Raw genomic sequence first — 56,992 nt, 5'->3', positions numbered from 1 at the left:
GCCACAGATAAGAATGAAGAAACTTGCCTCTGCTTTGAAGATGACAAACTCCCGTGTGACTTTCCGAGGAAAACTTGGTCTCCTCTATAACCGTCACTTATCCAGTTTAGGCTCCACTTGAAGGTCACAGGGGTCAAATGCGAGCTGAGGCAAGTGAGGCGCTTAGTTAGTCACCGTAACCATCTTACACCTGCCTGCTTCAATGCGTTAGACTAGCCAAAGGTAATAGAATGATGCAATGTAGCTCACTGTGTGTGTACTGGCTTCTCTCTGTCTGGTCTCAGTGCAGGTTCTCTCTCTCTCTGTGTGTGTGTGTGTGTGTGTGTGTGTGTGTGTGTGTGTGTGTGTGTGTGTGTGTGTGTGTGTGTGTGTGTGAAGCTGGGAGTTAGGCTGCGGTGCTGTCTGCCGAGGAGGAGGAGGAGGATGAATAATAAATGCAGTCTGAAGTTTGGATCCAACGTGTTCAGACTACTGAGCAGAGCGGAGTCCTTTCCACGCCCGAGCCAATGCCCATGATACGATTTTTTGGGGGGAGGGAGACGCGGTCTGGGAGGGTTTGCGGGTGGTGGTGTAGGGGTAATGAATTGGAGAACCAATTCTCGCCTGCTCTCCCCTCCCTCTGCGATGATCTCTCTCTCTCTCTCTCTCTCTCTCTCTCTCTCTCTCTCTCTCTCTCTCTCTCTCTCATGCCTCTCTCTTGCTTTCAACCAGCGCGCCTCACTCCAGCCAGCCTGCAGCAATGTGAGCGTTGCCATGGCAACGTGGAAAGGACCACGGCGATGGAGAGAGAGAGAGAGAGAGAGAGAGGAGGGGTGCAGCTCATCAATGTCTTAAAGCCCCCCTCCCCTCCCCCACCTAAATGCACACACACACACGTACATTTCTTCAGGCTGTTGAAAGAACAAACATCACAAAGGGCTCAAGCCTAAAATGTGCTGCAGAGAAACAGAAATTCTGCTGTAGCTCAGCTCCTTATCTCTCTCTCTCTCTCTCTCTCTCTCTCTCTCTCTCTCTCTCTCTCTCTCTTTCTCTCTCTCTCTCTCTCTCTTTCTCTCTCTCTCTTCTTCAGTCCTTTACATGACCCTCTTTTTCTATTTCTCTCCCCCTTTTCCAATTAAATGTTTCTAGATCCACTGCTCTTTACTGTGTGTGTGTGTCTGTGTGTGTGTGTGTGTGTGTGTATGATCCCCGGCTCATTTTCCAGCTCCAGCCCTCTAATAAGCCCCTGTAGCGAAGCTGAAAGTGTGACATGGATCAATAACCGGGTGTATGATTCTCGTCTGCACAAACTGACATGACTATGGTTATTCACGTCTTCTCCTTTATTTTCTCTCAGACAATATGGAGGGAGTAGAAAGTGCCTGAGTGTGTGTGTGTGTGTGTGTGTGTGTGTGTGTGTGTGACATTGCAGTGTGGATCTGAGAGGCTGCGGCAGCTGTCGACAGACAACGACAATCCTTACCGCACCAGCAACTTGATTGCATACTAATGTTTTGGTGTGACGCATCCCCCCCCCCCCCACCAATCAGCCTCCCTCCCTGCTTTCCAATTTCTCCTCCCTCCCCCTCCAATCTATTTTCATATGTCTCTCTCCTTCGTTCTTCTTGCCCTCCCTCCCACCTTGCTCTTCACATTGTGTGGCAGTGATATGGCACTGAGCTGCTGCTGCTGGTACAACCCACCCACCACCTCTGCAACGGCAAACAGAGATTCATCCACTTGGGACATAAAGGGAGAGACAAGGCCGTTATACATGTGGCAAACAGAGCAGTGTTACTAAGGCTGCAAATATAATATCTTTCAATATTCATTATTTTCCTGATTTTCATAAGATAGTGAAAGTTACCAAACATTAACCTGTAACAAAACTGGGAATTTGATTGTCTTTCATAATGAAAATGCCAGCAACAAAAAGTCATTAGATGATTAATTGAGGTCTTTTTTTTAAACATCTTTCAGCTCATTGTTTTGGCCGGCTGTTCTTTAAACCGGCCGCTACCTGACCTGCATCAAACAGTCAACCATTAGCTGGTGAATGTGGTGGTGCATTCGGCTGCTACAAGGGCCACATTTTTTGAGCACAACTCCAAATCAATTACAATGTTTTCTAATTAGACAATTGTCTGCTAACACATTAGCCGTATCAACGTAATACGTGCAGTGTTGTGTTTACAGCTTGTTTCTGCTGCCTCCAAGTGGCTCAAAATCACTTTAAAGAGCTTTTTAGAGGTTTAAAGAAACCAACGTTATTAACTGTGTCAGGGAATTAAAAACATGGGTTATTTGCAGTGATTGAAGAAAAAACAATGCTCCTATTTCTCCATACAAATCCCAAAATAGTGACAACAATATAGAACAGGTGATCATCACATCGGAGAGGCTGGAACAGGTGACTGTCTGGAAGCTTTGCTTGTCGATCTGCTGACCGATTAATCTTTTCTGCTCCATGTATTGCATAAGGGCTTCAGCTCTCTGACTCACGCCCATTAAATCCTCTGTACGACAGAAAGAGGGGAGCAGACAGGTGAGCGATGGATTGTTAAGCTCAGAGGGAGGTGAGGTGTTTGTTACTCAATATGAGGAAGTTGGAGATGATATTTTGGTCTTTCAGTCAATCTGCTTTCTCTGAGGCAGAGATTAGCCGTTATGGATTTGAGGATTTGAGGCTCCATTGCCCTTTATTTTTTCTGTCTTTTTGCTGCGTAAAAATCTTTAAAAGAACAAGTTGATAAAAAAAAAAGTTTTCTTTGCCCGGATCGTTGCAGGCCGCTGAGAGACAGCGAGTACAATGTTAGAACAGTGAACGCTGTGCGAGACTGAGTGTGATAGGAGGCTGCACAGAGAATCTGTTGCAAGGCTCACTGTGAACAGACCAGTCAAGTCTGACATATGTTTTCAAAGCAGCCCTCTTAGCAGCTTGCAGCAGTTGCCATGGAAACCCCAATGCCATTTCCCCCTCATTGTTTGGACCGCTTGATATCCCGAAAGCTTTTTTTCAGAATCCTGGTTTATCAGAAGCCTGAGAGACTGACAACGAGAGACGGGTTTGTTTGTGCATGCGTCCGTCATTTATGTGTGTGCATTTTTGCAAGAATACATATGTATTTCTGTGTGTGTGTGTGTGTGTGTGTGTGTGTGTGTGTCAGAGGTGGCGACAAAGGAACACGTCCTTCACTTGACCTTCACAGTAGATAAAGACATGGACTGAGTCTGTGCTGCTCTCTGTTGCCGCAGCTGAGATGATAAATATATACATATATATATATAAAGATCTTCTTGGTTTTATTAGGTTAGGTGAATCCATCCTTTTTTAAGTAGACAAAGTACTTTTAATCCTTAAATCGTCTTCAGGATGAGCACCTGGTACCTTAAGCCCACTGTCCCCTTGTGATTTGCCAAATTTTTTATTTTCAACACAAACAATTTTGCTACGTCTGGACCGCTAATGTTTTACTCTTATAAGCTGCTCTGCGTTTACATGTGAGTGTGGTTAATATCTGAAGTCCCTTGGTCAATGATTCTGAGCTTAATTCATTCCATTACAGTTTTGATAAAAGGGGTTCAATGAGCAGCAGTTGTACACACACAACGACGCGATGTCATGGTGAGGTGTAAGCCTCGCTGTTAATGCTAATGCTTCATGTTACAGGCTCCTCGCTCTGCGGTGCTCTAACACAATGTCTGTGTTACATTAGTAATATATATACCAAAAAGAAAAATTGTACAATTTAAAATGAGATTAAAATACAAATCTGCAGATTATATCTCCCATGGTCAATGCTTTCAGAGATGTTTAAGAGTGTGATGCACTGATATAGTAAATAGGCATATCTCATCTTAATCAACAGACTGTTGTAAAAGCACTGCTTCTAAATATAGAATGTTTAAAGGAGTGTGTGAGGCCCCTCCCACTGTCTCGGAGGATGTCCTGGCCAATTGGCTGACATGGGAGGTTCGTTAGCTTGATCTGGTTCACCTGGGCCTTCCAGGCCAACGAAAGCTGGTCCATGTGTCTTTTACTACCCTTGTTTAACCCACTCTATTTTTTGTTTTTAGTAAATATCGTATGTGGACTCCCTCCTTGTCACAAGCAGAGCATCTTGAACTATGTTTTTGTCTTGCTGTATGCTACTGTATGAGGCTGAACCTCAGATTTAGCTCACTCTTATGATGCCATGTTTTCTTAACCATTATGGTGTTATGGGGCATTTGTATAGTTATGTTTGAATTGAGACTGTCTTATTTTATATGGCTTTATTGCATTGTATTGCTGTCAGATGTTGACCTCAGCAATAAACTGGAGAACACGGGAGGATTTTTTTTACCTGCTGATTGTTATAAAACACACTTCATTCAAACTCGACTGAAACAATAGAACTTAAAAACCATCTTTGTTAGTCTTTCCCCTGTTCCAACAATCACCAACTCTGGTTTGAGAGTTTGAAAGCGATTGAATAAGTAACAGATAGGGGGAAAAGTAACCACCCAATCAATTTCACTGTTTACTTACCAAGGTTGACATCAAACGTGACATATAGGATAAAAAACAAATGCCAGAACAACGACATGCCTCACTGGGCAAAAGGAGTCTGTCGCCCATTTTAGCGTGTTTTCTCATGTTTAGACAACCTGCCAATACGTGCTAATTTTAGTGGGAAAAGGGTATAACTTTAGTTTTTTTACCTTAACATGCACGACAGTGACACTGCTTACATTGCTGATCGGCCCACTTAATTGTTTACCGTTAACCTTGTGTAGCAGATTGAATTTCTCCTTTTCCCCCGTAAATTGTCACCAGGTGGATTCAATGTTGCCCTATTCACTGGACAGTATATGTTAGCAGGAAGCTTTAAGGTATGCATTCTTGTTACGCGTTCACAACGCGTCATTGGCGTTATATCAGCCTCCACTCCTCGGTGTGGCGGTGTGGTTGGCTCGTTTCCTTGTTGTGGACCCATAGCAATAGTGTAAAGCTTCAAATCTTTGCATCTCGAGCTATGTTCTTGTGGAGGTAGGATAGACCATTTTCTAATTTGCTATCTTCAGGTGTCTTTTATTTTGCTAAATGTAACAAGCCCAACCCCAAACCCCGGCCTCCCCAGATCAACTGCTGTCTTGTCTCTTATGGTTTTTGTCACTATTTTGGGGGGTTTGCCGCGACTGTTTCGGCTCCGTCGGGGCTCGTTCCAGCCGAGAGTGAACTGAAGCGGTCCCTTCAGGACATTATGCAACTGTCTTTCCTTTTTAAATATAAGCAGCGTGTTTTTTGTCTTGAAGTTACTTGGCTTTGCAGATTAATTCATATGGTCCCATTACTGTTTTAGTTGCATTGATTTTCCTTTCAGGTTGTTTTATTTGGAAGATTTATTTCCTTTTTGTCTACAATTATTAATAGTTCTATTAATGTATTTTTGCATTTTCCTCATATGTGTTCATGTGTGTGCCTTAATGTACAGTGTAGCCTTTTTTTGCTAGTCAGTTCACCTTCTGTGGTGAGATCTGTGTGTGTGTGTGTGTGTGTGTGTGTGTGTGTGTGTGTGTGTGTGTGCGCGTGTGTGTGTGTGTCCCACACTGCATGATCCTAACTGTTTGCCCTTTTCTCTCACTGGAGCTGTTGGGCCTATGCGGGTGGCAAGGCTGATCCTCCTGGTGGTGGCATCCCTCGCTGTAGAGTACTAAAGAAGTCATTTGGACGGTGGTGGGGTGCAGCAGCAGGACCCTCCTCCCCTCAGATAGTCCTTTCTCCCGTGATCAGCCAAAGCCCTGCTCCTTGCGTCATCCGCTTCAGTAATAACCTCATGTGCTGCTGATGGGGTATTGTACAATATTTGACACAAAGCCTACTTGTTGGAGCACTAAGGTGTTTTTTTTTGCGTTACATGTTTGGCATTTAAAAATATATAAATAGAATGTATGAAACGGACACATTTTTGGTCAAGTGTTCTCGTACCTGTGTGACCTCCCTGAATCTCAAAACGGTTTAACGGCCCAATTTCCTCAGGTGAAAATTCCCTAGATGACGTTGTAGGCATTACTACACACAACGAACTAAGCCCCCGCTCACCACAACCAGACCAGAATGATTCTCATGGTTAGGCATGTGTAGTAATCCATCCACCTTTGGCTGCTTATCCAGGACTGCGTCACAATGGCAGCAGACTCTAATCTCTTTCCCCAGTCACATCCTCCAACTCCTGGAGTATACTGAGGCGTATCCCAGTCCAGATCCCGTCAAGGTGTTCTGAGTCTACTTTGGGATTTCCTTCCAGTTAGAAGTGTCCAGAAAACTCCTAAAGCAGCGCGTCCAGGATCAATCAAGAGGATCAGGCTACCACAATTCAAGCAGCAGTTTTAGTTTTTGCTCCTCCGTCCTATTTCTAAAAAACGAGCCCCTTTTCAGCAGCTGGTATCCATGATCTCATTCCTTTTGGTCACAACCCAATGCTCACGACCACAGATGCGGATTAGAACTTTGATCGAAGTTCACCTTCAGGCGCTTCCTCTTACCCTGTCCCATTAACAAGACCTCAAAGATACTTGAATTCCTACACTTGGAACAGCAACCCACTCCCAGCTCAGAGTGAGCCATCCACCGTATCTCCACTTGAGTACCATGACCTCAGACTTGGAAGTGCTGACTTTCGTGCCCCCCCGGTTCTCACTCGGCTACAATCCATCCAAATTCAAGTAGAACAACATCGTCTGTAAAAAAAAAAAATCAAGCAAAGATCTCGAGGCCACCAAACCGGACACTTTCATCCTCTGTCTGCGCTGAGAGATTCTGTCCATAAAAATCACACAGGGTCAGCAGCCCAGTGTCGACCCAGAGGCTGGAGAACGTTTCAACACTTTTGCACAGCAAATATCTTAGTGACAAAAATGATTTATATATAACCTTGTTACCTAATAGTGCCCACTCTTTACACGTAGAAATGGTTCCCACACCCAGACCAGACTAATTTCTCATCGTGATAGTCTCCTTTCCTAACAGCTGACTTGACCGTAAATACGATGTTTCCATTCCCGGACTTTCCTCTCATCTCCTGATGACTTGCAGGGCCGCCTTCCCAGAGTGCCTAGTGTATCGTGTGAGCCCTCATTCAGTCTTTGGTCAAAGTTGAGACTGCTGGATCAGAGATGAATTGGCCGTCGGAGGAATGCTGTCGCTCGCCCTGAAGTCCTGCTGGGCAGCCATCTGCGGGTTGACGAGCCCTTCTGCCCAGAGTCCTCGAGCACGGGGGGGTTTGGCCGAGAAGGATTGTTCATAGGAAACAGTTTTGGCAGGCAGAGTGGATTAATAACACTTTCCCCATCCCTGAGAAGTGCTTTAGCAATTAGCTTCTGTTGAGCGAAATCTGAAGTCACACAGCCATTTTAGCTGCTGCGTCGAGCACAGGCCGGTCAGAATCCAAGAGAAACATTTCTAGAGAGACGTATTGATGATGCACTGAAAACTTAACTCCGGTCTGTAAATGGCTCTTCTGTTGTGGGAAACAGATGCGAGCCCACTGCGTTAGTCAGCCTCCTCTGTCATGCTATGATTAAAAAATTCAGGAAATGGGCTACTTTTAAAGTAAATACGTTTTTGGCTGCTCGGACAGAATCGTGTGGCGGTTTGTGTTTTTTTTGTGTTTAAAGTAATTGGAACGGACGGATTATGGCCATTGCTAGGGGAAAATAAACGCTATGATTGTTGACGTATTGGTGACTTTGTATATCGTTTTTCTGAGCACAAGTCTAACATTCAAATTAGCATCCAGTAGCGGCTTAAACAATAAGTACACAGCCGCGCTTGTTCACTTTTATATAAAATAATGAAGAGACGAGAAACCGGAGATGCTGCCGTTACCAAAAATGGTTATGATCCCTGGTTGCAGTTGGGTGCCGAGCCTAAGAACCTAAAACGGATCGCTCCGCACAGAAGGCTCCACTATATTGTAAATGAGCTGGGAGGACTCCCTCTCAATCCAACTCTTGGACCATCCCTGGGACCTTCAAACGTTGGCCGTCAAGCCAAATTCATCTGTTCTCCAGGATCACGTTGTGGCAGCTGCTCTGAAACAGCGGTATCACATGGAGAGCCAATCGCCCAGTTGCCGGCCCACCTGGATCCGCCAATCACCTGCTTTTTTCCTCTCGCAGCCTCGGTTCTCATTGTGGGCCTCTTCCGTGGTTCGTACATCTCTCTGTCAAACTCAGAAACCATCTGCAGTCCTGGTGCACAAGCACTGGACATAAATTCCTACCTCCCAGCGTACTTCTGTCGCCACAGCTCTGCCTCTAATGTCGTTTTACATGTTAGTTCAAATGCCATTGTTGCTCAGCAATGAGAAAATATAAAAATTTACGACATTGATTGAAACCACTAGAGTCTCTGGCAGGCACTGCATCATTTCTGGTCCGCTGCCTGCCCTACGTTATGGTGACAGGGAACTCCATCGGATCAGACAACTGCACACTTGGCTGAAAGGATGCCGCTCTATGTAGATGACTCCTCCGCGTTTCTTGGATGTATGGATCTGTTCAGCAGGGATGGGTCAGGATGCCTCCTGTTATCTCTTAATATGAGTACATTTAATACCAACATCATCATCGGGTGAGACCACCTGAATATTATTACAAAATTTAATGCAATTTTCAAAGGTTTTGTTTACCAGAATCTATTGAGATAAAATGCTAATTATTTGTATAATTTGTTAAGATAAATTCTCATCTTTGCATCAAATTACTAAAAATAAGGACGAACAAATTGGATGAAAAAATATGTAAGATATCTAGTATATCTGTTTTTTTTTTCTACATTCCCTGACCTCCATCTATCTTTGCACATTTATAAAAAAAAAAATCCTGTGCTGTTCGCAGTAATCCAAAAAGGGACTGTGCTCTATATGTTATGCAACTCTCAGAAATGGGTCAGCAGCAGTAATAGTGTTGCTCCCTTTCATACAGTAAGTGTTATCTTCCCTTTTTTATTCCAGCAGACTTTAAACGCGATTACATAATAGTTTGTGTAACAGATAATATGCAACAATTTTATAAATGTAATGTGGTGGTGGAATGAAATGGATTTAATGTTATTTACCTGCAGAGTCTGTTGCTGGAGGAGAGGCGGTGCACTCTGTTCCTCTCTCCCTCTCTATGGTGGCATTGTATTGCAGGTTCATTTGTCGGCTGAACCCCTTCTGCTTTTGGAAGGTCTGTCGCTCCATAAGCTGACTTATGTAAAGAGGGATAAGCCGATGCTGAATGTGTTGCATAAACGGTCCCTTTGTATTCCGACTGTCCATCCAGAAAACTCCACCGCTCCTCCACGCTTCCATTTTCATGGGGCAGAGTACATTCACTCGACCCCTGACCTCGACAACAAGTGTCTCCAACTGAACTGACATGATTTCATTTTTTCTAGAGCGTTGCCCAGCCAGTTGTCCATGTTCCAGGACTCTGCACGGGCCTTTTACACAGGCAAGGGCCCAAAACGGAAGAAAAAGAGGGAGTGGAAACCTTGAGATTAAAGAAGTGGGCTCTAACCAGACGCTGCTGAGTTCAAACCAAGGATTTACAACCAAAAAACACATGTGTTGGATTCAGTAGTTACAGATGATCATTGGTTTTTAATTAAAGTACTACATGTTTACAGTGGTCTCGGTGAAGGAATTTTCCCTATTAAAGATTGGCTCAATAGCGCAATACGCAATGTTATTGTCTTCTTTTTTTTTGTGCAATTGTTATTTATCCTGCTTTTACTGATATCTTAATAAGTGCTATTGTTTGGCTGTGATTGGGTGGGCTATATAACATAAGGGCTAAGATAGAACTTTATTGATCCCAAAGGAAATTCTTGTGCCAGAGATTTATCAAAGATTACAACAGAAGAATAAGGAAAAAACAATAGTCTAGTGTCTATTAGTGTATCGCTTTTTAAAATGACAATTTCATAAAGAATGAAATACTTGGTTATTGTTAAATGCTGAATATATATATATATATATATATATATATATATATATATATATATATATATATACATACATACAGTCTCATTGCACTCCACCAGTCAGCCTGCATTGTCTTCATTTGGGTGCATCTCTGTTACCCTGCACACACCAGACGTGGCAGTCAGTCAGAGGTTGGATGGATTGTGTTGGACAGACTCATGCTGAGCTAAGCTAACTGACTGCTGGCTTTAGCATCATATTTAGTGCAGCATGACCGACATGGGTGGTTTCCTAAACCGTCTGATGCAGAGGATCCCACTCATCTGATAATCTTAAGATTTTTCTGTCTTTCATCATTTTTAATTCAGGATGTGTTTTCCAATTAAAGGAGCAGTTGATCATACTGTCGGTAAGAAGACACACTCTCAAACTCTTTGAAGGCTCTCTTTTTGGGATACAGTCTATAGACTATTTAAATTGTCAGCTATGAGACCTCGCCTTCTGTTCCTGGCATTTCTGCGGATAGATTTTTATCTTTCAATCTAATGAGCGATGAATTTTTACCTGATGGAATTTGTTTCATTGTATTTTGGATTGAAACCCTTAAATCGTCTCTCTGGCCCGGAGGAATAAAGAAAGCTGCATTTCATCCTCTTTATTTCCAAGCACTTAGCCTGATCAGATTACATTCAGTTATTAAATGACCCGGGACCTTAATAACTTAAAAGCAGAGCGAAAGAATGCAGAGATTCAAGGTTACTTTAAGGTCACCCAAATCACAAAATCTGTCTTGAATCCCACTTAGTCCTGACGTTTATTCTCTTTCTTCTGTCGTCTTACATTGTCCATCGTTACAATGAAGATGTGCATGTAGGTGTTAAAAGGGTATTTTTACAGAGGTTTTGCTGGCAAATCTTACAATATAACCATTTAATAAAAATAGTTAATTTTTTTGTCGCAAGTGACTCTGACTGTCATCACTTTCCAGTTTCTTTCTCAAAGGACATGTCTCTTACATTTTAGGGGAAAAACTGCAAGATGAGTTTTGACAGATTTCTGGGTGAAACTGTATAAAATGTGAGAGACTTTTTCTTTTTTTAAGCTTTACACTTTATCTTCATTGCTCCTCATTAGCATTGTCCACAGGTGTCACAATGAACCACCTAACAGCTTCTAATCACCAACCTGTCTGAAGATTAAACATGTCGCCCTCGAGGATCGACATAGTCTCCCTCTGAGCCGACAAACTTGTCACCTTGTTTTGACCCCCTTTTTTTTTTTTTTTTTTGGCTTCAGATTTGCATGTGACACACAACCAATAGCAGAAAATGCTAAAATGAAAGAGTGTGATGGGGTCTTCCTCAAAGTTTGGACAAAATTTGATCAGCAATGTCTGACAAACTATGTAGACGAAAGGAAACAAGAGCTTGGGTCCATCCATAGAAAGACAATAGTAGGACATTCTCATTTAAATCAACAAGGCAAGATGGTCAGTATGGCAGCCATTGTTGTGTGGAACGTTGCCATTGCGACTGTTGTAGCGAAATAACTTCTGAACCGACACGCGGCAAGTTGCGCACTCACCGATTTAAGGCTTTGTATTAACGTCTAAAACGAGCAGTGGAGTAGTAATGTTATGAGGTGTCGAGTAAATGTCGAGTAAAAGTACAATTTAACAACTTAATGCTTCATCCACACACTTTTGTCGTAGGAAAGCACATTGCTGTTGCCAGATAAGTGGTAACTTTATTCGGCACACTTTCTGTAACCAGTGCAGCATTAAAGCATTAACGCATGGTGGAATTAGCAAGCTAGCCAGTGAACTAGTGCTAGCTGACTCGTTAGCTAGCTTGCTAATTCCACCATGCGTTAAGGTTTAGGACAGAAAAGATCATGATTCTGGTTAAAGAGAGAGAGATGCAAGAACATGTAATAGAATTAACATGTCATTGACATTTAACTGACTAACAATGCGTATTGTGGGGGTAAACAGGCAGTCAGCACACAAATCGTAAAACAATGAGTTAAACAATCATGTATACTGAAGACAGTAGGCTTTGTGGAAAATGAAGGTCCTAGACATGCGGTGCCAGGACTGCAGTCTAGAAACTGCAGCTTCCTTTAGAACATGCCACTCAGCCAACTAGCCAGTCGTCCGTCTTCCCTGAGCTGCGTCCACTCGTGCTTTACGGCCCCACTTGACGTGTGTTGTCACCATAACAACTAACAACAATTGCCTTTTTCTTTTGTACTAGTCAAATGACTAAACAGTTTGAACTCCATTTTACTCCCATTCTATAGGTCCTCCAGTGGCAGATGGACAAACAAAGGATCACACACACACAAAACTAAAAGTAACTGTGAGAGGCAGAATTGACGTGTGTGTGTGTGTGTGTGTGTGTGTGTGTGTGTGTGTGTGTGTGTGTGTGTTTTGCTGCTCCTCTGTGACTGTGATGTACAGCAGCCCAAGGCCGATCAGGACGATCTGCTGTGTTCTCTCTGTTCTCTGGCTGACTTGCATACATCACAGAAAGTCTAATGTCTCCCGACAGGGTTGGCGTGATGTTTTGGGGGTCTCAGAGACAGGTGGATAGTCCGCCCCGCTGGGCAGAGCCCAACATGTGGGGAGACTGCTACACTGTGATTAAAAATGACTCCGTAATACCTGCAAAGGCAGAGGAAGCCTTTGGTCATGAAAATATCCCAAGTAGGGAAATAAATTCCTTAGTCCCTATCAGGGGAATGAGGCTTAGTGGTTAGGGTTGGTGTTGTATTTCAAATTCTCAATAACTGGGCTTTAATACACATCCATGCAACATATCCTCAAATGTACTCCAAATGTAGTCTTTACTTAAACATGGTTGAACTGGGTAACTCGGCGAGCCCAGCATCGCTGCATAATATGAATTACTTTGTATAAGATTTTTATGTGGTAACACCTTTCAAATTATTGTCATTACTACATTGAGACAATCCCGGTGTAAATCTCGTCCCATCTCTTTTTTTGGTACCACCACCAAAGTTGGGCATGTTCGAATATTACACATTTAATTTAAAGCTACTACAAGGAACCTTCATTTTGTGTTGATTTCGGCGATCCCTGTGGACAAAGCTGGTAGTGTTTCCGAGCACCAGAATCCCTTTACTTTCGTAAACTGTCCCTCACAGTAACTTTAATTATCACATGCAGCAAAAATACAAATGGTGAAATGTATCGTTCAGTTTAGTAATTTCTAAGAAAATAACAAACAATTTTAATAAATGTTAAAAAATGTATGAATCTGCAACAAAAGGTAATCACTTGTAACCTCTCAGCTGTGGCCACATTTCTAACCCAAAATAATTTCTACCTGTCATGTTTTTAATCTTTCATCTAACTAACAAACAAGCAACTAAACTGGATGGAAAAGATAACCTGGTGAATATAATCTTCTCTCCAACATTTTGTTGCATGCCGTTCTGCTGTGGCAGTTGAGAGCAATTGGATCACCATAGTACACTAAACAATTTATGGTTTTTGAAAAATGTGTAACACCCAAAGCACCATTTTGGACCTCTGAAGAACGTGTTGTTTTCAGAGTGCAGTGAGTGAGTGAGGGCCGCCGGTTCCTCATAAACTGTGGAAAGGCTAGTGTGTCCCGTTGGGTTTGTGTGATCTGCAGGGCCAGGAGGGAAAGCAAGGTTGTTATTGTAAAAATAGAACCAACTACAATCATAAACGGTGTTTCTCTACGAGCTAAGACTGCGCTTCATGTCAGATACAGGATATGAAGTAAAGTATGGGCTTTATTAAGGAGCTCAGCTGTATGTAGCAGAACACATCAATCTATAAAGCAGTCTGGAAGAGAGAACAGCACGATCTTGACCGCTCCACTTTTTTAAATGTGTTTATACAATCATGCATCTCAGCTGTTGTACATTTACAAAAAGTAGTTGGCTATGGCAAATGTAGGAGTATGTTCAACTTGCTTCTTCTTGGTTTATTTCCATTCTTCCCGATGTATTGAAGAATTGTAAATACTGTATATGCACTTTAACTATAGGTGCAAGGCTGATGTCAGTGAAAGAAATGACACCTGCCTGCACACTGAAGTCACAAAATGTATTCAAATATGTAAAGTTTTGATCCAACAATGAACAACTTTTGACCGTGCTTTGGATGTAACCAGATGACAGACATACTGTACACCCTATACTTTTGAATGTGTTTAATGCAATGAGCCACGCTGGTAACAACGGCTACCATGAACACACACAGTGTAGTTCATTTTGACTCAATCCCACATAAATAGCCTACTCACTACATTACTCATTGATCCACGGCTGAAAGTCGTCCCAGACAAATCCACTATTTACTGTTGTTTACCTCCTAGGAAAATAGTAAAGATGGGACATTCAACAGTGTGGATTATGTAGATTTTGTAAGGAGGAAGAGGAGTCAGATTTAAATTAATTTTGGTATTGTAAGGAAGTCAAATTATTCCTGGATTATCATTGAAAAGTGGATCTGTTAATAACATTTTTTCTTTATTTTTAAAATAAATGCATAAATGGTTTTAACCATAATGTGAATGATTAGAGAACGGGCCTTGACATCATTTTGGAAGCCCATAGGGGACTTTATTAAAATAATAATGTAAACTTGAAAATTAAGATTAAATTCCAAAATAGCATTAGCATAGCAAATTCATTTTCACATACTAAAGCATTCTATGACTATATCAAAATTAAAATGGAAAAGAGGTTTGCAAATTTAATTTTTAAAGTCCTACCCCGCTAGTGGAAAGTATTTGAATGTTCATTTAAATTTGAAGATTAATATGCCATATAAACAATGTTACTGGATAGCAAAATTAAACTTGAATTGAAGATGCATTTTTCTTGCAATTTAAAACTAAAAATGAAAAAATGCAATGGACATTTCATTTGAGACTTCACCTGTTGTTCAATGCTTTTTTACATTTGATTTAATATTTGAATGTTGTTCATTGTACAGTGGGGTAATTTAGACAATCAAATGTACGTACGTAAACGTATGTGAACATGAAAATGCAAATTGGAGTATTGTGTTTTCATATTTTCTCAAAAAACACATCCATCCATTACCTGAACAGTTTATCCCTTTTAGGGTCGCGGCCAGCTGACATTGGGCAAAGGCAGGGTTCACCCTGGACACGTCGCCAGACTATCCAGACTATATAAGGGCTGACACATAGAGACAGACAACCATTCACGCTCACATTCACACCTACGGGATATTTACAGTCAACCTAAGGTGCATGTCTTTGGGCTGTGGGAAGAAGCCAGAGAATCTGGAGAGAACCCACGCTGCGACATGCAAACTCCACACACACTGGCTGCCAGATCGGGACCCTGGGTTCAAACCTGGGTCCCTCTTGCTGTGAGGGAACAGTGCTAACTACTACACCACTGTGCAGCCCAAAAGTAATATGTATATGTGTTACATACAATATCATTTTAATACAATCTCCCATGGGCTTCCATCTAGCATCAATATGATGGGGAAAGCATACATATTTAAAGATGTTTGTATATGTATATAGTGGACTAGACTCATAGCATTCAAGCTAATAGAACATGCCATTGATTGCTGTATAAACTGGAAACCACATTAATCGATGAATGAGCTTGAGGAGGAGTTTATTTCTCCAATAAACACATAATCTAAAATTACCTGCATGGTGTTGATGTTAGAGCTTCAGAATAAAGTTACTGGAACTCTGCAGCTGCACTCAGGTTGGATGGTAAAAAAGAAAAATGTGTCACGTTTACTGTTAACACAGAAGGACTACAATTATTGTGATTAAAAAATATTGACTAGTCTTTGTGAATAAGCATACAAATTTAAGATACATTACTAATTTGTCTTTAACATCTTCCTCGCCCACTCTCATTCACACACAGCCTCATACACTGCTCACAGTTCATATTTGTATGTTGACGAGAGCATCTACAGAAGCTGCCTATATATACTTATTATGCTAATCTATCCTCGTCAGCCCACACAGCAGCTCTGGATGCTGCTCTCAGGCACAACAAGAAATCTTATTCTTATTTAAATCAGAGTTCATCCTGTTAAAGTCAGTTAAACAAAAAGCTGCATGTTTGAACGGGGCGGTTTTAGAAACATCATCTGAGCCGGAGAAGTAGTATTTGTCGTCCCTGTCTTTATTCATTGAAAAGTATATGATCCGATATGGTACTGATTCTAGAGCTGGGATGTGGGAGGATCCACATAGTCAATTTAACGATGCTACATATTTATGTAATTGTGATGGAGTCTAATTATTCCAACTTTATTTCTGATGTTTTCTTTATTTTTACTTTCAGGTTGGCATAGTGCAAATTTAAGTTAACTTCTCTCTTTAAACCTGTATTAATTTGATTCTTTTTTTGGCCTCTAGGGGGCAGCATGTAAACATACAATTAACATATTATTGACTTATGGTGAATGGAGCAGCATTAGCTTGTGTTTGTGTCCACCTCATGAATGCAAGTCCCATATTCACTCTTATTTGCTCTGTTTCGGTCTCCACCAACTCCTGAGAAAAATATCTGTCTCTTTAACAGCTAGATGCTTCACTTTCTGCACCAGCTTGATGCTAATTGTGTTTGTTTTCTGCTATAGGAAGGTAGTGTTCAGTGGGTTTTTGGAGCTTTTTCTTTTACTACTGTACGTAAAGCAAAACGGTAAAGGTACAGACTGTAAATCCAAAACTATACGAGCTAAAAGATGCTGAAATGCTGTGCAGAGCTGGGGGACATTATTGGTGGTAGTCTCTTTTTATATTTCATTCGGTCATCTAATCCATTTAAAATGTTGATTAGAGCAGCTTTAAGCGTTCATCCCGATGTGTCTTACCTTCAGTGCAACAAGCTCCATTTTCTTTCCTGAAAACATCACAAGACACAAGGTAGAAATCTGAGAGTACAAATAGAAATAGAGCAGAAAGAGCTTTATAATCTGAAATAAGGGACAGTTAGAATAAGTACAAAGTATTTTTATATTCTTTTTGAATAAAAACAAAGACACCAGAAGAAGGGAGCAGAACTTGTTTGCGTTCTGGTTTTGCCGCCTCCCACAGCAACACCAGTTAGACAAATCAAGCACTGCGTAGGCTTCCCTTTGTACCGTAGAAAAATGTATTTATTAAAGCATATAGGCTCCAGAACAAAAAACAGCAGCTGCAAGATTGCAGAACATATTATGTACCATAAAATTGATAAAGAAATCACTGTACACGCTACAGTGCTTTTTAAAATCACAGCCTTTGCAATGCAGTTAATAGAACGCACGGTCTATGTATTATTGTTTTTTTTGTTTTTTTTACAGACAATAAACATTCAATAACTCTCAAATATGTCTTCTTTTGGGAACATCTAGATTAATTTCAAATATCTGTATATACTGTATATAAGTTTGAGTTAGAAATGTTATCACAGCGGAACAGGCAGCATAGAAAAAGTACAATCATTGTTCGTTATTTAGCTCAGCTGACTGGCGTTCTGTAAATCAGAGAAGAGTTATGGATGACAGACGAGGATGACTAGAGATCTGTGATGGCACTAATGTGATACAGTTGCTCTAATGGTACCAGTGCAACCAGTTATTTCTCCAGTGTATCAACAAGGTGTCACTTTGGAGGACAATATATTTGGAGGTTTCATTGCTGGAACATGTGTCACTGTTGGGAGACTGAAACCGCTGTAACACACAATTTGGATTAAAGACAGGAGGGATTTTGAATCTAACAAACCATTTTAAGATCACTTTTGGCTCAATAACACATTTTTATTCTTTGTTAAAATGTGCAGATTGTATCGACACACAATACAACCCCCCCCCCCTTTTTTTTTTGAGAAACACTTCTTTTGAAATTCACGCTCTTTTGTTCAAAATTATTTTTTGTTGCCAAAAAATATTCATTTTAATTTGAATTATCATACAAATGATATACATTTTTCAAAGCCAATATCTTATCAAACTTTGAGGGAATCGTTAGAATTTTGTATAAAATATATTACATTACAAAAACTGCTTTCTTTCGAGCGAGTTTGGCATTCAGCTGCTCTGCGTTTCTAGAAGATCAAACATCTTTATAGAACTTGAAGCACTTTTATTATTGCAACTGAAAAGTGTCATCCGTTAATCTTTGCTGGTACTAAATATCAAAAACAATGTGTTCTCATGACTAAGTTAAAATAAAGCTCTACTGAGGACAGACACTTCTTAAAACAAACAAACAAACATTTAGTGTGTCTGCTGAGAAGAGGTGTTTTTGAGAGCACCCGAGAAATTATGAATGATTATTCTCGTATTTCTCTCTGCAGGGCATTAGGACAATATTATAGCGGAGCAGATATAGTCTTGAGCATTTTCTACTCACCGAGGTTACACGTTTCAGATTTAGGCGTTTAAATCCTTCTGAAAAGAACCGCTTCAAGCGAAACCTCCCTTCCTACTGTGGATTCAATTAGACGCCTTTGCTCAGCATGCAAATTGTGGAGAATTAAGTGATTGTGTATCTTTTTGGATTCAAAACATCTGCTGTTTGTGCTGGCACGAGCTCCACCACTCTCACACCGGGATGCAAGGCCGGCTGTCGGAGACGAGGAGGGAGGATATATACAGACAGAGATGCAGAGAGAGTGGTGAGTGGTCGCCATTATTTGGCCGATTGCTGTCGACATTGATGATGGAGATTCGTCTTGGTGAGGTGGTTTATATTTTGAGATGTGCGTTTCCTTTAAGGTGACACACTACAGGCAAAAAACATTGTTTTTCATGCACTGGTCAATTTTGAGATTTTGAACTATTTCGCTTCCATAACATAACATGTCTTCTTTCAAACATCCAAATTTGGGAGCTTTAGGTGTTTATTTTAATACTTTATCTCATGGCATCTGTAGATTTCTCCCAAACTAACCAAAGGTTATCATTAGATAATGCCTCATTTGCATATTTAAACATGACAAGAAAACTAATGTAACTAATTGATTAGGGAAGTTTCACGGTGATATATTTCACTACATTTGTTTACCCTATTCACCTGTAGTGTCTTTAAAATGTATGTCATTTTACAATACATATCTTTAAAGGCTGTTTTCTCTATCGGTCACAAATGACATGCACCAAAGTTTATGCTTTCATTATCTATATTCTGAATACAATGAATTATGGAGTTATAAAAGAGATATCCAAAACGACTTTCATAAAAACCTTTGACTCTAATGTGTCAAAGAAATTGTTTTATCCAATGTTTCGATTTCTGTTCTAGAAATGTATGCAAATTAGCACATATTTAATAAAATAACGCTCATTTGCATATTCAAACAAAACTTCTCAGAATAAATACTTTCTTAATGTAAGTAATCAACTGCAGAAGTTTTATGGTGATATCTATTCGTTACATTTGTTACGCTATTCACCTGTAGTGTCTCCCCTTAATCACACTTCACAGAAAAATCCAAATGTAAGGAAAAAATTCTCGCAACAATTCATGTCAATGACAGTGCTGCTATAGGACGGAGAAAGAGAGGCAAGTGATATGGATTTCATCCCAAAATGAGATAAATCACACATCAGCTGTTTGAAAATGCGATACAGATTTGTTATAGGGACAAAATGGACTTGCAAAATGAAAAATAATTACACTTGTGAGCATTCTAGATACATAATTTAGCAAACCAGCATCACTTCTCCCTAATATAGAGCACACTGGAGCTTTACTTGTGTCACTGTGACGCGACGTATGTCATTGACTACCCCATAATGAATTAGCTTTACAATATCTTAATGTTGCTGCTGGTGACATCGACCCTTCCAGTGCAGTTTATTCTATTGATTGCTTATCGCATGGCCTCAGCTCATTTGTTGCAGTGCTGCAGTGGTGGGAAGAGTCCTCCCCTCGTGATAAAACCACACTCATCCAACCAGCAAGAACTCGATTTTGAAAGACTAACTGAAGAAGTGGTTGCACTAGAAGATTGGTATCCCTCCCTACAGTGTTAATTAAGGAAGTATACATCATGACCCGTCTTTACCCTCAACTATGCTATTAAAAAAACAAATGTTGCGTCCTCACTCTTCCAACGGGAACCATGAATACTCAGAGGGATTGATTACATTACTAATTTATGACGATTACTAATAAACATTAACGGTTTAGAGGGGATGGTGACATTTCACTTGTTAATGTCGTAGAGCCCTCTGAAACCGTGCATGGCGGTTGTAAGCCGGGTCTCCTCCAGGGACGGTTAGGCAGCAGGGCAGAGAGACATCCAGTATTCATGGTCCCACAACATAAATAATTCGCTCTAATGCTCTCTAGGTTCAGCATGCATACCCCCCTTCGTGCCTCCTGGATTCACGATGCATCGGTGTGTCTTTAATGCTGTGTTAATACTGCATTTTGTAGTACCTGCGCTGTTAGTTAAAGTAGGTTGGTCTTGTTCAGATACCCTCTGAGGGCCTCATCAGACAGAGCTAAACGCGGAATTGTGTTGCCTCGATCAGAGTATTTTTCGCAGTTTGCTGCGTCCTTTTCATAGCTATGCAACCACTGGATGCTAACGAGAGCTAGCGTTAATGCCAAGTTCAAGCTACACGACTTTCAAAGATCGCCGCACTGTTCCCAATGCACAACTTGCTTACTGGGAGACTTGAAGTGATTGTGGTTTACAGTCACACTACAAGATCTTTCATACGGAATCCCAAATAAGGTCAACAAACTAAGTTTTGTCACAAAAATCACAGGCGAGTAGTGACACGGTAGTAGCGTAGTCATGCTTGTTGATCTTCGTCACTGGCTTTTGTGTTCACATAATGGCCACCAACAACTTGTCTGTGTCAAATGCAAGAGACTGATAGACTGTACATAAGCAGTGGACGTAGTCACCCATTGGTTTGTGAACTGTTTTGAAGCTACGAGTTCGGCGATTTCGACATCTTGGATTATGGCTCTCGCCATGTTGGTTTTTTTCGCAACCAATGAACAGAAGTTACCATATTTGGAATGTGAAGAAGTGACGTAGTGACGACGTGTACGGCTCTGGTAGCGGCAGCGGCGTGTCAATCACAGTAAGCTGGCCTTAAAACAGTAGTGTGAACTAGGCAGAACACAAACCAGGAATTCTATGCTTTTAATAGTACAATTTTAACTAATAAAAACAACTCACACGAAATCTCAAGTATCACACTAATTTGCCACTAATTTGCTCTGAGTTGAATTCTTTTCATGTCAAGGTGTTCAGGGCGCGAGGCACATAGAGCTGAAAAAAACGAGGCCCATTAGCAACGAGAAAGTACGCCTCGCTCTCATTGAAAGCGGTTATAAAAAGCCGGCCCGGTCCGCTAAAACGTGCTCCGTCCGATCAGGGCCTGAAGCTGCAGGTGGACCACTCAAACATTTGGTACTGGCCTACTTACAAAAAAAGGCTCCACCATGAATGTTCACATTAATCCTCAGAAACAAGGCCACAGCTTTGTATTCTTATGGGAAAACTAGGAACTACAGCACAACGCCCATAAAGGCCCGAGACGGTTACAGATATATAGGCTGTGCGTGTGCGTGGGAAGCTCTGTTTCTCTGCAAGAAGCAAGCCATGCCAATTTATCTTCATTCCTACTTCCGCCATGACTTCATAGGAGCAACCTGGGAATTCTTGTGAATGTCTCCTTTGGGGTTTACTGAGATCTATTCTTAGAGTTCACATGAACGAGGGAGCATGTGAAAAAAAGTGAGCAGAACCGATGGGGGGGGGGGGGATCAATATGCAACCTCTAAGAGGATAAGTGCTGCGCTAACACTTGCCAAGACGGATAGCACCAGCTAGCATGAGTTAAAGGATGACTTTGAAGTAGAAACATTTCCTGGGCAAAATGTTTGATTTCTCATTACTAATTGAATCACTTTGACTGCCTGTGGTGGCAGAAAAGCTCAAGGTTTTGTGTTCCCGGAACATTTTAATAATTGCAGCAGCTGAGCGATGACAGTCGCAGCTTGAGCGACAGCGGAGCGCCCTAGATTTCGAGTTTGTGATCTGTATGTTGGGTGCAAGGCCTACAGGAGCACAGCCAGTTTATCATGGTAGCTGTCACAGAGGCTCCTCTGTGACTCACACAGATGCTGAATCTGTACAGGCTTTAAGTAGGTCAACAGTGACTGAAATACACTGAAACACCTTAAAAACTGATTTATAGATACCTCCAATTACGCTGTGGATAATGTTGAAACATGTCTATTTTACAAGATGGATGATGTGGCCTGTGGTTAAATGCTATTCAAATTACTGAATGAATGTGATAAACATGTTCTAATTTGTGTTAATCTGCTGAAAACGTGTTTCTCATGTAGCTTGTGTATTCAGCACTGAACTGTAGCCCATATTTTAAAGCAGGAACATTATTGAATACATAAAAACAGTATGTTTTCCTAATGGTCAATGTTGAGGGTCTTTCTTGCTTTCCTTGACTTTATTCTGCTACAGCGTTTTTTAGTTTGGATTATCTGAGTTTTACTGTCCTTGTGGAGGCACAGCTTTAGCTATAATCTCTCCCTGCATAACACCCGGGACAGCGGTTTCTAGCTGTACATGGATCCAGGTCTTGCAGTCATGTTCCGACAGAAAAAGAAATACCATTTCACCTCTGTCACTGTAGGTTCTGAAACCACTCCGAGCAACTTACCTCCTGTATCCTCAGAGGCCTTAGTGGTTCTGACCCAAACCCACGGCACCTTTGAGAGCTGATCTAAGGCACGTTAACATTCATCACAACACTGGGGTGCATCTCTCTGGACAAAAGTGTTTTTTTTCCTCCAAGATGTTGACAGATCTATGTTTCTTGGAGGCAGACAAGAAAATGTAAAAATGTAATTTTATTATGTTTAAGCTACTTTTAGCTGCCTGGAGGACCCGTGTGTTTGCTTGTTAGCAGTGACCGAACTTATCAGGAGTGTGTATCATTGTGCACTTTATCGTACACCCTAGAAAAACACCACAGAACGCCGTGACCTTCTTGCTGGAAGCCGGAGGAACTTCTTTAGTGGCATATGGAGAGGTGTGGGAGGAGTGACAAGAGAGTTGGTCGGACCATGCTGTGAATTGTGACTCCGTTTCCCAGGGGGCTTTGCAACAACAGCTTCAAAAAAGCCACTAGCCGCTTAGCCGATGGCATGGAGAGGGCTGAGACGATTTGGCCTGAAGTCACAGGAGCTGGTTTGTGGAATCATGGTGGATGCGGGGGTGCAGGTGTTGGTTGATCGGATGACTCTGGTGCACAGGAGGATTGTGGGTAGATGGATATGTCAGAGAGTGGAACCCCACCCCTTCTTAAATTGAGATGCTGCTGTCGCAGGGAGGACGGCGATGTTTGAAAGCGGATCAAACCCTGATTGTCTTTCATTCTTGACCTTCCCTAACACGTTGACCCGACTACGTCAAGCCCTAGAAAAGCTCAGAATATCTGAATGGAAGCACATTACCAGGTGCCATGTTGGATCAACTTTTACTGCGGAAACTTACCTCATAACAGTGTATCTACTGCATTATCCAAAGAACCGTTCTGGGTACTGACTTTACAAACAAATGCGTGAGGGCTTACTCCTTAAGACTAAAGATGTTAATTTGCTTCAATGGTTTATTTTACCCATAACCATGTACAAATAAACAAAACCTTTACAGCTTTGTATGGTCACACATTTAGCATTCATTGGTCCATGAGCACTCCTCACGGCGAACATGAAAACACCGTTGTGAGACACCGACATTGATTCCGACATTGATCGGCGTCTCAGCGTTGCACTGACGTCACAAATGTACCATTCATTCTAACAGTTTCATTGCAAGTCAAAATAGTCACATGCAATGATTGAAAAAAATTACATTACCTCATGTCACATAGAAAGTAAGCTAAAAGTTCCATCATTTAGAAATAAGTACTCTTCAGAGATTTGTCTCCATTTTTTTTTTTTTTTAAAGTCTAGACATTCTTTCAACAGCGTTGTTGGTCTCATTTGGGTTGTAAACATTAGTTACACTGCCTAGTTCATTCACCTGGCTGGCTATGTCTCTCAAGAGAATTGGTCAATCAATACTATCAATCAACTGATCGAGAGGAATTGGTCAGTAGTCAATCAGTTGTACAAGGGATTTATCATGGAAGGACATGATCGTCTTTGGGCTCAGTTAGGGGCAACAGGACACCAGTGAGAGACTGCAGAACAGACTGAACAGTAGATCAACATAAGACACCCTGAGAATCACAACTACGTCTCTTTCATCCGTCATCCCTGCTTCCTATCCTCTCTCTCTCACTATTTCTTCTTCTACGGAACGATCACAGCCAGGTGGGCGTGGCCTCGGTGGTTGAGGAACATGGTTGGTTGGTAGGTTGGTTTGTTGTGGCGGGAGCCGGTTGCCTTGCAACTGGCCCCTCGGTGGTTGGCATGGAGACAGGTTAGGGTGGATTCTGACCTGGTAAGGTAGTATGCGGCACATACAGTAGTATGAACAGTAGGATGTAATACGCAGCTCTGGAGAAAAATACGTGTATTTAAAATGGTTTCAAACAAAGAGCATAAACAGAACAAGGGCACCAAGGGGAAGTTCATTCAAATTTAAAAAAATACTCGACTTTAGTGGTATTTAATTCTGCAGATAGTATTTGTTTTGATGTATCTGTCTCTGACATTTCTCTCACCATCCACAAAAAAATTGCATTTAGTTTTTGGTGCAGTATTAAAAAGTTTTAATTAGAACTACTTTCTACAGAGAAAATAGTCCCAATAAAAACTGTGCTCAGTGAGGTCTGTGGTATATCCAGAGCAAGAGGGACACAAGGTTGCTGTAGATTCGTTACATTTTAAAGGCTGGAGCACCTCAAACTAAATTCCATTCACCTGCATTGTTTTGGAGTGGAGGCCGAAATGTTGGACACAGATACCTCAAAAACTTGACAAAACGTTGCATTTATTTTTGAGGGTGAAATAGCCCTTTATAAATCAAACGACTTGAGTTGTACATGTTTTTTTTAATTTACTTTTTTTGAGCAACTCAAGGACCGCTTCGTTTCATTTGCAAGCACCGAATAATCTCGGCGGTGAAAAAAACGCAAATTAGTGAAACAAATCCAAGCACGCCTCAAATTGAGAGCACTTGAACGTCCAGTCTAGACGAGTATTTATCCCCAGAGCTGTCGGCATGTAACAGTAGATTGTGACAGTAGAGTAGTATGTTATCGATGGAGAACATCACATGGGGCTGACGTGGTGTGCAGCAAAAAGGATGGCGCAGGGGGAAGGCGGTAGTGGTGGACAGTGATTGGTTGATTTGGTTTGGTCAGGTGACTGAAGGGGGGTTATGAACAGTCGAGTTGAGTCAGATCACATGATGAGGGTTTGCAGCTATAACGTCAGGAGGTTCCATCAGGAGGTATGGAAGCCTGACCGGTTTTAGCTTTTGTTGGTGGACACTGGACAGAACACCCACCCTGAACCCCGCTCGCACATATCCAGCACACACACACACACACCTACACGCACACAAACAGACATGCAGTCAAACCTAAGTAAGTGGACAGAAACAGAGACACACGCACACACGCACACCTACACACACACACACACAGTCACACACAGTCACACATTTACCAGTTTGCAGAGACACACATAAATAAACACACAGGTTTGTTAACTTACGCTCACACGTACATTCATGACACACACAGTCACTCTTGCCCACCCCCAGACTTGCGATGTGTTACTGTGATGATGCAGAGTGTGGTGGAAGGTGAAGAATAAGACAACGGAAGACAGGTGATGCTAAAATGAACATTTATAATGACTGCTGTTGCTGTCGCAAAATAAGAATCCTTAAAAAAAAGACCTCATATATATTAGCACTAGATTGCCCACTTCACTGGTAATCCACAAGTCAAGAAACACAACTCACTAGGGTTTTTTTCTCTTTACAAACACAATGCTACAATTACATTAAATATTCAATACTCTTTAAGTCAGTTAATGAATGTTGTTAAAAGCAACCACTAAAATACTAAAAAAATAAAAAAACAAAACAATACTAATATTAATTCACCTTTTTCCAGTCGTTCCCTTTTTTCTCGTTATTTATTAATAGTATAATAATAATAATAATAATAGTCTGAGAAATAAATAGCTCATGTGGTGTCCTCAGGTCAATGGGGCAGGCAGCATAAATCAAGAGTGGAGCTCAGAGCGATGCGATGAAATGGTGGCGTCTAATCTCAGGCAGGTCACTATAATACTTTCAAAAATGTCTCAGATGCACTGGCGAAATGTGGAGATATGCCACGAGTGTTAGCTCTGCAGGCAGATGGTTGAGTGGCACCTGCAGAGGTAAACCCTCTCTAAACTATCATTCTAAGTTATGTAAACTAGGACTGTATTGCACAAAGGTTAGCAGCTCAGCTTCCTCGTTTTGTAGCCCGGGAGGAGCTTAATTAATTCTTTATTTTGTTCTGTCCACCTCCCTGTTTTTTTTCTCCAACCTGGAGGAGCCGAGTCGAGCCATTTTTTTTCCACGATGATATGTCTAACACGACCAAGCATTTTCAACAACTACGGCTTGATGATGAAAAGATATGAGCGCCACTACAACTCACTGTTAGGAAAACACCAACAAATGCACAAAAAACAAGCCTACGTTGAGAATGGCTCGGGACTACTTCTCAAGGTTAGTCATTATTGTTCGGTGAGCACAGGAATCTAAAGAGTTTGCTAGCCAACATGGACGCTACACAGCGAATACAGTAGGTAAATCAACACTAATAACAACAGCACAGGTTAACACAGTAGAACTATAGCCGATTATACAGGCAGACCTAACTATCAGATACAGAGGATGAGGAGTGTGATGACCGTCTACCGCGTCCACTAGTACCTCTTTATGCTGCCGGCCCCTTTCTGCTCAACACTTCTCTCTTTACAGCTCGACAAAAAAAATCTGACAAAAATATTTACAGTGAGAGAGAAAGAAATTGTGGAGAAACAATTGTTTAGTGTTTTTTTTTCTTTTTGTTTGTCTGCAGTACTTCTTTTTTTCCCTTCCTTTTGTATGTTTTTTTTTGTTTGTTCTTTTTCGACCTATATCTCAGAGAATTGTCCCCAATGATGAGCAACAAACAAACAAACAAAAAAAAAAATCCAATCATATCAGCTAGCATTGCACAGTCTCAGAGAGAGGTTTTGGGGATGGAATGGAGAGTTATCGTCCAAACAGTTGGATGAACACAGAGGGGGGGGGGGTTGGGGTATAGGAGGCGGAAGAAGGAGGTCAATAAAGTTCATGAGGGGGTGAAAGTTCAAAAAAGTTCAAGAAGACAGAGGATGGCTGCGCAGCTGGCGGTGCGGAAACGCTCCCCGCACCGCCGCGCGGAGTAGGGGGGAGGTGGGCGGTGCGTGTGTCGGCGTGCGTGGTTTTGATGTTAAACAACAACAAAAAAAAAATCATCATTAGAAAATGGAGTTTTTTGAATCTTTCCCATCGAGAAAAATCAAATGGAGCGAGAGCGAGAGAAGGGGGGATAGAAAGAGAGAGAGAGAGAGAGGGTGAGGGTTTGGGAGGGGTAGAAAGAGGGAGAGGTGAGGAGAGTGAAAGGTGCCCCCAACACTATGGCACACAATCAATGGAGTCCCACAGGCTGAAGAGATGACAGAATTAGGAAAGCAGCTGGCATGAGCGGTAGGGCTTTTTTTTTTTTTTTTAAGGTAGGTTGAGAGGCGGGGCAGTAGGTAGGTAGCCAACCTGCAGAGGGGTTAATCCTTGTCGGGTTTAGCTCTGTGGGGGGTGGTGAGGAGGAGGAGGAGGAGGAGGAGGAGGAGGAGTGGTGGTGGTGGTGGTGGGGGTCAAAAGGTGCTGTTCAGTTGAGGCGTCATGAGCGACATCATGTTATGAGGGCGGAGCATGCTGGCTTCATGGGTGCTTCCAAGGATGGATGTCCGACACACAAGAACAACTCAAAGAAACGCTTGGAATGGTAGTTGTTGTTGTTGTTGTTGTTGGTTTGTTTTGTTTTTTTTCCTCTCTGTTCTATTTTGGCACTCGAGAGAAGAGACTCGTGGGAGGCAGGAGGAGGAAAGTGTGTGTATGTTTGGGCTGAAGGAGGAGGAGTGGGCAGTGAAAGTGCAAAAAAGAGGGCATGGAAGAGAGTGTGTGTGTTTGTGTGTGGGAGGGGGTAAACAGGCTACACACAGAAAATGGCATTTTTGTTAAAAAAAACTGGTCTAGGTTAGACAGAGCATACAGTACAAATCAAAAAACCAGAAAAAAAAAATCAACAGCGAACGAGTAGAAGTGAACAGAAAAACAGTGATATGACAAATGCAGTCTACAGTTGCTGGTGCTTCGATGGGGCCCGAGTCGGGGGGAGGTGGGGTGGAAAAGGGAAAAGAGCGGGGGGGGGGGGGGGGGGGGGTCCCATATGTCTTAGAAGGGTGTTTGAAGAGGTCAGTGGTGGGTGTGGGTGAGAGTGGGTTTGAGTTTGTGGAGGTGGCGGTGGAGGTGGAGGTGGAGGGGCAAAAAAAAAAGAATCAAAACAAATCTGAGGACTATGTCGGAGAGCCACACCCACTGAGAAGCGATGAGGTCACCTGGCGACCAGGTGGAAATTAAGTTTGCATTCCTCTACACATTACAATATAAAAAATGACTAGCCGGCTATACGTTGCACACACAGACAACCACGAGCACGGAGCCTACGGAGCAGACAGCGAGAGAGAGAGAGAGAGAGAGAGAGAGAGAGAGAGAGAGAGAGAGAGAGGGAGGAGCATGCACGTCTAAATACACCACTGGATAAAAAAACAGCTAACAGTAAGGACACACATCTACAGTAGCCTCGCACACTGACCCCTCCCCCCCAACCTCGGCTCGGCCTGCCATGCACAGTAACAGCAGAGTTTAGTGCAAACATGGAGCAGGAATGGAATCTTTTTTCCTTTATTTTTTCTTTTTGGGGGAGTTTAATAGGAAGCGGGCCATCTCCAATGACAACATCTGTCAGGATACAAAACATGACCACACTGGAAATACTCTGGTTGCATAATAAGGAATGAGAAAGAGAGAGAGAGAGAGAGAGAGAGAGAGAGAGAGAGAGAGATAGTGAGCGAGGTGGACGGACTTTGGCATAATTTCTGTCTCTGTTTTTTTTTTTTTTTTGACGTTGAAGCCAATTAAGCATCTAATTGAACTGAGTTTGGAAAATAGAAAGAGAAAGAAAGAGAGAAAACACACTGGTAATGTTCAGCATTGTTTCTCTCCCTGAGATCAGAGCTTTGGATTGCATAATGAGGGAATGAAAACACAATCTGTCCCAAATTCTGCAGCAAAGGGGGAAGGGGGGGGGGGATTCGGAGGTGAGTGATGGGAGTGTTAACCTCCCTTTGTCTCACACACTTTTACGAATCTCTCCCGTTGAAATACACTGGGGGGCGGGGCGGCTGCAGATGCTCCATGTCATATTTTAGGTCAATAAGGTGCATATCAATGCGAAGAAGACAAGCCAGAGCTCAGAGCGTGGAGCGGGGGGTGAGGTGAGGTGGGGGGGATTAAAAAAGGACAACATACTGAGAGCTCGACACAGTGCGTCGAGGGTTAGTAATGTTAGAATACACAAAAATACACACACGAGAACACACGTAAGCCTCTACTGCACGTCAATGGTCAGAGGAGTGATATGCAAATTTATGCAGAGGTGAGTACATTCCTGAACAATCTGAGTCTTACGTTGAAATGAGATTTTTTTTTCTTTTTTTTTTCTGTCTTAAGGTTAGGCAGCAACTGAGAACTTTTCAGTACAAGCTCGCTCGGCAAGTAGCAAAATAGTCTTATGTTTGTTCGAGAGTTTTTATTCATATCCCGTCGAGGATGGCTGGACAACGACAAACTACTCATTTCGTTGTGACGTCACGGTCAAACATTTTGTTCATCGTCGGCCGGTGGACCGGGACTCAAACAACAAACATTTGAACGCGTGTAAAACAATATCAAAATGCTCTACCCTTATCGGCATGCAAAGATTTGTCGAAAAATGAATGACACACACTGCCTAATTTATTTTTTTGTCACTTCTGTTTTTTTGTTTTTCTCCATTTTTTTGTCCACGTTTCACTTTGATATCATGCAATATAGACGTGCAAAAAAGATAACATCTATTTCCACAAAATACATTTTCATCGTAACTATAAAAGGCTGTATTTAAGAATGCTATCAAGTCACATTTTTTTTTAGCATAATTATGCTAACTTGTCGCTATGTTGATTTGTCGAGCCCCAGAGTCGCAGTGCTGTTGCATCCTGGGAAATGTACTTCCCGGAGGACTGGCTGAACACTTTTACTAACATGGCGGTCCCTCATCTTGTGGCAGGAACTGAGAGGCCTTAAACAAACTCCTATACTGACTCCTAAAAACTGTCACGTGGACGACTGCCTCCCCGTGTAAATCATAAATATGGTTCATTTGGCACTTTTCACATTTTCTTAATATAAAAGTATGTCTCCTCTAGTCTAATGTGGTTTAAATCGACACATTTACACTCTGTAAAGACCTAGTTTGGCACAGGTTTAACTTGTTCAGGTTAGAATTACACTATTATTAACTTATCGTCAGCTTATAACAGAGCTTGTATTACACTGCCGCTTGCGACTAGCCTCTCCAGCTAAATGACAGATTTCGATATGTTTTCACCTAGTATTTTTAGTACATCGGTAATTGTTAAATAGCAGCATTTTCCCACAAATTTAAAAAAAATGAAAATGACTTGTGTAAACCTATTCAACATCTAAATCCAAAGCTCCAACGGCAGACAGAGGATAAAGGACAGGACAACATGCCACTACGTGTATTGCTTCCAGTACTCGATCACATTTGATCTCCGTCCCCTAACATCGAGACGACTAAAGAGATTGGCCGCTTTTTAAAAGACAAACCGAAAACGATCATTCTAATGTTTGATTAATGAGATGAAGAAGAAACACATCCAGTACTAATCAACTCAAGTGACACCTACATCAGAAATTCCAATGCAGTTTTTCCACTGCGAATGCACTGTGCTGTATCCAAAGTACTTTCATGCTCTGGTCATAACGTTGGAATGGCGGAATCATCTTTAATGAATCCTCAAAATATAAATTTAGCTGGACTGAAAATTAGTTCAGTCTATTAAATGTCAGAAAATTGTGAAAAATCACAAGTTCTCAGAACAGTCTACTAACTCCTGGTTTCATCTGAACAGTCCCAAACCAAACCATATTCAATTTACAATATCAGACGGATAAAAGCAGCGAATCCTTTAAAAAAGTACAATCTTGCCATTTGTGCTTGATATATGATAAATCAAGCATGTAGTCTACCTGCTCAAACCTGACGTAGCATGCACCAAACAAACTGCTTCCAGCACAGTGCAGTTCTACAGCGAAACAAAAGCACGCTACATCTAATACAACTACTATCTCCCTATGGTCTTATGAGGTTTTTCGTCTACAAAATATCAAACATAAATCCAGTCAAACCCCGCCAATGACAAAGTATTCCCTCACGATATGTGTATGTTTCTATGTGTGTGCGGGCCTCGACTACGACTCCCTCTGCAGGTGTGGTGGTTTTCCTGGCGGGGGGCGCGTCGGCCCCCCCTCTCCCCCGAGGAGGCAAAGAGAAGAGAAACGCGATCGGTAGCGTTTTTTTCTTTTTCTCGTCAGGGCAAGCAGCAGACATGCATTTGATCGTCACACCAGACATAGTCACCCATGGAGCGATGTGATAGGAGGTAGAGGGGGTGTCAGGATGGGAGTGCGCTTGAGGACTGGGGGGACGGGTGAGGGGGAGGGGAGGGTGAGGAGAGTGTGGATGGTGTTAGATGGGAGTAAAGAAGCCTCCTTACCAAGCTGCGGAGATAAACCTTCACTGGCGCTCCAACAGAGAGTGACACATTCGGTAGCACAGTGGAGGACTTTGGGTCGGATTGGTTTCGAAAGAGTTTTTTTCTTAATCTTAAGAGGAGTTCCTTCCCCTCACCGGGGCTGTTTAGGTCAATAAATCAAATGCACCCCCTCCTCATTACTTGTCATTTTTACATTCCGTCACACTTAAACACGTGTCCAGGGATTTGCCCGTTGGGATGTACAGTGCATTACCAATTCCAACTGTTTATGAAAAAGACACAGCTGCGATAGAAAAGTGAATTTTTTATAATTTCTTCCAGTCTCTTTAATCTGCTGCTGGACTCCTAACACTCCCCCCAACATCCTGCCCTCTGATTACAAAAAGTATTCTCTGAAACAACAGGTGTGAGTGGAATCTAATAGATCTCGACCCGTCAACTCAATTGATTGATATCCTCTTCATCGACCTAGTCTCTTTCAGTATTCAGATATGACGTACATTTCTGGTGAAGTTCTTCATATGCATTCTACATATATTTCATATATGTGTTTTGTTTTTCCCCCCATACCACACAAAAAAATACATCCGATCGCGATGCTGTCTGTACAGCACACATCCCTGACCTCGTGGGCAGAGAGAACCGCTCCCTCGCTTCACAGTGCATTAAGACAAAAATTCAGTGTACTCCGATTGTAAAAAAATCAAATAATAACACGACACAAAAAAAGAGTTCAAACAATCAAAGAAAAGACAGCATCTCCAGCAGCCTCCTGGGTCTACAGTGGGCAGTACACCTGTTGCCGTGGGTGACCTGCGGTTTGCCAGAGGCGGAAACGAGCTCAACTCCCTGGACGTGTGTTGAAAATCTCTCATGTCTGCCCTTTTGCCTCGTCGGCAGTCGGACGGTTGTTTGATAAGGGCGAAGACCAGTGAGCCTATTTATCTCCTTTACCGATATGCACGCTGTCCTCAAATAGCAAAATCTACTCGTGAGGCTTGCAGATGTAGCAGTGGACCCCACACGAACAATGTCGTGCTTCAGTGTTTCCTCTTTCTCAATGTTTGCATTTGTCTCAGTAGTAGCAGTACGTTGTGAGTCTTAAGTGCTCTTGCTTGTTGTAGTCTGTGGTTTTGGGTTTATCTAAATGGTTTCATGGAAGACCACAGGCTGAGTAGCTCGTCTGAGTCTCATTTCGGTTACACTGTAGGCAAAACTGTAACGGGACATTTTGCCTACAGATTCAGACACAACAGCAGTGTTTCGGAGTACGAGCGAGGATAGCCAAGTGTGATGACCCAGGTGTTTTAGGGTTAATATAGCCGTGAATGTAGACGCTGCACTGCAGCCTGTGGTGTGTGTGGCTTACAGGTATTCTATTGCTAATCTAGAGGTCGTACTGCAGTCTGCATCATAAGATATGGTGAATTCCCTTTTCTAGCACCAAATATGGCATCGTTATGTTTTGTTTCAGTGCGTGTGTGTGCGTTCCCTGTTCTGCTCTTTGACTGGATATCTATATATATACAGATATCTATATAGATATCTGTATAGATATAGATATATATCTATATAGATATGTATGTATAAGGTAATCCTTCACTGTAATGATATTAATGCCTGGGGTGGCTTACTGGACTTAAATAAGACATATATTACACTATGTAACATTACTATTCATCTTCAATCGACTTAAATTAAAACAAAAGATTCAAATCAAAAAGTCTCATTTACATTCATGTCAACCTGAATTCACAGATAAAAAAAAGAAAAAAAAGAAAAAACAACTGAGCTTTTTTTCATGGGTGAACTCATTAATAAATAATGACGATGGCGATGATTCCTAATAAATCATGACAATCTCGTTAACAGAATTATCACAGCAGACTGCAAAGAAATGCTGTGGATCCCGTGTGTTTGCCGCAGCTTGCACAGTATCACTCTCGTCGGTTTCGCACTACGTGAGGTCATCAGCGTGCGCCTCGGCATTCTATCTCAAACACTAGGGCTGCTAGGGGTGCGTAAGGTGTGTGTGTATGTGTGTGTGTGTGTATGTGGGGGGTGTGGGGGGCGCTATGTGCTGTAACGCCCCCACCGCGCTGCACTGCTTGTGGGATACATCACAGGGTGCACAGGGGGTGGTGTGCAAATGAAGGAACGTCCAGCTGATTCTCGCCCCTCCGTCCCACACCCTTCCCCAATTTCACTTCGCCCCTTCCTTCGTCTCCAAGAGAGAGGGCAGGAGGGGGGAGGGGAGATCATAGTTGGGGGGAGGCAAATAAGAGGGGTCGGGGGGGATTTGAGGACGTTTCTTCCTTTACACACCAGGCTTAAGTTTGCAGTCTTGCTCATTATAAAACCCTTGTAAAAGGGATGGTGGGGTGGGGAATTGGAGGGGTGGGCAAGTAGTGAGAGAGGGGGCGGGGCAAGGGGCAAATCAAAACTAGAAGGAAAACAAAAACCCGACAGGAGGGGGACGGGTGTGGGCTGCAGGGGGAGGGAGGGGTAAGGGTTGTTTCCATAAGGGATTTAGGGTTGGGGGTGCGGGGGTGGAGGGTTGTACCCTTTAAATGCAACCCCCCCCCACCTATCTGCACCCGTGCCCTTCCCTCCCTCCCCCCGTCTTCCTGTAGCCTCTCAGGCAGTCGGCCTGTCTACATGGCATTCAGCTTTGTCCACACAATACACAAACAAACAGACAGCTTAATTTACGAAACCAAACAATAAAACAATGAAACAAAACAATAAAAAATCCCGAAAGGTCAAGACGTTAAGTAATAAAACCTTATTTACATGTTACACAATTTTTTTCTTGGTTTTTCAGCGTGATAACTCCTCTCCCTCCTCGTCTTCTCAGCACATTTTTGCTTCGCGTCAAAAAATTTTTTTTTTTAATAGAGAATACTGAAAACACGCAGAAGAAAACAGCGCGGACGATTCCTTCTGACATTCTTGCTCTCCTCTCCTTTTTTCCGTTCTCACTCTCACTTCTTTTTATACTCCTCCCCCAAGCCCCCACTCTTTTTTTTCCTCTTTTCCTCCTCGTTTCTCATTGGCTGTCAGATTTAGCCCAACTTCTGTGGGTTGGTGGCACGTACCCCCTGCTCGTAGGTGATTCGCTGGCTGATCAGGTACTGTGCAGCCTGCGTGGCGGCCTGGGAACCCGTGATGGTCACCTTCCTGTTCCGAGTTCCAGGGATGAACTCGCCTTTCTTGGAGATCTGGATCCTGGCGCCGGTCAGCTCCTGGTACTCCACTAGCGTCTTCCCTCCTTTCCCCAGGATGGCTCCTACCAGGTTTTCTGGCACGGCGATCTCGACCACTTCCTTTGCTCCTTCTACTAGCTTCTCTGTGGCCATTAGAGATGACGCTACCAGGGGCGACGCAGCGCTTAAGTAGCCATTGGTGGCCCCTGCGGCAGCCAGGGATCCCAGGGTAAAGCCTCCGAGACCGCCTGGGTGACCTATGCCGCCGGATGCATCGCTGGCATAGGATGCTAACAAATTAGCCGCAGCAGCTGCTGCCGGGTTAGCATTAGCCGCTACAGCTGCTAACACCCCTGAGGCTGCAGCGGGATTCAGCCCCAGGCCCAGGGAGTTGGTGTTGTAGCCGTAGCTGGCCAGGGTGTTGAGGGCGGAGGTGATGGTCAGCAGGTCGTTGCCTGAGAAGCTGGACATAGTGGTCGGGAAGGCCCCCACCCCAGCTAGGCTGGCCTGGCCGAGCAGAGAGGAAGCCGTGGCTGCCGCGGCGGCTGCCGCAGATGGCATAACCTCTGTCGAGTTGGCGTACGGGGAGCCGGTAGGGTTGGAGTTGGCGACGGGCCCTGTGATGTTGGAGTAGGAGATGTTGAGGCAGGAGGAGCTCTGTGGGTCCTCCTGGATCTTCTGGACAATGATCTCCACGGCTTTGCGGTTCTGCTCCGGCTCCCCGCTGATGGTGACCACACGCTCCTGCAGGTTGATGCCCTCGGGCTTTTGGGATAGCTGGACCCACGCCCCGGACTGCTCCATCACCGCTTTGACTGTCGCACCACCTTTGCCGATGATCAGCCCCGCCGTACTGTTGGGGACGATCAGCTTGGCCTGGTGGGAGGGACGGGGAGGTCAGAGAAAAAGAGAAAGAAAAAAATGTGGTTATTGCTTTCTAACAGATGTTTTATTATAATCCAGCAATAGTTCAAAATATAAACCAGCCTCTGTGCAACACATGGAATTACCTGAACAGAGAGATACAAGTAAAAGATGTGTTCCTTTATTAATCGGATATTTACATCAACTAAAGGAAGGGAAGATGTCGAAGGAGCAGAAAGTCAGTGTTACAGAGAGCTGTTCTCTAATGTTGTCTACACTACGTATGTTTAACAGAGAGGGACAAAAAAAGCAATGTATCCTTATACAGTGGTTCGTATGATTCCCTCACAAAAAGTTACAAATTGTTCGTGTGTTTTCCTAAGAAAGTAAAGCAACAAATGTCAGTTTCTCCTCAAAACATGCATACGTTCTTTTAAAAATAAACTCCCGTCTTCACAGGAAAAAACACAGTTAGTTTTAGGCTACTAAACTACTTGGTTAGGTTCAGAAAAAGATCGTAAAATACTTAGCCAGGTTTGAGAAAGGATCGTGAAATACTTAATTAGGTTTCGGAGAAGATCGGTAAATATTTAGGATTAGGCAACAAAAGACGTAGTTATGTTTCGGAAAAAATGGTCGTTTGGGTTAAAATAACTAAGGAAGTGCCATTACTGAAGTATGCAAGTTACGTGACAAATAAATCAAATTGACTTCTCGTTTTACATGGCGAGTGAACAGTAGTCTCCTGACTGAAAGATCGCCGTTTGCGGTTTGTTGGACCCATCCACTCCCCCCCTCCCCCCAACCAGTCTTTATACTTCCTCGTTCATGATTACATGGATTACATACGGAGATTTTTTTTTGGCATATCTACAAATTATTGCGCTTTTTCCCCCGTAGGTATAGCTACGAATGCTGGATGAGACCAGCCTGAAAAAGAAAAGAAACAATTTCACACCAGTGAGTTTGTGTGTGTGTGTGTGTGTGTGTGTGTGTGTGTGTGTGTGTGTGAGACGATGTCCTGAAGGAGAAAATCTGAGTTAGACATACAACATTATGGAGTGCGCAGTGTTTTCTACTACCTGAACACATAACTAATATCTTTGGTACATAATGGAGAGAAAGAGATGATGTGCATGTTGGTGAGAGAGCAGGTGATGAAGAGGTAGAGAGAGGTACATAGAGTGGGAGGGAAGGATGGATGAGTAAGAGAGAGAGAGAGAGAGAGAGAGAGAGAGGGAGGTAAGGATGAGAGAGAGAGGGAGGGAGGGAAGGATGAGAGAGAGAGAGGGAGGAATTCTAAAGAGGCTACTTGTGTGAAAAAAATAACATTGACTCCCAGGGGTCAGCGTTGCCATGGAAACACAGCTCCAGCATTCAAAGGGTAGTGAAAAGGAGTGAGGCGATGACACACACACACACACACACACACACACACACACACACACACACGTACACACGTACACATATAGACACGCACTCTCCAAAAACAGTGCAGTACATTTCGTTTCACATACTTGCGTGTACGAATGATGTATTATTGTTTTTATACTCTTGTTCATCGTATTTAACATCATATGTAGCCGGACATTTGGACATGATGCTTTTATTAACATTGGAACATTGATACACAGTAGACCTACAGTGCTTGTATATCGAAAAACAATGAATCAATGAATTGATTATGGCAACATGTTTAAGTGTTCATGTATACTTTTAGTTTACAAAATACTAAATATTGTTGTAATGGTGCACACTTTTCCGTGCATTGCATCACGACACTCCAAAATGAGTTGACATAATTTTGAGTGAAGCCGAATTAGCTGAACAAACGTGTGAAACAATTAGCACAGACTCAATACAAGAGACTGCAGTTTTGCCCGTTGAAGGATGAAGTGAACCTAAACGTCTATATATTTCCCCCATCTGATGTCTGGAGGTCTGATCTGAGGTCTGAGTGAACAGAGGACCAAGAACCAAGGCACCGTTGACGTAAGCAGTGGGTGACGCATCACCGAGCTCCACATACATCATGGCAGCATCACTTTGAATGGAAACGCACGAGAGAAAAGTGTGAGACTCAACTTCTGTTACTTTGCTCTTCGGTGCAAACAAAAACGACAGGAAGTGTTTTCTGCAAAGTGCTTATTCACAAACAGGGACACCTGTAGGAGATGTTATCGACTTCTGCAGCACGTTAGCTGCCATCGCAAACAAAAGCGGGTGCGTGCATGAGTGCCACGCTCTCTCCTCTTTAGAATCGATCCCACTCTCAGAGCAGAACCGCCGCTGCTGGATCTGCTGTCTGAACGTCGAATATTCACATCGGGAGCAGAGGAGATGAGAGTGTGGGCTGCAGAAACAGGAGGGAGGGAGGGCTGAAGGGATGAAAACAAAAAAAAAGCCTTGATAAAGAAAAGAAGACGATAGAATGAAAGAGAGAGGGTGATCGATTCAATGAACTGAGAGAAAGGATAACTGTGTTTTTCTTTGTTTTCTGTTTTTCCACGCAGAGAGAAATAAAAGAAGCGAAGAAAAATCCAAAGAGAGACGGATCAATTCAACTTACAAAAGCAAAGAAATGCGAAGGCCATTCCAATTCCCTCCCTGTCTCACCCTCTCCTTTGTCCTCCCTCTCCCTGTTTGCTGCAGTTTGGAGCTGAACTACATCTGCGTGGCGGCAGCCTCGATGCAGCCAGTGGTTCATTGCCACGCCGCATTCCACGGCTCGCTCTGTGCAACCGCGAGGCGGAAGATGAATTTGCATAGAAATAGGAAAACCGAGCAAGAGGCGTGGAGGAAGGAGCCGACGATACGAGAGACTTCAAAACCAGAGGACGCCGTCAAAGGCTCACGTCCTGCTGCTTCGAGTCGAATATTAGAGAATTATCTTTCCCATGTGAGTGTTTGTTTGCGAGGCGCCAGCGTGTCGGTCTGCGGGACTAACAGGTGCAATTTCCCCCCTCTGTTCATTCATTTGCTCTTCACGAACGAGTGGCAGTTTGTCGTCCGTTCCTATTGATTCGAGTTGTTACTGTCGAGGCCCGCACCAACGCGTCTGTTCGCGTCCCGCTGCGGTCAGAGACTCAGGCCACAATCTGCCGTCCCGCGTAGATTAATGAGCGGAGCGGAGTGCTAACAAGTCGCCTTAATACTAGAAAACACTAAGCACATGTACTCCAACGTCACATGGGAAATAACCAAACTGACCAGCGTGCTCCCCGTTGCGCATTACATGACACCGCACTGATAAAAATGTGCAAACCAAACCCTTTAATAGTGAATGCAATCTATTCATTCAAAGAGAAGTTAAGCCAAATCATCACCATTTGAAATCATCAATCCAGCCCTCTGAACTGGATTGGACACTGATTTTAACGCAGCAGTTAATTGGGAAAGAGTTTATGAGAAAAGTTTATTGGAAAGAAGTGTTCAAAAAAAATCTTCGTGATGTTTAAATTAATCATTTTTTTTTTTTTAAAACACGTCCACGGAGGAAGATGTAGAAACGAGTACAGCTGTTTGAGCTTTTCGACGGTTCAGAGGTTTTGATCTCTCTGGCTGAGGTCTGCTTTTTTACGTATGAGAATTTTCCAGCGCGATAATTTTTTCTCCTTCGAGTGGCAATATTTTCAGGGAGGTTGTTGCTTTTTCCGGAGCGAAGGAGAGGAGCGGGCGGCGGGAGGTAAAAATGGAGAAGAGGGATAAAAGAAATAAGTGACAGGCGGCGAGGGAGAGAAAAAGAGGGCGAGGGAGGAAGCTGAAAAGATTTTTTTACCCATGAACCCTTTCATCCTCTGCACTGAAACATTCTCTCACACACACACACACACACACACACACACACACACACACACACACACACACACACACACACACACACACACAGTGTTGGTGGGAGGATAAACAGTGGTGTACAGTGATGTCTGATCCCTCCTGGCCCTAATGATCTGCCGTCTTTAAAATCCAAACTGATTCTCTGCTAATGAGCTTCTCCATTTGCCTCCACTCTTCTTCTTCCTCCTCCTCCTCCGCCTGCTCCGCTTTCTTTTCCTCCATATTGTCGCTTCACTGTCGTTCTATGTAATTTTATTTTGCAGAGTCTAAAAGCTTATAAACCTCTTGGTACAAGGTCAAAACACACACACACACTCCCACACAAACACACAATCTGAAGTGCAGTTTATTCTGAAAATCATCATCTTCGCCCTGGTTTTATTCAGCTGACGCTGTTGGTTCTGCTCGCTCTAATGGCCGACTCAGCCAGCCAGCCAGCCTCCCACCTACCCACAATCCTCTGCTCCCAGCACCTTTCTGCATAGCCGCTGCACAGAAGACGATTATGTGACAGTTGGCAGCGTTCAGGATATCGCCCCTACAGTGACGGCTCTTTCATGTTTCTTTTTTCCCCTTCAGCTTCTTGCTTTAACGCTGTTTTGTGAATTTTTTTTCTTTCTACATTTTCTCATCTTTTTTGTTTTATTTATTTTTTCCTCCCCTTGAAGAGCTTTATACCTGTTGGGAGAAACTTTTTCCACAGAGGAGAGGAGATCCAGCTGCTGACTAGAACGTCCTGTTGCTGCCGGGGGTTTAGGTTGAGGGTCAAAGCCGATCTCCTGTTCATGAATACACTCACGGCAAACGCTGCGAAGGAGCGGGGGAGCGGTAAAGTGTTGACTTCAGCAGGTATACGGCAGCTTAGCAGATAAGTCCAAATCGATGCCGACGGCAGAGCGGGGCGATTGGATTCGGGGAGCAATTTGGAAAAAGTTCAAAGGTTTAACTGTTGGCGGTTTGTGAATGCCAAAACTGTCAAAATGGTAGTAGTTCATACTTTGAGGTGACAATAACCAGAAAGGCCAACAACATTCAGTGATTTCTACTGGACCGGACTCTGAAACAACAGTTGAGTGGCACACTGAAACCCAGACTGATGCTTCTTTAGGCCCGCGGCTCGTTAACATCCAGCTGGCCCTCGTGGCTGGCTGTGCTCGTTATGACCTGACGAGGCTCACCTGCCACGCTCTTGGGTTTGGGGCGCCGTCAGTGGCAGCAGGTAACAGGAGCCCGAATCCACCTTTAACCAGTCGCAGCCGTGCAGCGAATTCAAGTTCAAGACATGGCGCGGCTGCTTGTCGTCATCAAGTAAAGTGTAATTCCTCATCTTCCGTGACCTTCCCCTCTGCACTCAGCAGACTGAGACGCAGACCCTTGCACCCGTCTCTTTTGTCCAATGAACCATCATGCTTTAATACCACTCTGTTCATAATTCCTCGACGTCATCTTAACGGCTCCATTTAGCTCCGCTGCCCGGCTCAGCGGAATTGTGACTGGATGTTTCCTACAAAAAATAAAACGTCTCTACCTCCCTGTCTCACTCTCTCCTCTGTCTGTAGAAAAGACAACCGCATTGAGCAAATACAAAATAAGAATAACAAGCAAAAGAAAAGCTTTTGTCACAAGACAATGATTGTGATCCACACCGGTTTTAGAAGGCCTCCAACTCGCCTACTTTGCCCTCTCACGTATTTCTTTACTGTCGTCATGCTGCGAAGCAACCGTTGCAACTACAGGCGGCAAAGTGAAGACAACATTTGAAAATGTTGCATGTTGAATTAACATGTTGATGTTGCAAATCTTCTTCAAAAACCTTTTTTAATTGATTGTATTTTATTATTATTATTTTTTTTTTTACTTTGTCAAGGATATGTGTGTTTGTGCTGATACAACATTCCAAGAAAATCTTTCATGTTTAATTTGACCATTTTTGTATGTTGATTTCCTGATATGTGGTTTTGTTGTTTAAAAATAAAAAAGAAAGTGGGGGAGAAAAACAACAACTCATTTTCTTCACATCCCAACCGCAATAATTGAAAATAAAGAACAAGGTATGTGTTGCACTCGCAGGAAGGTAATAAGCTGTCCAATTATTTCATTCTTCCTGAAGGATGTGCTCTTATAAACACTTTTAACAGCAGCCATTTCAACACATAGCAGGGTAAACACAGGTGTAATTAATGCAATTAATTAAGGTCCCATTCTATGTAGCCATTACCTTGAGCCAGCCTGACGCACCAGATGGAACGGGGCCATAATTGATGCTATTAAACACAACTGTGTTTTCCTCGCATTGCTGACGTGTCAAAATGGCTGCTGTCACTAGATTTAGCAACTTTTGCTGCTGCTGGCTACTTCCGTTGGAAAAGAGTTGGCAACACCGGGCAGGATTTGTCAGTTGGATCAATTTTTTAAATTCTAGTATATATACTCTTGTTGTTTTCTCCTCACGGCCTTTAAGCTGAGAGACAGCGAGGCAGAAGGAGCAAATGTTTGCTTTGTTTCTTCAAACAATGCATGTCATTTTGTTTATCTGTAAACGTGTATATGTATTGTGTGTATCGGTGTGTGTGTGTAGACAAGTAGTAGTGATAAGCGAACGGGGTGCTGAGGTCACCGAAGCATGGAAATCGGAGAGAATAATATCTCATTTAACAAATGAGGAAACAAGTAAACTGTTAACCATGACGGCACGTGCACGCACACACACACACACACACCTACACACACACACACACACACACAGGGTATGTTACGGTAGTTTGTCAGGGTATAACCTTGAGGCGCAGACGTATTAACACATAGCTCCAGCCCGCTGCCACCCTTGCGTTTCTCCTCTCTGTATACTAATAGAATAATAATTAAACCTTCGGAGTGCCGACGGAGAAGCTGGAATTGTTTCATCGGTGAAGACGTTGTGCGATAAAACGGCAACCAAAATGAATTAGTTGAATAATTGATGGCGTTCGACATGATAAATCGTTCAGTTTTATTGGTAAACACTCTCAAGAGTTTTCTCTAAAAGCTTATTCACCAGACTAGTTTTAAAATATGGCCGCCATGAGCTAAAAAGTAATTTCATGAGTTTAAATCAGGGCTGTGTTATTTTTTTCATTACAATATTTTGTTTGTGCATCATCCCATCCCAAAGAGTAATTCTGTCACAGAATATATTCTGTCACGGTGTCTGAAAAAATCTAAAAAAATTGTTTTCTAATCGGTCAAAGCAGCTTAACCTCCGTTTAAATCCCATATGTGTAACCTGTTCCATACTAATACATTAAGAGTGGTCATACATTTGAATAAACTCTGGTGTTGAGAACTAAAGCCCATAACTGCTTCCTGAAAGTTTAATCTCCTCCCTCCATTTCTCTCTCTCTTTTTGCTTTCCCTTTTCTTCATCTCTCATCACACCGTAATCCCTCCATCTTTCCTTCCTTCCTCTCTTCCTCCATCTCCATATATCACAGAGCTGTCATGGAGGTGATGACGAATCGTGTCCTCGTCCAAATGTTGTGTCGCGTCGCGTTCCCTCCAGGTCACAAGGTCGTCTGTCAGTGTTGTCATTGGAGGCCAAAACACACACACACACACACACACACATACAAGCATAGATGCAAACGAAGAGAAACACTAATTCACAATTCCCTCACACAAAGGTGCTTACAATCCCACACACGCAAAGCTAAACAATCCACACACACACACACTTTGAGATGTACGTGCACACACACACACACACACACACACACACACACACACACACACAGACAGAGTGGAGGAGAGCGAACAACTGTTGAGGCTGCAGGGGTTTGAACTTTGAAGTCTTAAGCAGGGGACTTTAGCTTAATCTGCCTCCTCCTGATCCACAGGCTTAGTCGCCTCTCTCTCTCTCTCTCTGTCTCTCCCTCCCATCACCCTGTCATCCCTCTTTTTCCGTCTCTCTCGCCGTCTTTCTCCTTTCATCCTCCAGCCACCAGGTTAAAAATAACTGCAGGACAGAAGAGCCGGGGTACAATGACTGACAGCGACATAGGGTTAACTTTGTATTCGAGAACCAAAGGGCGCACACACACACACACACACACACGGCCACAGGCACCAGTACTCACACTGGAGGTGGGCGTGGCAGAGGCTCATCAGTGAAAATGGCAACACCTGGGCTCATCAGCCACCCCTGGGCCCCGTGTGCCAGCGCTCCCTTTTAACAACCCTCCTGGAGCTCACTTGGCGGTCCTCCTTGTTGACGTTACGGTTTGCTTTGCCGAAGCATACGACACTGCACTTACAAAAATGAAACGCTGCCCACACATGTTCTAGTGTGCACACACAAAGATTTCAGGACTTTGTTTTCTGACTTCTTCGCAACGATTTTTGAGGGCATTTTTTTGTCCCTGGTATGCAAACAGTACAGACATGGACGCATGCGATATGTTCAATATGTAGCGGGGAGGGTTCGAGCTGGCTTTTGTCCTTTAATGTTGCAGTTTGATTGATCTCCTGATCAGATTGTCCTCTCCTGAGAACATTACACTTGTCATCACATACTTGTAGAGGAACACACATACATGAAGTCACATTATTTCACTCTATGTGATTTTCTTGCCTTAATAGGTGTAAAAATAAAAAATAGACAAAGTAAGTCGCTGAAGAAGAGTTCAACAGCAAGACAACTAAATATTTGTATAGTTCAATAATTCATATTACAACCGCTTGACTCGTTAAAAATGCTCCTGATTTGTAAATGAAAATGACTGCATCATTTAACGACTGCCAGTTGACACTATTCTGAGTCACTTTTCTTGGGAAACTAGTAAATTGTGTGTGTGTGTGTGTGTGTGTGTGTGTTTCCTTTAACTGGCTGGACCCTCTGCTGGCTCAATCATTACATGCAGTGTGCAGCCAAGACTTGTTCAAACCCACTGGCCCCAAAGTTTCCACAGATACCAAACATGTCAGACTGCAGACTTTAAATTGATGTACAATAAATCTAGAAATATTTCCTTTTTTTTAAGTAAACATGATGTATTGTGACTATTGGAACAATCACATGTTAATGACAGGAAGCGAAGGGCATTAGCTTAACACCAGTAAGAAACTGCGCTAACGTGAGCCACAGAGTGCAACATATATTATATTGGTACTGATTTATGTTCATGAAAGAACACATAAAAAACAACGTGAAAGAAAACGTATTAATGTATCTTTCAGGACTTTAACCTTGCTAACATGAAGATAGTACAAGTACAGTGCATACCGATGTCAGCATGAACAGTTGTTATGTTCTCATACATTTGTGATTTTGTCTCTTGTAAATGTACTGGCCCTTATACGCCATCATAAATATGTCCTTAATAAAGACACAACAAAAGCAAAACAGAGCAACATGAAAATACAAAAGGAAAATAAAAGTGACAGGAAGGGAGAAAGAATGCAAAATGTCTTTTCTGTGCGTGGTGTTCACATGTGTAGAGCAGTAAAATATGAATAACAGCAGAGATAATGTAATGCAGACACTCAATCATGACAGTTTGGAGCAGATGAGAGAGAGAGAGAGAGAGAGAGAGAGAGAGAGAGAGAGAGAGAGAGAGAGAGAGAGAGAGAGAGAGAGAGAGAGAGAGAGAGAGAGAGAGAGTTTTATTTTGCTGACTCAGTGGTGTGGCAGAGACTGCAAATCAGACTGACTGGAAGATAAAATGTTACGTAAGACGGCAGCATACTGTAAAAGTCTGCTCTGGAGTGTAAAATTCTGACAATACAACGGAACAGAACAGACTTACTTACGGTTACCTCGTTTAAAAAAAAAAATCTGTTACTTATTCAGTTTCTCTTTTAAGCTCTCAAACAAGAGATGGTGATTGTTGGACCAATGAAAACGGTTTGGACAGGGTTTGTTTTGTTTCTGTGGACTTTGAATGACGTGTGTTTTCTGACAATCAACAAAGTCCGACAAAGTTAAAAAAAACTGTTTTTCTGGCTGGAGTTTGGTGGCTTGAGGGGCGCATATTAAATTTATGTTTTGTACATTCATATATTTTAATAATTGTCCAAATATCTTTTTGATTTTATTCACTACATTTTCACTGCAACGCGTGTCTCATAGCATCGCAAAAGAGCACTTCCACCCGGGTGTCATGTTTCCGTCACTGCCGATCGGAACTGGAGTCGATAAATACCTGTGACTACTGCAGATTACTGCAGTAATTTGTCTGAGTGGTATTTATGACTTTAGTTTATGTTGAGAGCTAAACCCAAATGGATTTGATAAGGGATTTGAAAGGATTCATATTCAATTAAAAGCTATCAAACTCCAACCTTCTTCTTGTATTCATTCACTGATCAACAACAACAACAACGACAACACAGAGCTCATCTGTTTGACAATTTCTTTGGCTGAAGCTGAGCTATTTCTCCCTCACCGTCCTACACTCCCACTTCTTCAGCATCTGAGACAAAGTGAGCCAGACTCTACGTTTTCCTGACATTTGTGGCCAACTTCCTGTGCAGGGAAGACAATAACAGGAAGTAGGAAACAGATGTTCGCGTTGGAGGTGAAAGTTCACCGGAAATGCCCCCTCTCTCCTGCAGGAAGTGGTCGGAGGGAGCGGCCAGGAAAAACAGACAGACTAGAGGCGATGAGCGTAAACGCTAAAGTATGTACGTGTTCGCCGTTTTCAGTCTGAATAAAAGGCAGCACGGGCCAAAAATAGCCCCAGAATATTAATAACACAACAAAACCACAAGCCATTTACAGCTGATCTCACAGGGGAGACAGCTTCGGCTCTGCAGCTCACTTCCAAAACACCATAGTGCAACAATAACAGACGAGAGAGTGTTTTACTGCCAACATGAATACAATATTGATGCAGTAAGTAGGTGATGCTTCACTACATTACACATAAACACAGAGAGGGAGGTCTGAGTGCTTCGGCTGATCACTGATGGTGTGCGCTGCTTTTCTTCTTTACAGGACACCAAAACAACGGAACGTAAACACGCATGGTCACAAACTAGCCTAGTTACCTCAAACCTAAAACCTGGACCTGGTGCATATACTTAATAAGAAGTAGACGTAGCCACCGTGACGTCACCCATTGGTTTGTGGACTAGGATTTTGAAGCCTCGATTTTGGCAATTTGGCTGCCATCTTGTTTTTCTGGAACCGGAGGTGACCCAAGAGGGTGGAGCTAAGAACAGTACGCTGAATAAGGCGTCCAAAATGTTACAATTAACTTTTATGAAGTGAAAACACACTCTCAATGGGTTAAAGTTGAAAGACGAGAACACACACAACTCCCTGACCGGACAACGCCGTGGTAGTGACCTGTCAATCACAAGGTAGCCCCGCCCGTGTGTATCTAAGTTATATTAGATACACCCTATTTTTTTTGTGTGTGAAAAATAACTATATTTTTATAGACTAGTTTAAACAAAGTCAGCATCTGGTGGCCATTAGAGGATCTGAAAACATTTCCAAATTTGCTAAAAAAGCAAATAAAAAGAAAACGATATATTGAATTCGTTATTTCCTGCTTAAGCTTCTGTCACTATATCACAATAACAATGAACACAACAAATCATTTGTCAGCATTTTGTGCATCAACCAAATTGTCTTTGCGAGAGCACTTATCACCTTTCTCAAACTATGAATATCTTATTAAAACTGTAACATGAGAGCGTGCTGCGGTGATGTGATGATGTTTTACAAGAGCATTCTCGGAGGGGCGGAAACAAAAGCAACCACAGACCAATAAAAGTGGTGAAATCTCTCAATAAATTCTCTTCGATATGTCACGTCAGCCCTCATTAGACCCGGTAGAAGAATTCATTCAGCCCATAAATCTGCTCCGCTGTCCTGTTATGCGGCCCTGAAGAGCGGCGTCGTCCTCCGACAGCCCGGCAGCTCTCAGTCACCCACTCAGCCCGGACTCTTGTTCTCTGGCTTTTGTCCTCCTCTCTGTCTCTATGTCATTTAACTCCACACCCTCTCCCCAGTTCTCTTCGTCTTTTTCCTCAACATTATAAGTGCCCTTTTGAACATCTCTACTCTCTCTCTCTCTCTCTCTCTCTCTCTCTCTCTCTCTCGCCCAGTTCCCTGGGGTTAACCAGTGAGGCCAACACCACATGCTACAACAGCCGCACTCTTGACAAGAAGAAGAAGAAGGGGAAGACATTTTATCCACAACCCCAGAATAGCAGACAATCGACGGCCGAACCGCACAGAACACCAGTTCATCTTTCATGGGCACACTTGTCGTGTGTATGACAGAGCTCCATTCATCAGATCAAAGTGAGTTTGTGTTTGTGGGTTTCCACAATGACAGCCATGCTTTTAAATACCAAGACTTCTCAGCTTACCCACAGCCCACTGACCTTAAATCTATATGTGACTGAGCGAGTGTCTTGGGAGTAATGTGTTACTTACAGTACTCTGATTACACTTTGTGGTGACTACAAACAAAGTACATTTTGCTTTTTTTAGTTGTTAATTCGGTACAGTTTATAATAAAAAAATATTTTGCATTGGTCGTTTTTTCTCATATATTCTTCCATAATTCTGTGCTAATAAATTGTCTGTCGGAAAACAAAAGCACTTGAACAAAATACTTTTAATTCAGACACAATAGTTACTTTTTTAAGGTAGCGCATTTAAATATGTTTATGATCATAATGTTTTCCTTATATTTCACCATAAGATAGAAGGAACATATTTCACACTGTATTACCCTGTCGCAATGATATTATTATTTATCTTTTCACAATTGAGAGCAAAAATGTTGATGCGCTATTACCTCAAATACAGCGTGCTCATATAGTCGTGGATCACTTTATAAACATTCTTCTGTTTCCTCAGAATGCATGTGACATCTTAACAAAACTTTAAATCAGGTCCTTTGGGTTGTGAACGATGCTCGGCTGAGTGAACTGTCTTTGAAAGGTCGGGGCATCTGTTATTTTGGTCTGGGGCTTTCTTTCTGTGTGTGTGTGTGTGGGAACATGTGTGTATCTGTGTGTCTTCAAATTGCTGCACAAATCCATTTAGTCGCCTCTCCGCTGTGGTATAAATAGCCTAAAGAGCGACAGGGGGATTCTCCCTCTATTATAAGTGTCTAAATATCAGCAGCTATTAGCCTGCTTGTCTCCCTGCGGCTGCTCGCCTCGTCCAAAACAGTATTTCTCAACTGTCAGTCAGCCTCGGGCTCAGACGCTCACGATGCACACGATACGAACAGAGAACACATATCGGGTCTGCTACTTTTAGTTTTGTTAAAAGAGAGTCTTCCCCCTTTTTATTTTGCACATCTGCACATATTCACTTGTGGGCGGAAAATTAAATGAAAAGATTGACATCAGTCTCATGCCTGTACACTAAAATGTGAAGCTACTGCGACCGGCTGGTTGGCTTAGCACTAAGAAAGGAAAAGAAACAACTAGTCTTATTGCTCATCTGTTAAATCTGTACATAAACTGATTTGTCGAGTCACATGTTACGCGATGTTCGGATATAAACCCATTATTCTTGCCCGCCAGCCCCACACTCATCAAATAAATAAAACTCTGCTCTAATTTAAAAAACACTAGGCCGTCATCAATACTTAGACGATGGACAATACAATAATAAAAGTTTCAGCCACATTCAGCAGCAGAAGAGTCACAGCGTCAGATTTCACGTCACGAGAGTTGACTGTCAAGACGATGGCGAAGGATTTGGGGTCGAAGCCAAAAGCAAAAGCGCCTATTTGTTAATACTTCCGATTTAAACCCAAAGCTAAGCATTCGTTTTGTTCAAAGTGTGAGCTATTTCGTTGCGTTGTCGCTTAGCGAAAATGAATTTAAATTCCCTCTGGTAGGCGATGATGCAGCATATTTGTGTCTTAGGGCATTTATTGTGAAAGGTAAGAACGTAATGAGTAAACCTGTAATGGGAGCAATAGAGTTTGCTGTTTTGGTTCAGACTACTGAGCCTCAGTGTTATTACAATATTACCTTCATAATCATAGGCACAGCTCGTAACCCTCGGCTAAACAAAAGCAAGAGGAGTATCTAAAGTCAGCACTCTACAGATATAAACCGCTATCAACGAATATCTGTGTCATCAGTAACACTGGTGTTGTCAAATATATTAACAGGAGGGAAAATGTTCCCACTGTGACATCCCACACATCACTTCGCCATGTTACGGGAGTGTATGTGCTGCAGTATTGTCTTTCTCTGAGCAGTGACTTCCTGGACTCCCCACTGGTTGCATGGCAACTACAACCTGAGTTTGGTGTGGGGAAAAAACCCAACCTGACAGACGTGCACAGAGACCTGGCCTCAACAACATCACATCCAACACTTAAGGGATGAACGGGATTCCCAAGGAGATGCTAAACAATTACCTACAGGTGTGATATCCAGGTGTGCACATGCATGTATTGAATAAGTAGTCCTTCACCATCCCAGCATTACAATTAGAACAAGCAAGACACAGTCTGTGCAAACAATACAATACTGTTATCTGCATGAGCCTCAACAAGCCTGTTTGAGTTCAACTCTGCAGAGTGTGTGTGGGCCGGAGGGTCGAGTGTGGGTGAGTATGTGTAGGCCTATCTGTGTGTGTGTGTGCGTGTGTGTGCGTGCCCACAAGCCCTGGTCGACTGCGTCGTCTGGCAAGCCTGAACAGTCAATAGCTGGAAACAATGCCAGACCTGACTAATCAATAGGGAGCAATCATGAAGAGAGAACGATGATAATCACTTAAACGGATCATAATCGATGGCCGCACTAATTGTCCCGCATTACAAGGCTGGTATTGGCGCTCAGATTTGGCTGTACAATCAGCAGCGGGGTGAGCTTCCTGTGAACTGTTTCTATACGCAAACACCAAACTTTGTGAAATCGTTCTTCGGAAGTTTCTGCTGTCAGTTTCTGCTGTCAGTTTCTTTGTGAACAGCTGAAACATGACGCGTGGGGGGTTTTCTGAGCATGTTTTTAGTTTAATGATTAGCAGCTACTTTCCATATAATAACACGTGAAGGGATGAGAAAGCTTCACAGGTACAAATTCTAGAGATGCAACCAAAATTAGGCGGTAAGAGAAAAAAGGCCTTCAGCAGAAGTGAAATCAAGGTTCTGTTGAATGAATTTAAACAAAGTAAAATGTGATTTTAAAATCAAAAAGCATCGAAGAGCAGTATGAAAGCCATTCAGAATCTGAATTCATGCAATACATCAAGAGTTTTTATTGTCTTGATTGGGATCATTGGACCAATAGTATTTCTTTAATAATCCAAACATTATAATGACTCTGAAACATGTAACGATCTAATGTGACTCTATAATATTCATGCGTTTTCTTTATGTTCGTCCAATTAAAAAAAAAAAAACAAGATGTTTTTTTTCTTATCTAGGTAAGAGAGCGAAGTGCAAAAATAAGAAAACGTCAACGGGTACAAACAGAAAGAGAACAAATCGCGAAAACGAACAGAAAGAAGAGGAAATTCCTGCACGAGCCCGATTGTTACAAAGAGAGAGAGAGATGGAGTGATCAGGACACACTTCCTCCCTCAGCGGGAAACTATTCCCAGTTGGCGGGTGGATGTCTAGGTGTGTGTGTGTGTGGGGCACCCTACAGTTCACACCACATGGGGAGTTTATATGTTCACACTGCATCCCGTCTGAGTGGATGTCATCTCTCCACACTCTCTATTCCTTTTCTCTCCGATCTTCACCTTTCTCCTTCTTTACATTATTATCTCCCTGATGCTCCTTTCCCCTTCATTTCTCACTCCTCCCCCCCCCCCCCCTCATCTGTTTATACGTCTGCATGCCATTTGTCTTCTTTTTTTTTTCCCGCCTCATTCAGTTTCACTCACACAGAAAATCACAGCTCGACCACAGCAACGCGCACGGTTTGACGCTCCGAAGACAAACACTTCGCTCCCTCCTCTTCCTCACACACCCCTTGAGCCGAAAGCAGAGAGCTGGCACACGCAAACAACTAACAGACACACACACACACACACACACACACACACACACACACACACACACACACACACACACACGGAGAGCCTGAGTTGCTCTGGGTTTTCCTGGAGTTAGAATAGAAGGAAACAGTCAGGACTGACCTGTTTGACGCGGTCGGGGTTGACGGTGGTCTGTGGCTGCAGGATGCTGACCGGCTCTGTCTTCTGGGTGCTCTGAGGCATCTCCCTCACCTTCTCAGCGATGAAGTCGTGGACGCCGTTCAGCGCCTCCACCGTCCCCTGGATCAGACACACGCGCTCTGTCGTTCCTGCAGACAAAAACAGGTCGGTGCATGAGTTTTAAACTGATGGCAATCAGTACTCGGCGGAGATACAAAAAGCTCATTCGAAGCAATAATCCCAGTATGTTTAAAAACGTAAGCTTGAAAACTAAGAATCTTTTGTTTTGATCCTTTTTAGTGTGCAGTTGAATGAAAATGAAACCAACTACTGGCTCATACTGCTTTTCAACAAATAACAACTGCAAGATAAGAAAAGATAGAAGGAAACTTTAATGATCGCCGCTAGGAAATACACAGCTGCAGCAGCAAATAGTAACAGCAAAGAGAAAACTCAATGATCAAGAAACGAAAAAGAGTTGCAAAGCGAGAAAACGTAACACGTAACATCTAATGTGGTGACGTTCAGCAGGGGTTCTCAGCCTTCTGTAACTCAAGGCCTACTTCTGATTATTAAACAAATAATTGTCAAAAAGGAGTCTTGATCCGTGCAAAACAAAGCAGAGAAAGACCAATGACACAAAAGTAAATCTGGAGTGAAAGATAAATGTCTAAAAGGTAAATGAAGGCAAGAAAAAGAGTTATGCTGGACCTCACAAGCAACACTTTTCCACCTCTGAACATATCAGAAACAAAGTTCATGTTTCCAGGACCTCGTCCATCCAGGAAACAAATTCCCTCCCTGGCCCAATCAAACGGGCTGAACTCTATTTCACAAATCAAAGAGCATGAACACTCAACGTCCTCAGCAGGGGGAACTGGGATTAATGTTCACCGAGAGAACACCTGCAGCAAATATTGGGAACATAAAACTATATGTTTGCATTTGCTAGTTTGTTTTTATATTATATTATACTGCTTCCTGATTTCTCAGTTTACCCAGGAAAGCGTTGCCAGACACTCAACATTTACAACATTAGAGACTGAGCGATGGAATTAATGATCAAGTAGGAAATCAGACATTTTTAAACACTGCAGTCTGTAGCAGCACCGTGACACATTTTTGTTATTTCGGCTTCGGTCTGAGGATGTTCATTGTCCTTTTTTACACAAAGCCTCGACATTCTAACACATACAAGTCACAGTTTTTAAAAGTTTCGATATTTTGCTCTGCATTTGTTCTGCTATGTCCAGGCAGTTGGTTTCCATCCTTTGTATGAAAACCCATTGGTTGGTTGGAGCAGACTCTTGAAACTTGTGCAAATTGAAGTCGGTACTGCATTGTTTTCTCTGTCAAAAATAATGCACTTCACTGTGATGGTTTGCAAGCTACAAGAGTGTTCATTTATTTTTAACTTTTACAAAATGAATGAAAAATAATTATCTGTGAATTGAAACATAATGCGACTTGTAGAAACCACATGTCATGCGTGGCCCTTCGCAGCACTTAAAGAGCACTTTAACCTTGTGGTTGGAGCCAAGACAATGATAAACCTATCACCGTCCTAATACTTTATGACCCTCCCTGTTTATGAAAATGTTGCAGGTCTCTCGGAGAATAACAACGTCAGTGTCGTGTCCAGAGAGCAGGGCCAGTGTTGACAGACGGACAGACACACAGAGGAGAATCTAGGCCAATGCAAAGCCTCTCAGTCCTCTGTGTCTCAATAACACACTGCAAGTAAATGTCTTTTTGGCTGTTTCCCCTCTCTCACCATTTTAGTATTTATGCTCTCTCACTCCTTTCTCTTTTCTCATTTTGCTCTCTCTCCTTTCCTTCTTCCCTCTCGAACCCCCTCCCCTCATTTCCTCCTCTTCCTCTCCCTTCCTCCCATCTCTCTCTCTCCCTTGACTCCAGTATTTAGTGGGATCTGCCCTTATCTCTGCTCAGCAGCGTGTCAGTTAGCGCTTCCTGTCTCCTCCCTCTGCCTGCATTGTGGGACCGGCTCGGTTTGGCCCGGCTCGGCCCTCTGTGGCTGCACTGGGAGCAGCATGATAGAGGGATAAAAGCTGTGCAGTATGTGTGATTGTGTGCGGGGGGGAGTTGGAAAGTGATGGTTGGCCTGCATCACGGTGTAAGAGCAGAGCCTTCAAGAAGCCAAGTTAAACAATGTGGCCTGCTTTGATTTAAGAAATAAAACACTGGTCGAAGCAGACTGAAGAGCCCAATTGAGACTTTATGAAAATACAACGATACAGTGATACATAACATCAAGTGTCAGTGAATGTCAAATACATGTTTTGCATTCATTCTGGACAAAGAAGCCATCTTAAATGATACAAAAATGTCTTTCTCATGAATACATTTAAGATACCTTTAATGCCTTTAATGGCCTAAAATGTGGACTTGAGGATTCTCTCACACCCGCTAGACAAAGAGAAGAGTGTGTGCAGGGTGGAAGGCTTGAAACAACAGAGGCTACAAATAAAAACACACGTATGCACGTCCAGGCATTTGTAACATTTGGCTACCTGGCTGGACTTGACGGCCGTTAGCAAATAACATCATATTAATTCCCATCTCTATTTTTACAATCTGTTGACAGCGGTGACAAACGGTCTCTGTTGACAGCAGCTGAATGCTTCAGCTCGGCCGCGCGAGCGTGACGTAAACTAACAAATGTACGAGAGCCTGAGATTTAAGATGTAGCCGCATGCTATTGCTATGTCGGTGAACATTTCAGCCTCATTCCGTGTTAATTCAGCATTAGTGAGTGACAGTGTGTGTGTGTGTGTCTGTGTGTGTTTGTATGTGCTTATACTGAGGAAACTGGGCTTCGCCTCTCCCCGACAGCTGGCGCCCTCTGGGTAATCTGTACCCGTCCAATCACAGGCCTGGATTAGCAGGCCATTGTCTTGGCATGAGTGCGTGATTGTCTCTACGTGTAGCTTGTGATCGTGTGCACATGCTTTTGTCTGTGTGTGATGAGTGTGTTCGTAGCGGAAAAGGCCACTCTGTCTGTGGAGATCATGTTTAAAACCGCTGTGCAGCCGTGCCACTGCAGCAGAGACCCGCTTCGTTTCATCACAACATTTTTACTTAAAGATCAATTAATGTTCATATGATACAAAATATGATTGATGGTATTAGGTTCACGCGGTATTTGCCGTCTTTGTCATGCAGCGAGCGCACACAGACTCTTAGTCCCGGTCATGCAAACGCCAAACCAGCCCCAACACCTCCCTCAGTGATCCAGTGTGAGCTCTGTTGGCAGCAACCTCGGTCCCACTGGTGCAAGACATCACCGTGTGTGTGTCTGTGTGTGTGTGTGTCTTTGTGACTTTTGCATCGTAATCATTTGACATTTTTACGGTTGGAAGCCGTTTTTTTCCAAGCTCGGCGTGCTGCAGCTGCTGAAGCGATCTGTTGGGCGTTGTTAAACCTGGGTTTACGCTCAGCAAAAAGTTTATGAAACATTTTGTAACGTTGCTCGTGGGGACCAAGAACAACAACCTACTGTACACCGTCAACTCATGCCTTATTTCTACTGCAGGATCCTAACAAAAAGTTAAGTTGTCATGAGTTTTGCTTTACTGTAATTTACTTTTTTTGTTTTTTAATTCCAGTTCCAATGAGGAGTTGAAACTAATTTTAAATTCCAACAACTTTTAGGTGAAGCCTGCAGCTCTGTGGATCCTGATTCGTCAAGAAAATGTGTGCTTTCATCGCAAAAACCACTAAAGAACCACCAAGTGTATTTGCAACAACAACGGCTGACCGATACCACTGAAATGTATACTGCACTTCAAACAACCATGTTAAAGTCCTGAGAGGCATTCTAGGGAAGGAGATGGAGCTGGGACATTATGAAAAAGATAATGATATGAAATGAAGGACTACAACATACTGGCTAAAGCAAGAGTCTCTGGTTGTCAAAGATATGGAAAATACAAAGAGATAACAAGGTTTTATTGCAACCTTTCAGGTCCACTGAGTCACATCAATAAAATCCATTTAGTCGTGGTACTGCGAAAGCGTTTCGGTAAATACCTGGCAAACGTTTAGTAAATACAGCTTATGCAGAGGTTTTCCAGCTACTGGTGCAGCTTGCTAGTGTCACTCTGGACTAACCTGCAGAGTGGAGCACAGACGGTACAAGAGGTTCAATTACAGGAGCTCTTATTTCTACCGGAGGATGATGAGGATTGAAAATGAAAAGGGAGCGTCCGTGAAATTCATACCAGACGCTGAACTACGGCTCGCAATTTCCACAGTGACCAAGTGACTCGACAGCACCAGAACACATCATCATCATCACCATGATCCGGGCTGTGGACCCTGGCGGTTGTTTTTTATTAAAGTCTAACTAGCATGACTCACTCCTTCCTCCTCTCCTCCTCCTCCTCCTCCTCCTCCTCCTCCTCCTCCCTGATGACCAGAGAGGCACCGGAGGCAGCAGACGGAGTGCAAAGCGAGCCGCTTCTCCTCTGATTTCTGACTCACAGCCACACACAGAAACATATGCGCGCACAGTGTGACGACGCATACCGATGAGCAGACAGTAGAATGCCCCTCGGTGCTTAAAAAGCGAACGCGCGCAAACATGTCAGCGATCAAAGCCACTTGATCTTGCAGCGGGAGGGGACACGTTTCGCAGAAGGAAGACACTTGTCCTTGTTTCGAGGGAGTAGCCTACACTTTGTGCTTTGCCACAAACAAAATCTCATGGAAGGGACAGAAAAGAAAAAGATGAACTTGCATCGATTTCCGGCCTTTCTCGTTGCATTACGAGTGACACACTGTCCCGTGGAGTAAATGCTCGTGTCCCGCTTGCAGGGACGCACACTGCCACGTGGAGGACCTTGTGGAACGATTGGTTAGGTTTAGGCAACAAAACTTCTTGGTTAAGGGAAGAAGAGAGACCACGGTTTGTGTTCAAATAGTTACCGCAACAGCACAGCTAGCGCAAAAAACAACAACTGCCCCTAGCGGACTTTATACGCAATGTTACGTAACAAGTGTCGAATCAACGTCAACAGCGATCTCCTGAGTGAGAGTCCAACGTTTGTTTGACCCATCCCCTCT

General features: G+C 42.9%; 1 protein-coding gene across 1 annotated transcript; it reads right to left on the bottom strand.

Moving 5' to 3' along the window:
* Positions 1-25,772: 25,772 nt before the first annotated feature.
* On the bottom strand, positions 25,773-52,044 carry LOC142971501 (RNA-binding protein Nova-1-like). Its single transcript, XM_076112055.1, has 2 exons — positions 51,890-52,044; positions 25,773-35,952 (listed from the first exon to the last, which is right to left on the bottom strand). The coding sequence occupies exons 1-2, from the start codon at positions 51,968-51,970 to the stop codon at positions 34,936-34,938; spliced, it is 1,098 nt and encodes a 365-aa protein (XP_075968170.1). The 5' UTR covers positions 51,971-52,044; the 3' UTR covers positions 25,773-34,935.
* Between the last annotated feature and the right edge of the window lie 4,948 nt (positions 52,045-56,992).

This window comes from Anarhichas minor, unplaced genomic scaffold (genome assembly GCF_050575085.1).
Source record: "Anarhichas minor isolate MPS153535 unplaced genomic scaffold, ASM5057508v1 ptg000046l, whole genome shotgun sequence".
NCBI classification, from domain to species: domain Eukaryota; kingdom Metazoa; phylum Chordata; class Actinopteri; order Perciformes; family Anarhichadidae; genus Anarhichas; species Anarhichas minor.
This window is presented reverse-complemented; position numbering and strand designations above follow the sequence as displayed.

Bases quoted from the DNA above. Each gene is read 5' to 3' on its own strand.
- LOC142971501 (XM_076112055.1), bottom strand. From the start codon at position 51,970: ATGCCTCAGAGCACCCAGAAGACAGAGCCGGTCAGCATCCTGCAGCCA. The intron at 35,953-51,889 runs GTCAGTCCTGAC...CCCTCCCACCAG, and splicing joins ACCCCGACCGCGTCAAACAG to GCCAAGCTGATCGTCCCCAA.